This window comes from Polypterus senegalus, chromosome 11 (genome assembly GCF_016835505.1).
Source record: "Polypterus senegalus isolate Bchr_013 chromosome 11, ASM1683550v1, whole genome shotgun sequence".
Taxonomy (NCBI): domain Eukaryota; kingdom Metazoa; phylum Chordata; class Cladistia; order Polypteriformes; family Polypteridae; genus Polypterus; species Polypterus senegalus.
Window position 1 is genome coordinate 49,243,878 of NC_053164.1, and position 72,089 is coordinate 49,315,966.

A 72,089-nucleotide genomic window follows, 5' to 3' on the forward strand; every position below is an offset into this window, starting at 1 on the left:
GGGATGCAGTTGGCGGCTCTCCTCTGCTCAGCTTCAAGTGCTGCTATGTCTTTCTTGTACTGTGGTGACCAGAACTGCCTACAATACTCCAGATGCGGTCTTACTAGTATATTTTATGCTTTCAGCATAACGTCCCTTGATTTATAGTCAACAGTTTTCATGATATAACATTTTATTTGCCTTTTGAATTGCTTCTGCACACTTCTTAGACAATGAAATAGTTGTATCAACATAAACCCCTCATTCCTTTTCAAATGTTAATTCCTGTTGGACAGTGTCTCCCTCTTAGCCCACTTTACTGTATTTAACTTATGAATACCAACTTTTCAAAACATTAATTTTGAACCAAATACTCAGGCCTTCTTAGCCATAAATTAAACTATTGGAAGAGGCAGTGCCTTCGGCTACAAGGCCTCTAAACTCTGCAGTGATCTTCCTTCCAATATACAGTAACAGATGGCCCATCATTCTCAGCATTTATATAAATAATTAGACTTTCCATATTAGTAAAACATATTTTTGCTATTGAGGCCATTGTATGTTAGTGATTCTGGTGATTACTGAGCCTTTCCACTTCTTTTTGTTGATGTCTTGAGGAGGCTCTTGGGCTTAAACAGATGGATTCTGAGTAGATTGGAGTTTAGATTTTTTTCTTTTCAGCTGCCAGCTGATTTTTAGCAAAACTTACTGTATCTAAACCTTTTTACTTAATTAAGTTTTAAATGAAATAAGCTCATAGACTGTAAAAAACTATGGTGACATAAATATATTTATAAATTCATATGTTGGAATAGTATATTGAATATTCTATCAGTGATATAAGCTATTCACCTGTGCAAAACAGACTGTACAAGAGAGCTTCATGAGGACCTGTATTTGTTTCTACTCCTTTTCGGTGTTGATGAAAATAAAAAATGACAGGTGGGCAGTGAGTGAAATTCACATACTCCAGCAGCAGCATACTGATAGAAACAATAAAAACAATATTAATTAAAGGGTGATAAAAATGCAGTGCAAGTTAAAAAAAATGCAAGGTGGAGAGTGCGAGACAGGTATAACAGATAATAACTTTATAATGTTAACGTTTACCCCCTGGGTGGAATTGAAAAGTCGCATAGTGTGGAGGAGGAACGATCTCCTCAGTCTGTCAGTGGAGCAGGACAATGACAGCAGACTGTCGCTGAAGCTACTCCTCTGCCTGGAGATGACACTGTTCAGTGGATGCAGTGGATTCTCCATGATTGACAGGAGTCTGCTCAGTTCCCATCACTCCGCCACAGATGTCAAAATGTCCAGCTCCGTGCCTACAATAGAGCCTGACTTCCTCACCAGTTTGTCCAGGCATGAGGTGTCCCTCTTCTTTACCACCACCACATAGAAAAAGGCACTCACCACAACCATCTGATAGAACATCTGCAGCATCTTATTGCAGATGTTGAAGGACGCCAGCCTTCTAAGGAAGTATAGTCAGCTTGCACAAAGTATCAGTATTGGCAGTCCAGTCCAATTTATCATCCAGCTGCACTCCCAGGTATTTATAGGTCTGTACCCTCTGCACACAGTCACCTCTGATGATCATGGCGTCCAGGAGGGTCCTGGGCCTCCTAAAATCCACCACCAGCTCCTTAATGTAAGAACCAAGCCTCATCTGCAGCTGGTTTATGGTTTCAGCCTCATTTACTTCTTTTTGGGTTCATTTTCTATTTATCTAAAATGTAAATACGTACAAATGTGTATCATGTGTTTATTAGTATATGATTGTTTAAACATTTTTGAAAATGTCAGTCTAATCACACTTTTTGGAGAACAACACTTTAACGTTTACTGTCCAGGGATCTCATTAATAAAATGTTGCATGACTTTCAGCACAAAAAAAAAAAAGTCATCCCTAGCATACACACATTCCCGTGCAATTTATCCTTTATAAATTACAATTATCTTGTGAATTTGCATTCGTGAGCATGCCTCAAACCCCATCCAGTTCCACCCTGAAACAACCATATATGGACAATTCTAAACAACCTCATACACATGCAATAACGAGCCTGCAGACCCTTATTGGCTGGTAGAGCAGCCTCCTCCATGACACATCCAGTACTGCAAGATAGACATTCTTGTCTCTAAATTAGAGGCATGCAAAAGAACCTTTACTTGGTGGCCTAGGCACGAGTGTCAGAATCAAGTGCAAATATGTTAAATGGCAACATGTGAATGCTGCTGTAAATGACATGAGCTCCATCCACACCATGCCTGAAATAAAACAAAAAAGCAACCAAAAATACAAGCCATTTTATGTGACATTATGTCGGGGCAGTTCTGAAAATCGTCAGTCTTATCTTGGTATCACAGGTCACTTATATGTTAACAAAATATGACTACCTACAGTTAACAAAAGGAGTTTCACTCTCACTAGGTGCCCTTATTGAAATATAAGAGCATTAGAGTGAAGCTTAGCTGAGGTATTCTAGACGAGTTCCCCGAAAAGTGACAACAGATAGTATAAACTGACAAAAAAAGTTATTCAGTGCAAATACACAGCACAGTTTTTTAAAAGGGAACTAAAACACAGTCTGAACATCATATTTATCACATTTGAGCTTTTAATACAGTATGTTAGTCGCATTAATGCTCAGCTTGGTAATATGAATTATTACACATTGCCTGATTTCCCTATTTGATCAAGGGTTTTGTCATTTTTAAGTTTATTTAAAATGCTGTATACCCATGAGTCAGAGTTGTCCTAAATATATGCACGTTCCCTAATCAAGTTTTCTTTTATGAATCCCAATATTTATTTATAGTATAACAACACAACTAAGTACAGGATCTAGTGGTAAAAACAGGATAGCTAATGCCGATTCCACACATACTGTCTTCCATTTCTTTTGAAGTAAGGGTCTTGTAATAAAGCGAGGAAGAAATTAAATAATTTTTCCTGCTTTTCATATTTCTAGGAGATTAGGTTAAAAATGAATATTAAAAAGTTTGCACTTCATATAGAGTAATAATAAGAAAGATTGTACATTCAACTTTCATAGAGTGGAGTGGTGGTATACAGTTTTTTAAAAGGGGCACATGAGGAATCCATGGAAAACCCTATATTGAGGTACTGGAATGTCTGAAAGTCCAGAAGAAGAATAGCAGAGTTTATCCTGACCTTACAAAAATGGACCAACACTTTCTCCTTGCATAGAGAGATATCTGAGGGGTCATAGGTGTTTGCTAATCATGTGAATGTAGGTTTCATAGACTTGGAAGCTTATGAACTTGTACACCATAGTATCTTGTGAGTGTATGCAGTCATATAATCTCTGTATTTGCAGAGCAAGAGTTATGTCTTGTTTACAAGAGGAGCAATTGCTCCAAGTGGAGAAGTTCATGGGCTTTGGGTCTTCCTCACAAATGAGGTGATAATGAGAATGACAAAAACTGTGTAGTAGCAGTGGTTTTGTGACATTGTACCAGACCTGGGTGATCCGTTCGCAAGCTTTCATTTTACCTTTATAGCCATGCTCACGTATGGATGTGCATTCTGGAAAATAATTGAGAGAATGAGGTTCAAAGTATAAGTGGCTGAAATCAGGTTTCTGCTAGACTTACTTTCTGTTCAAGTGATAAGCTCCTCACTCAATGAGAGAATTTCAGAGTATGCCAGCTGCCTTTCCACACAGAGAAGGGCAAGCTGAGGTGGATTGGATATGTAGACAGGATCTCCCCTGATTGCATCTCATAGGAGGTCTATAAGTCACAATCCACTGGAAGACTACTGGGGACAGGAGGAGGGATTGTATTTGTTAACAGTATAGGAATTCCCAGGAGGAGCTGAACAAGAACATAAGACATTTGACAAACGAGAGGAGACCATTCAGTCAATCAGGCTCATTTGTTTAGCTAATAGCTAAGCTGTCCTAAGATCTCATCCAGATGCTTCGTAAAGGTTATCAAGATTTCTGCTTCAAATACATGTCTCAGTAGTTTGTTCCAGATTCCAACAACTCTTTGAGTAAAGAAGTGCTTCTTGAATTCAGTTTTAAATGTGTTTTAATTTCCACCGATATCCTTGATCATGTGACTCACCCTTAAGATGAAAGAGTTCAGCTGGACCTACATTATTGATATCTTTAAATATTTTGAAGACTGGAATTAGGTCCCCATGCAGTCTCCTCTGCTTGAGACTAAACAGATTTAATTCTCTGAGTCTCTTAGAATAGGACATGTTCTTAAGTCCTGGGATGTACTCGGATGTTCTCCTATACAGATCTTCAAATGCTGCTTTGTCTTTCTTGTTACATGCTGATGGGGTGATAGGATCTATAACATCCTTAGTTTACCTTCAACCAAGGTGGTGCAGAGGACATTATCTTCTGAAGTTTCAGCCAGGCATACGTTGGCAAACTCTGAAATGGGTCAAAGCTAAACTTGACCTACTTTCCCAAGAAAGTCAGTAAAAGAGGACTTTAAAATTTTTCTAACTATATATGATTTTAAAATCTGCTTTCTTTTTCAAACATGTTCAGCACTTCACATAGGAAGTGTAATTTTTCATTTAGGTTTAGAAAGCAAAACTTTAAAAAATAAAGCACGGAATAATGGAATTGCAAGACTGCCACCTTGTGGTCAAATAAAGAAAAACATGGTGAACAATATTGCTAAAAATGTCATTCTAACGGTAGATTTCATGTATCGTCTTTATTTATTTATTTATTTATGAGTTTATTTATTTTCGTGTATTAATACTACAGTATTTCAGCTAAAAGCACGTTTTTCTTTTCAAAAGCAGCTATTAGTAGTCAAAAAACTGAGTGGTCCGTTAAGTGTACTATTTTGTAAACGACTTTTTAATTTCAAAGACTCACTGTGGCTTTGTCAATATGAATACTTTATAACAGACAGCGACTCTCCACAACTCGCTTCGTCACTTGAACACAAACAAGAGCCCTGACCTCTTCAATGCACCTTTCCAGTACGCCAGCGATGCCCATTGCACGTTATTTCGCTTCAGCATTGTTGGAATTGATCCATTCACACAGCAGACGGGGGTCTACGTTCTTATTACTTCGTGCTTATTATTGCTGATCTCAGTCAACCGTATCGCAGGATCAGCTATCTGACAAATGGAAAGCGCTAGATTTACAACAATTGAAAGTGTGCACAAGTGTCACATCTGGGCACACGTAGCATGTACGCTGTTGCGCAGACCACGGCTACGTTGGAGCTTTCCTTTCATTTTGTCATATCCGCGTCTGCCTTTTTGATGTTATATTGCTTTTGCGGGGTTTCTGGCGTTCAAAAAGCACATGCCGTCACCTTTGAATTGCATTCACCGGCTCCTTGCGAAAGTGTATTGGGTTAGAAAATGGATATAAACAAGGTTATGCTTAAATATGCAGATTTGCCACAACCAACATGGCGAGTCATAAAGCCCACCCGTCAGACGTAGTGACGTCATTCGTAGACTGGCGGGAGATTCGGCGTATAATGTGAGCTGGGTAAACATGGCAAAATGAAATGAACCCGAAGATGAGTTAAGCCCTAAGAATTTATATCTGAAAATAATAATGGTGCTGTTAAGATTACGTTTTAATGTATAAAGTTGCTTTATGGGTGTCAGTTAACAGAAAGTTTAATTCGGTGATGTTTAGTTAGAACCAAAGCATTAAGATCAAACTCGAGTTTTTTTTTTATCCGAATATTTTTGCCAGTGACGATGGCCGATACAATGGCTGGATTTAGCGACAGCGAAGATGAGAGTCAGGAGTTGATGACTCCGGCGCAGCTCATAGGCAAACTCGAGGAGGTGAGGCCGTCGCAATATTTTTATCGCATGCTTTATTGTTTAAACCCCAAAACTAAGCTTTTTAATCGTGCACTGAATTATTCAGTGTTTACAGTGATACAGTACTGATGCCCGTCACATTGTATTTCCTAATTCAATTTTGCGTTTCGGTGGCAATATTAGATTGTGCGTGACTAACTGAAAGTAGAAAGCTGATTTGATTTATATATATTTCTGTTGGGATTCTAGGGCTTTAGGGTTGAAAATTGTAACACAGAAGAGGGGGTTTTATACAGAGTGTGAAGTGAGCAGCATTGTCAAGTTAATTATTGAGTGGTTCCATATACTTGTTTACCTGACATTTTGTCCAAAAGCACTTGGCACATTACAAATACAAAGTGCATCTGTTTCAACACGTCTTTTAGAGGATGCAGTTAGAAAAGCGGCAAGTTCAGTGATTTCTCTTAGAGGCTGGCTTTAAAACTGTTTAATTTAGTTAGTATCTCAGAAGAACGGGTGCTTTTTTTACCATGACCCATTTGTTTTTATAATTTTAATATGAACGGTATTACTAAGAGCTAAATTAATATTCAGTGTCTTTCATGTAGCACTACTTGTTGGAGGATATCATGAAACATTTAGCTTTACAGTAAGCATCTCTTTAAAGCTTTGGACTTCAGATTCAGAAGTTGTGGGTTGGAATCCCATATAAGCAAGTCACTTCACCTGCTTGTGCCATTATGGAAGAGGGAGAAATGTAACGAAGTGTGTCTCCCAAATTTTGTCAGCCGATTTGGATAAAGGCATCAGTCTACTAATAATAATTAATAATTAAACTTATTTAATTATTGATTGAAAGTGATTACACTTTCAGTGCCGAAGTATGTTGAATTAAGAGTGCCCTGTTTGTTATTTTCATTCTTTTAATTGTGTTGTTAAAGGCCGGCACTATCAGCGTGTTTTTTAATGTATTGTATTTATAACCTGCAAATTACAACAGAAGATAATCACAAACTAACTGAATAATCCTAACAGTTGACAGACACATCACACAGTAATTTATCAAGTTTCTTTCATTTGGATTTATTTTGAATGCAGCTCATATGCTTAACCTGCATGTTGAGGTGGTTTCATGAAAAGCAATAACTACAAGTATCATGCACTCTAGAAAAGTGAAAATGTTGCATCAGATGTTTATTAGTCTGACTTTACCCTGCCATCCTTACTGAAGAAATGTATACCTGTATTTATTTTTCTATACAACTTCATCCTTCAATAAAGATTAACTTTCTTAACTCTTGGTACGAATGAAGATTAACTGAATCTCATTACACATCCCATTTTAGTTCATCCTTGCCATGTGATTTTTTTTTTTCAATACATTTAATCCTAATCTCATATTTAAATGAACTGTGAATGAGGAGTTCAAGTTTATGCAAATAATCATTTTTTTTATTTTCTGTTTTGTATTTAATAGTTGGTGGTCAATTATTGAAAAACTTATTTTCCTTTCTTATTATGTGTGTTTCAAATCAGGCATGGCTGAATGAAAAGTTTGCTCCAGAGCTACTTGAGAACAAATCTGAAATTGTGGAGTGTGTTATGGAGCAGCTGAATCATATGGTATATGTATTATCTTTTAATATCTAAAACAGAATTATATCCTAATATCACTTTGTCTTTAATTAAGAACTACATTAAAGTAAAATAATACATTATACTGATCATGATGCTTTCATGTTACGGTAATGAAAAGTAAGCTCTCCAGGGTACTCTGTGGCAAAAGAACAATAAGTACATGTCCCTGATTTACAAATTGTCAATGCTGTATCCCAAATTGCCTTTTTTATAGATGTCATTACAAAAATAAATTTAAGTTCATAGTGTTTAAAAAAAAAAAGAAAAACAATCTTTACATGAATTTATCCTAAAGCCTTGGAAATTTTCATGGTAAATTATCATTGGGGAATTCATCCCTCACAGGTGGTTTGTAACTAACTGTTTCTGTAAGTATGAGTATTTCCACATTGTGTGTGTGTGTGTATATGTATTTATTTAATGTAGAGTTCTTGCCACAAAGCTCAGTACAGTAACAAACAGGTCAAGATATGTTAAAGTTTAATGGAAATTGTCTCCTGGAATTGACCGAGCATCATTGAAAACAAGACCCCCTTACTGTCTGATATTTCAGCTAGCACTGACTGAGTGAGTTGTAAAATGCTGATGTGTGGTCGGTCCTGGTTCCTTGTATATTCAATTAGCTTCCAATACTGATTCATATATGCCTTTATTTATAGGTTTATCTGCATCATAATTGTCAAATAAGCTATTTCTTGCCATTTTATTGGATGTCTTATATAGTCTCATTTTGTGTTGAAATTAGTGAATGGCTGCATCATCATGTGTCTGCAACATCCATCCATCCATCCATTATCCAAACCGCTATATCCTAACTACAGGGTCACGGGGGTCTGGTGGAGGCAGTCCCAGCCCAACACAGGGCACAAGAGAGGAAACAAACCCCGGGCAGGGCTCCAGCCCACACACACACATACACACCCCCACCAAACACACACTTGGGACACTTTAGGATTGCCAGTGCACCTAACCTGCATGCCTTTGGACTGTGGGAGGAAACTGGAGCACCTGGACGAAATCCACGCGGACACAGGGAGAACATGCAAACTCCATGCAGAGAGGACCCGGGAAGCAAACCCAGGTCTTCTTTCTGTGAGGCAGCAGCGCTACCACTGCGACACCATGCCGCCCATGCGTCTGCAACAGGGAAAAAAAATGTTAAACATTATTTCCATACTGAAAATGAAAGAAGGTAGAAGGCACAGCATTTTAGCCATATAGCCTTTATCAGGTGTTCTACTGAAAAGGAAAGAGCAGCAGGTAGCATAAATAAGAAGGGAAGGAGGGGACAAAGCCAGGGCAGAGAAAAGGAGAAAAGGTGAAAGTAGGTGAGAAAAACTGCTAGTAGAGAAAATGAAGGGAGAGATTAAAAAATAGTTGGTCACCCTGGAGAAATATGTGATCTCAGGCTGAGGGTACATCCACACTGCTGCATTTTCGTTTAGAAACAGACGTTTTCACTACAGTATTACAATAAATCCTGTGGCAAGCAGTGTAACCATCCCTTCAAGGATCTTAGATCACTTCCTCTGCCTGTTTCCATTGATGCATACACGCCCAGTGTAGGTGAACTGTATGTTATATGCATTCTTGGAGATACTCTGGAGAGCGAAGACTAGTGGGATGTGAGTTTCATTATTGGGGTTAACCTTTTTAATTTCTGTTGAACCTTCTATGAATAGTATATTACCCTGAAATTGGTGTTTTTATTTTGTATAAAATGTAAAAATAAGTTATACTAAATGTCTCCTGAACAACATATAAATGTACTCATTTTATTTAAAAGTCATGATCACCCACATTTCATTCACCAAATTACACACTCCAGAATTATATCTAAATGCAGAGATAGTTAATTTTTGCAAGTTTGCCAATAAATATAGAAAAACAAAATTTTTTCTGGCCTTTCCTTTGTAGGTAGTACAGAAAGAACAAATTCATTTTAATGTGGTAATTTAAGAAGCAATATGGATAGCTTGGCTATCACTGTTATCTGCTTACCCTAGTTCTGGAAAAGTGAAAGTGTGCTGTTGACAGATTTATTGTTTATTACACAGAACAGTAGCAGAAATTCCTTAAGCTACATCTAAGATGATGATGTTTTCATATACTGTAGACATTGTTAAAAACAGATTAACATATACAAAATAAAATTATTGTTGCTGTTATGAAGAAAAGTAGCATTTTATTGTTAGAGGCTGTTTTCTTCATTTACTTCAGGAGGAGAACCTTCAGCGATCAAAAAAAGGAGATCTCAGAGCTACGATCCACCGAATGGAGACTGAAAGAATCCGTTATGTGCTGAGCAGCTACTTGCGTTGTAGACTTCAGAAGGTAAAGGGCAGGGCACTGGAACTGTGGTTTTTTTTTGTTTTTTTTTTTTTTTTTTTGGGTGTTATCAATCCTGACAACATTGCAGTTCAGCAACATGCATTTCTTCTATAAAAGTAATGTTTGTGCTTTGTTTCCTTTACATAATGAGGGAAGCACTCAAAGTGAAATTTCAGAAGAAAACAAAAGGCTTCACTGCCCCCACAAATGCAGGCTGTTTTTGTCTCTTTGGTTCATGAAATTACACAATATATTATGTGATATTACATTCAGCCACTCCTATACCACTATATTCTATCAGTTTTCAAGATGATCCTGGCAGCACTGGACGCAAGGCTGGAAACAACCCTGGACAGGACACTAGTCCACTGGAGGGGCCAACTCGTACTCCATCCACGCTTACGTAGCAGTCAATTTGGGATTGCTATATAAACTAATTCACATTTTTAGGGGTGTGGAAAGAAACCAGAGTAAAAAGCATATATACAGGAAGAATATGTAAAGTCCACACAAGCAACAACTGGCCTAGGTGTAGGTGGATCTTGCAAGGTAGCAGTACTAAACTCCTCCACCTGGGTATAACAGAGCTTTGAAATTTTTGGGTATTATGGGTAGAAGTAATGTTTTCAAAGTGTGATATCTGTCTTAAGTTTGCCTAGCTAATTCTGTGATACTTGTGATCCTTTTAGAATATTTAATTGCTGAGTTGATCTTGATACCTATGTACAAATTATTACAAATATATTTTCATATATATGCTTTTTTTATATTTACATTCAGTGTACAGGATTAAGAAAATTGCATGGTATACTGAGAATTCCTTAATTTATTAATTTAGGGTAAAAATACATTTTAGAAGCTTTTTAATCTAACATGAGTGATTATCCATCTCAATGAATCATGGAATGGAATCAAAAGAATCATTTGCACAGATGAAAGTTGGGGTAGACCATGCCTGCATTATACTTGCCTTTCATTCAAGGGTTCTTAAACATGGCTGTGAGGCCTCTTTTGACTGCTGTTTTTTTTCTTGGTACAAGTTTCATAGTTTGTGGAGAAGGACTATGTTTAATAACCCTTGTTCTAATCTGAAAAGTGAGATGTTTCCACTTATTCTCACTATATGTAGCACAAATGTAGGGAAGTATGTAATATAAAAAAATAACATAAAATGAAAAAAAATCTATTAAGTTTCATGTGTATAGTTGCAGGCCATTAGAGCAGGGAAGAGAATCTCAAGTTGCTTGAACCTTCAAATTAATTTTCCTCTAAGATGTGCCTTGTAGATATTGTCTTTTAATTTTAAACTTATTAATTACCTCTGTCTGTATTATTTTTGGTTAGGGTGGTGACAATCATAAATAACATTTAAACCAAATTACATTTCTGGTTATCTTATTGGTGTGTTTTTATTGACAAATTTTATGGTTGGAGCTCTTTTGTTTATTAAAGCATGTGAAACTCATGTGATGGAGTTTGAATCTCAACAGTCCAGGTCATGATTAAAGATGGAGAAAAAAAATCAATTACAGTACGGTAGCATATAATTAATACAATGAGGACAAAGTTGGGTTTTTTTGTTACATTTATCCTGTGTTTGTGCACATCAGAGAATCATAGAGGAAAAGTCATCTTGTGCATATTTTTGGCTTTTGTTTAATAAGATGAATTTTTTATGTATTCCTACAGATTATCCATCTTATATAGGAAAAGAGAAAGTAAAATAAGAAGTAAATAACCGTGGCTTAAATCTCTCAGTTGATGTGATTATAGTGTTCTCAAGATTTGCTTGCACTTTGTCATACTTAAATTATTACAAAGCATAATTTATGACTTGCAATTTTTGTTTTTCTTCAATATATTATACTTGCAATTCAAGCATATACCTCAGTGACAGTTATTTAATATAGAATATGTTAACCTCCGGTAACTTTTTTTCTTTGTTGTTAATTTCTTTGTATGAAATGTATATAATTTCCAGAGGTTAATGGATTTTGTTTGATTATTGTGAAATATTAAATACAGATTTCCCAAGCAAAGATGGGCAACCTGGCTAGTAAATATTAATTTATTGGCTTTTTTAGATAGAGAAATATTTCCCTCACGTACTGGAGAAGGAAAAGTCTCGTGCTGAAGGAGAACCATCATACTTGTCACCTGAAGAGTATGCCTTTGCAAAAGAGTAAGCATGTAACTTGATGGATGATAATTTATTTACTAGTATAGAACTTTTTTTTATATATATATATATATAATCCAAAGGTACACTAAAAATAAAAAGCAGTTTAATTGGAAAAAATCTGTAGTTTTCAACATTTTATAAAAGATTATTTTTAAACAATTAGGTAGTAAAAAGTTCAAAATGAAAGTCAAAAATGGATAAATGTCTACATTTATCTTTCAGAAAAAGAGCAAACATTTTCGTCTCTAACTCCCAAAACCACCTTATATATTTTAGCTGTACACCTCATTCATCAGTTGGTAGCCTGTGGGGCACCCCCAAGTCATCCTTCTGTAACACATTTTGTTCAGTTATTTTAAAATTAAGCAGAATGTGTTAATATCTGGTATCTCTAAAATCAGCTATGTGCAGAGAGTTTGAAAGAGACAGGTGCTCTGTTTAGTTCATACTGAAATGAAATAAATCACTCCATGTTTGCCGTTTTGGTTATAGGGCTGACATTTCAGCATGGGATTACCTCTGTTTAAAAATTTTGCAGGGTTTAACTTGGTAAAGTTAAAAATTATCCTGCTTCTTCAAGGCAAAAGTTCCTGTTATGATTTCCACATTTGTCCCATTATGGAATTGTTTCAAAAATAAAAATGCATCATTCATTTTTGTTTTGACAGCACAGTCATGTGACCATTAGCTGTGAGTTATAATTTTAACTTGTGTCATGCATTTGAATGAGTTACAAATGATAACAAAACTATTTGTTTTTAATTATACAGACATCCAGTTCATTTTTTGGACTATATGAATTTCAGTTAGGCAGCACTGTGGCACAGTAGGTAGTGCTGCTGCCTCGCAGTTAGGAGACCTGGGTTTGCTTCCCGGGTCCTCCTTGTGGAGTTTGCATGTTCTCCCCGTGTCTGCATGGGTTTCCTCTGGGTACTCCAGTTTCCTACCAAAGTCCAAAGACATGCAGGTTAGTTGCATTGGCGATTCTAAATTGTCCCTAGTGGGTGGGTGTGTGTGTACATCCTGCAGCAGGCTGGCACCCTGCCTGGGGTTTCTTTCCTGCCTTGTGCCCTGTGTCGGCTGAGTTTGGCTCCAGCAGACCCCCGTGACCCTGTAGTTAGGATATAGCAGGTTGAATAATGGATGGATGAATTTCAGTTATGCTTGTGCCTTTGGGCAAACTTTACACACATTTTTTGTTCATTACATATTTGTGGATTTTTTTTCATCAACTGTATATACTGTTCCTGAATTATGTTGTACTGTAAGTGCTTACACACATGGACTCTGCTTTAGCCCGAGTACCTGAAGAATTCTGAGAATTATTATAAATCTCTTTGTTGAAGAAATGTAGCAATTATTAATTTTTGTCTGCATTGTTGTAGTCTAAATGTTGGTTAAATATTTATTTCTATTCTGCTGTTTCTAGAACAATACTGTTATTATATTCAATTTTCCTAAAGCCAGATTAGTTTTGACAGATCTTACTTATTTTGTACCACCTTTAACAGCATTCCAGTCATAGCATCCAGTACAGTGATTTACTGAAAATTGCTTTTTGCTTTGAATTATGGTTAAAGATGTGTTGGATTTTTTATTTGATAACTGTCTATTGTTTGTTACAGTTTTTCCTTTGTCACAATTCTGTTTTATCATACTGTTCATGAAAAAATAAAGGAGCAAAAACATAGCTGTAATAAAGGAATGGAGGCTTTTCATTCATCCTTAGAATACAGTGGACATTAGGATAGTCTGAAAAAGTGTAGACAGATTTTGATTTTGGTTATGTGAATGGGTTAAACTATACTAAACTAATTATACTCTAGCATGGAATCAATTGTTACTGTCTTTTCAAACAGTCTTTGGAATTTGAGAGTAAAAATCACTCATTTTGTTTTTATGTAAGCCTGCTTTATTTGGACATTCATTTTTTGTAATGACAATTACATAATAGGGTATCTGAATTATAGGACTCCTGATAGATTAGTGGTCCAGTTGAAGCGTAATTTGATATAAAATTGTATTATTGTGTTGCTTATTTTTATGCTGAATTGTTCTGCAAGATAAGCGCTGTAATTTATTCTTGTAAGAATAATGAAAAGAGAAAGAAACAGTGAGTTGGAGCTGTTTAAACACAGATTCAGTAACAAGATCCAAATTGTCTATTTATGCCATAGTCTCAACAAATCTCTTAGATTTGTGGTGTTGCAGTCCAAATAATGCCCAGGTATGACTGTTTAAGAAAGCAATCAATTCCTTGGTTGGAAAGTTTTACTGTTTGATGTTGTCAGCAAATAGAATTAATTAGAAGGGAGTCAAAAACAGAAAAGTTCTGGAGCTAAGCAAAGGAAATAGCAAAAACAAATGTTAATTTACTCTGCTTAAGTCTAAGACAAATCACAAAAATAACACTAAGTCATTGTGGAGTGTCATGTTTTTACTGGTTCACCCTTTTATGCATTCATAAATATAAATCAAATCAAACTTACGGTTATTAGTTTGTTTGCAGTAATAAGTCTTGTTTTCTTTTTCAAAATGAAATAAAGTCTCTAACATTTTTTAATTTATAAAATTTAAATAGTTCTTTTTATTGTTTGTCGCAGGTACTATGCAAATACAGAGACTTTCTTGAAAAATGTTGCATTAAAAAACATGCCCGCAAACCTCCAAACAGTAGATCTGGGAAAATCTGGTAAGTATACAAACGTGTGTGTGTGTGTATATATATATATATATATATATATATGTATATATATATATATATATATTGCTCACATTTTATGTCTTTGGAAAAGATTCATAAGTACAAACCGGATTCCAAAAAAGTTGGGACACTATACAAATCGTGAATAAAAACTGAATGCAATGATGTGGAGGTGCCAACTTCTAATATTTTATTCAGAATAGAACATAAATCACGGAACAAAAGTTTAAACTGAGAAAATGTATCATTTTAAGGGAAAAATATGTTGATTCAGAATTTCATGGTGTCAACAAATCCCAAAAAGTTGGGACAAGGCCATTTTCACCACTGTGTGGCATCTCCCCTTCTTCTTACAACACTCAACAGACGTCTGGGGACCGAGGAGACCAGTTTCTCAAGTTTAGAAATAGGAATGCTCTCCCATTCTTGTCTAATACAGGCCTCTAACTGTTCAATCGTCTTGGGCCTTCTTTGTCGCACCTTCCTCTTTATGATGCGCCAAATGTTCTCTATAGGTGAAAGATCTGGACTGCAGACTGGCCATTTCAGTACCCGGATCCTTCTCCTCGCAGCCATGATGTTGTGATTGATGCAGAATGTGGTCTGGCATTATCTTGTTGAAAAATGCAGGGTCTTCCCTGAAAGAGATGACGCCTGGATGGGAGCATATGTTGTTCTAGAACCTGAATATATTTTTCTGCATTGATGGTGCCTTTCCAGACATGCAAGCTGCCCATGCCACACACACTCATGCAACCCCATACCATCAGAGATGCAGGCTTCTGAACTGAGCATTGATAACAACTTGGGTTGTCCTTGTCCTCTTTGGTCCGGATGACATGGCGTCCCAGATTTCCAAAAAGAACTTTGAATTGTGACTCGTCTGACCACAGAACAGTCTTCCATTTTGCCACACTCCATTTTAAATGATCCCTGGCCCAGTGACAACACCTGAGCTTGTGGATCTTGCTTAGAAATGGCTTCTTCTTTGCACTGTAGAGTTTCAGCTGGCAACGGCGGATGGCACAGTGGATTGTGTTCACTGACAATGGTTTCTGGAAGTATTCCTGAGCCCATTCTGTGATTTCCTTTACAGTAGCATTCCTGTTTGTGGTGCAGTGTCGTTTAAGGGCCCGGAGATCACGGGCATCCAGTATGGTTTTACGGCCTTGACCCTTATGCACAGAGATTGTTCCAGATTCTCTGAATCTTCGGATGATGTTATGCACAGTTGATGATGATAGATGCAAAGTCTTTGCAATTTTTCGCTGGGTAACACCTTTCTGATATTGCTCCACTATCTTTCTGCGCAACATTGTGGGAATTGGTGATCCTCTACCCATCTTGGCTTCTGAGAGACACTGCCACTCTGAGAAGCTCTTTTATACCCAATCATGTTGCCAATTGACCTAATTAGTGTTTATTGGTCTTCCAGCTCTTCGTTATGCTCAAATTTACTTTTCTGAGCATCTTATTGCTACTTGTCCCAACGTTTTTGGGATTTGTTGACACCGTGAAATTTTGAATCAACATATTTTTCCTTTAAAATGATACATTTACTCGGATTAAACGTTTGATCTGTCATCTACGTTCTATTACAAATATAATATTGACATTTGCCATCTCCACATCATTGCATTCAGTTTTTATTCACAATTTGTTTAGTGTCCCAACTTTTTTGGAATCCGGTTTGTAGAAGGCCACCACTTTTGATTGAATTCCTGGGAAATATTCACAGCTAAATAAACTAACTATTAAGTCTAATTGAAAGGAATAATACCTATTTAAAGTACACAGAAAAAACAGTGTAACTTTATTTAATGAAACTTTGAGACCTGTTTATTTTTACAACATCAGAGTCTATAAACAATTTAGAGTAAGTAAAATGTAAGTAAAACTACATTTTCCACATCAGTAGATGAAAAAATACATTTATTAGTAATAATAACACAATCTCAAGTCAGCTTTTACTGTTTAAGAAACTGTATTAATTGTGTACTAACTAAAATGATTGAACTCTGCAACAGCTTTCAGGTAAGCTTCATATGTACTTCAGCAGTGAGGGAAAATGTTGGATAGTCTGCTATCACTTGTGTAGCTTTTGACAATTTTGGAATCTGCCTGTATTTTGTAAAGGTTATAGTTCTTTAGATGAGGTGGTCGTAGTGCTGGGTGGTATGACCAAAATCATGGTATTCACGGTATTTTTCAAAATTATACTGGTTTCACGGTATTCACTGGTATTTTTTTCCCCATGCATGAGTGGATGTTAACCACATTTTCCACTGCAGTTATTGTAGTAGACTGGCTAAGAATAACCTATTCCACTGTCATGAGAATTGTACGTTGTACAAAAATAATTTTAATGTGCACACAAGTATTAATACAGGTTTGCATGGCCCCATAAGGTGATTGGTTTCAAGGGGGTGGCACTAATGAAGAGAAGGAATCACATTGCATGACAGTTGCAGTCAAAATATAGAACCTTTTTATTGAACAAATTTTGCAAACAACTTAAACTAAAATTTTGACAACATATTTTCAACCATCCAAAGAGACATTTAGACTTAGTAAAATATCCAGAGGTGCTTGTCAAAAGTTGTATTGCACTGAACATGTCTTAGAAAAGGAATAAATAGTAAATATTTTTTGTAAACCAACTACACTTTCTGTTAATGTTAACGGTCTCTGTCCACTGACACCTTAAAGTGACTTTTTAAACAACTTTCTCATCATTAAACTGCATAATATTTAAGCTAACAATAAAATAAATAATAGTGCTACTTCAAGACTTCAAGCCCAGGGGCATTACACAGTATTCACCAAATAAAATAAAACAACTGCAACTTGGTGATGACATCTTTACCAACTGAACCATCATTAAGGCAAATTGCATTAATATGGACCTTGCTTCAAGCTAAGCTATATACATAAATAATAAAACTGCAACTTGCATTTATAATGCTATTTATGGTATAGCCCTATGGAATCGTATTAGGGCCACGGTGAAGAAAAAAAAAATACGGACACAGGAAGGAAAAAAAAAACTATTCCACTTTAATCTCGACATTTCCACTTTATTGTCATAGTTTATTTTATAATTAAAGTAGAATGTTGTTAATTAAACTTCGTCCTAAAATCAATGTTTTATTTACTAGATTTTCTCAAACCCTGTCATAAATTAATGTAGCACATTAAATTCTTTTTGTTGTGTTCCCTGACCCAGTTGTTAATCGCTACGCGCTTCTTAAACTGACTTCCTCTACACTAAGAGGAGGCACAGGCAGCAATCACCACACATAATACATTAACTTCATGATATTCCTGCTCTCTGATAATTTAGAATGTTAAGATATATACTTGATGTCATTTTCAGGAATAAATGCATTAAGGCAAGTATTAAACATTAATGGTGGTGTGACGGTAGTGCTGCTCCCTCGCAGTAAGGGGTCCCCAGGTGTACGTTAAGTGTAGAGATCTTTATGGCAGGTGTGACGATGCTCCAAAAAGCTGGATGTATGAATGGGTATCACACAGGTTTAACTTAAATATTGTGTAAATGTTGGGTTCGTGATCTGTTGGTCAGAGACACAAACACAGAATTCAATGGATGTTCTTCTGAGAGGGCTTTTTTTATTACATGTGTGCTGTCTGTCTGATGTACCAAACCCCCAGTTCCTATCCTTCCTTTTTTTTTTTCTCTACATAACCAATCACCACATGATAAATGTCATTATGAAATTAAAACTAGTTATAAACTTAGACCACGGAGTGTTCAGAACTTAAAAAAAAAATCTTTGTTATACATGTTTAATTATTCCATCCATTCAGTGTTGCACTCATCCCAGCAAGCATTGTGTGCGAGGCAGGAGCAAATCCTGAACGCCAGCACATCGCAGGGTGAGTACAAGCAACACATACAATAGCAGGGTCAATATAGCATAACAAAACCCCACAACCTACATGACTTTGAAAGGAAACTGAAACATGCTGAGTAAACCCACCAGAAAAACATGCAAATTCAAAGCATGGAACACCCGAGACCCCCTTGCTGCGAGGCAGCAAACAAGTGAGATTAGGCCTGCTGTATAAAATCTTGGATGAATTACTGTGTAGTTTCATTTTAGGGATAGATGGTTTGTAGAGCTGTTAACGTAAATTTCATTATAAGTAGAAATGTGTTTATTTTTATTTTTCCTATGGCAGAGCCCTTAATGCCTGTAACACAAGCATAATGTCTTTTGTAGTATTAACAGTTACTGCTTTGGTAATTTGTTTACTTGTGCTATTGAGAGCTTTTCTCATATTGCTTACATGAAATTAAGGTGATTTTCTTATTATTTGTGTTGCAATACCAGTGAGTCAAGCTATGCAAGTGCTTGTGTCTGATTAGTATCTTTTGTAACCTTGAAATACTGCACATGAACAGAATCGTGCATTTTATTGCTTTTACATTTTTTTTCCTGTTCCTTTTTTTATGTGCAATTGTTATTCTTTATTAACCTATTGATCTAAGTGATTGATAGACATTCCCTCTTCATAAACACGATATATATAAGAACTGTAGCTAACGTTTCTGAGTAATTAGATTGCAGAGTAAAAGATCAAACTGCAGCCTTTTTAAGTGTGCAGTCGAAAATACTCGCCTGACAATCATAATATACATAACGTAATATGCATCCCTTAACTCATCTGTGGCTTACATATAAAAAAAATGCACCTTTATATTGCTTATTAATTTTAAAAGGGAATAAGACCTATTTTTAAAAAAACTGCAGTGAAAAAATACAAAGAATTCAACCGTTTAAATATTATTAGTAGAAAATTTAATTTAGTTTCAGTCAGAAGGCATATTTCACAGAAGAATGGTGCAGTTCAATCCTGTGTATCTAGCTGTTTAGCTGCAAGAACAGGCTGAAGGAAAAAAAAAACTGGAAAACTGTAAACTGGCAAGAGCATGAAACATTACAAAGTAGTAGGCGTCAGCAGAATTCATATTATAGTGATCCCTCGCTATATCACACTTCGACTTTCGCGGCTTCACTATCGCGATTTTTTTTTTCTCATACACGCTTACGTCACTACACATGCGCTTTCTGAGAACTTTTATCTAAGCCCTACGAATGCTCCTAAACGTGCTGCTTTTTCTAAGCCTTCCGACAATAAAACTAAACGCCGGAGGAAGATGCTTACTATCCAGGAGAAGGTGAAACTCTTGGATATGATTAACGATGGCAATACCCTACAAAAGCCTCCTCACGCATATGATCAAGATGTTCTTCAGCTGTGCACCCAGACACCCACTGCCTACTCCTAGTACTTCTTCACTGAAGACAACAACGCACCTGCTGAAGATACTGCACCACCTCTGAAGACTCTCCTACTGAGGTCGTGCCTTCATAGGTTAGTGGTTGTGTGCAATTAAATGTACAGTACAATAATCTACTATATAAAAGCATTCGGAAATTTTCCTTCCGTCCCGTGAGTGCAAAGCGTAGCGGTATTCCGCTTATTACAGACTTACTTTTTGCGGCTTGAGGTAAGAAGTGACGCGATGTGAGCAGAGTTCTGGTGCTCTCATCGTTCCCTTGCTTTTGTGCGCAATGCGCTGGAAAAATAGACAAAATTATGTCTCTGGAAATAATTCATGTTGATGGAGTACAAATGCCTCACCGCGTAGTAAATATCAGGGGAGATGGTGCTTCATTTTCATCTATGGCTTATTTAGTGCATGAAACTCCGTCTTTAGCGGTACAGATCCGGGCTGACATTGTACGACTTTGGACAGGCACTTGAGGGGATAAAAAAAAAACTTAGGTTTTCGGGAGATGTTATGAATGGGCACTTTGATGTTCTCATTCCCTACACTTACATGCCTGATGTACACATGGAGCACACAAAAATTGAGGATAAAAGTCGGTCGCCTTAAAAGGCGAGTGCACCTAGTAATATGATATTTGTAACGTCTAATATGTCTTATTTTCTCTTATTTTGTCTAATATATTGGGTAATACGAGTGTAATGGTGACTAAAGGGTGTTATTTCATGTCTAGAGGGCTCTAATAATGTTAAAAAACGTATTTAGAAGGTTGTAAACAGGTTTTCTATACTCTAACTGCAAAAATATTCGATTTATAAATAAAGAATCCTACTTCGCGAAAATTAATTTATCACGGTAGAGTCTGGAACGGATTAACCGTGATAAACGAGGGTTCACTGTACAGGCATACAACCCTTATGAATTAGCTAAACAGAAAAGTTTCATGTGAATGTTGTGGGGTACAGCCCGGACACAGACAGGCAGACATGTTCTTTCTCCACACACGCTTATTTTACAGTCTGTTTACAGTGCACAAACCCAGTGCCTCAGCACCAATCACCCCTTCAAGTCCTGGCCACACAACAATGCCTTGCTCAGTCTTCAGACCGCCTCTCCTCCGAGCTCCGTCCACTTCCACCCGACTCTTGCTGTCGACTGGAGGGAGGCGGCCCCTTTTATGCACGCCCGGATAGACTCCAGTTGCTTCCTGAGGAGCCTCCGCCGACACACCCCCGTGTGGTGGAAGCACCAGCTGTGTAGCCGGAAGTCCTCCAGGTGTTCCTGCTCCTCTTCAACCAAACACCCCCCCCAAGCACTCACTGGTGTGGCGGAAGTGCTGAGGTCCAGGGCTCCCAAAGCATTGGGGCGCCCACTGGCGGTGACCACAGGCCCCTACATGGTTGGGCTTCCAAGTCCTCTACACGTGGCCCCCAACACAACCAGGGCGGTCGCCCCCTTGTGGTCTGGAGGAGGCACAAGCCCTCCTCCGGTCCTCCTGGGCATCCCGGTTGGGCTCCACCCCCAGCCGCAGGCCACAATGTAAAATAATGTACTGGAGAGAGTTTGTGCTGCAGCTTGTTGTCTTTTCTTGTGCAAGTTAGCAAAAAAAGAAAAAAACACTCATGTAAATATACTATGCATACATTGACTACTGACATTGTGTAAATTATATGTATTTTTTTTTTCAATAGCAAAGATAATGTTATAATGCCTGGTAACCTCCTTTTTGTTTGTCATCAGTTCCATTTCCAACTACATTGGAACAGTTTTGTGATGTTGCATATTATTTTACACTGCTTTTGTTACACCCTTCAGACTGTTTTATTTAGGACAACTTTCTTGGTTTTTGTTTAAATTACTAATTCATGTTCATCTTGACAATATATTCATTACTGTGTTTTGCCAATGCTATGAATAGCTATCCACTCTTAAAACACCAAATGAGTTAATCCTTGATACAGCTCTTTTCTTTATTTCCTCTTAGTTCCTAAACCCAATTTAGATTCATTTGTATTTCTGCGGGTGAAAGAGAGGCAAGAAAATATCCTAGTAGAACCAGAGACAGATGATCAAAGGTAAGATAATAACATTTAACTAATCAATTGTTTGCATGGCTGTTTTTTCTTAATTTAAACATGCATTGTTACTCTAGGGAATAACCAGAAATTTGTTTATGGTCTTATTTCTACTTCAGCAAACTAGAACAGCTTTCTGTTTTGTTCCTAAATTCTATTACTGTTTTTGGGACTTGCTGCTACTACCTTCATATTAATTTCAGTATTTCATTAGTAATGTATAACTGCTGAATAAAATTTTACATCTTATCAAAATACTAAGGTTAATAAGTCTGTTCTGCAATCGCAGCCATAAGAATTGAATTAGGTGTCAGTCAACTTGGAAGCTACCTGCTTCATTCTGATTAGTAAATACCTCACTAGTAGCTAAAAATAGCCCAGCACAAGGTCAGGAACATAGTAAGTTGTATATTGTTACAGTATATGTGGTGATTTCTGTTTCATTAACCATGTTTTTTATCTGCAGCTGACCAATATTAGTACAATTTTGAACAGAAGGTCATCCACATGTTTCATTGTATTTTAGAAAAGAGTGATTTTAGTGAGATTTAGGGAATTGCAGTCTTTCTGAGGTGACAATTGTCAAGTAGGCAGTGATTTTTAAGAATTAATGACTGCCAGTGTTTTGGTGAGTAAATTTATTTGGATAACCAAATATATTGCTAGGTATTAATCCCAAATGAAAAAGAAAATGCTCTATCAAAACAAGATAGTCAACTACAGTTTTTTTTTTTTTCTTTTTCCTTTTTAATGTTTGCTGCCATAAGGGCACATAATTTAAAATTGTTTGGCTAAATTTTCTTGTCAACATATGTGCTGTATTGTTTTACTTTCATAGGGAATATGCTGTTGATTTTGAGGAGGGATCACAGCACCTAATACGATACCGTACAGTTGCTCCCTTGGTAGCGAGTGGTGCTGTTCAGCTCATTTGAGAAATCCAGTACAGCTGGTAAGCATCTAAATCCAATGAACTCATTATCTTTGTATCTGTGGTGTATAACAAGAATACCAGATAAATGCATAAAAACACTGGTGAGTCTAAATTGGCTGAATATTGTTGAGTGTGGTTGTGTATATACAGTATGTGTGCCTTGCAATAGACTGATATCCTATACAAGGTTGGTTCCTGCTTGAAACTGATCAATTGGATTCAGGGAATTAATTGATGGAGTTGCACCCAATGCAGGACATATGGGGATGGCGTGGCTTGTAAGTTACTGTACTTTTTAAAACTTATGGCCTGCCTTAAGCTTGCATTAAAATCAATCAAAATGTTCTTATATTAATATTAGTCATGTACATGAGGGAAATGTATCTTGTTTTCCCTTTTACACTTCTAGATACAGCCTTGTGCATACCAATCTTCTAACAAAAATATTAAAATACTTTTTTTATGGATAATGGTAAATATAAGAAGATTAAGAAGAATTATGATGTAGATGTGTGCCATCTGTAGAATAGTAGAAGTTTAGAATGTTGAGTAATAGTTGCCTCATGTAAATACTGTAAAGGGTTTTTCATTTTACATGTTGTAATATACTGAAATATGTTTTCATCTGGGGAAGAATATGCTTGGTGATTTGACACAGAACTTGACACCCTAGACTTGTTTATTTGTGGAGAATCCTGATGTGAAATCAGTAGACCGCTTTGCAATGATCTGTTCTAGTGGTAGAGTGGATGGGTAACTGTCTGCTCTGAATGACTTAGGGCAAAAAACAACAAATGTATTTGCTTTCTTGAAAGAAAGAGATATGATGTGGAGTAATCAGTGATAAAATTAAGTTTTGCAATTCAGACATGAACATTGTTTTGACGAATGTGCTTATTTACAGCAAGTTGTTAACTTTAATATATGTAAGGATTGCTATGGAGACCATGTCCAGGCAGCGAGTGCATGCTCAGAACTAAGGCTGATCTCTCCTATCAGTATGTTCCTTATATGGGGACACTTAACACCACATCTGATGCAAGTTAAATAACTGAGCCAAAGCAAAATTGGGACATTTGTGTTTTCAGAAAAAGGTTCATTTAGGTTTGCCACCTAGCTTAGTTGATCCAGCTAGCACACTGACATACACCCAAATTTTATTTATTTATTTATTTTATTACTTGTCTAAAGAGATCATATAATTTATGATAATACCAGTAAAATTTAAATTATGAGTAATGTTATCTATCTATCTATCTATCTATCTATCAGTACAGTAGAGAGCAAATGTACAAAATTTAAACACATGTATCCTCCAAGTTTGCTTCAAGATTTCACATGTATGAAGGATTCCCTTTAATATCCTCTTTTGAGTTCCACAGCATCTTCTTTGCTGTTATGAGAATCAATGTGCATTTTCTACTGAGTACAGCGTCATTTTCAGAATGTATAAAATATACATGAGGTAAACAAAAGACTTTCTCATTGACTTCAGAAAGAATAGTCTGATGCAAACATTACATTGGTCTTCAATTAGGAGCAGATGTTTTGCAAATTTAAATTCTTTAGAATTCTATTGGATAGCACTCTGTGTCCTGGAGCACATTTTGATAAAACATCATTAGACTGCTATAGCCACATGCTTTGAACATTTAGTATTGTACTTTTGATTATCTTGTGATGTTTGTAGCATTACATATTTTGTGAGGAGGTACAAGATTCAGACTCAAAATAAACAGAAGTGAAAGCATCACTGTGATCGAATAATAGGGATGCTCCAATTAGGTTTTGATAAGGGCGATACTGATCTCCGATTGTCATGTTAATTGATTTGCTTATTCCAACTCTGATACTGTTTTTTTCCCCTCCCTCCATTTTCCTTCTCGTAAGCTCCTGCTTAACCAGATACATAGAAGCATTATTCCTATATTAAAGTGTATTTTTAGAATGAAACTTTAGATCACATGTGTTAACTGTTCATTTTTTATTAACAAAATCAAATTCTGTAGGATTATTGTTCAGTGACCATAAAATTCTAAAATAAATAAAATTTCTTTAAAATACTTTTGTACCTATTTTATTGAAGTATATATCTATAATACATATGGCATAAAAGAAAATGCTTCCCATAATTACAAGTTCCTATATTGTTTAATATTTTTCTGTAATGTACCTATCTGAAAAAAGGCTTAATTAAAAAAAAAAGTTTTCACCAATTCTCTTAGCCATATATATACTGTATATTAACAAATTAACACTGCTTAAATGTAAATATATATGCACTTATAGGTTTTAATCATTTTAAATCATTAATTAAACTACAGAATTTAGTTGTTAAAATATACATTTACTATATATTATACAGTTTTTTTTTTCCCTTCAGTGTATCAGGTAGACTTTTGTAGTTCTTGTGGTGTACATATAAAATATGGATTACCTTTTTAAATATGTAGTACCTTTTTTCTTACCAAAACTTGTGCTGTATTATTATGCTGTATTATACTTATGCAGCAACAAATAATAAACACAGTACAGATCTTTAAAATAAAAATGCCTAATGTTTACTAATCAGCAATTTCAAATTTGTCTTGATCTTTTTGCTTTCCCATTAAAAGAATAAGCTTCTGCATTTTAAATAAGATTGCTGTCCAAACTCAAACAGTTTCCATTTTAATTTAAAAGGCTAAATAAAGGTCTGAATTCCTTAAAGTAGTCTTTCTTGCCGTCTATTTACATAGGACTACTTCTCCAATTACTTATTTTCTGTTTATTACTCCACTTTCTTTAACATAAAGCATAATCTACCAATCGCCTCTCTTCACTCAGAAAACAAGTCTCCATTCCTTGCTGTTTTTTTACACTGCAGGAAGTTTGCTGCAAAAGAAAAAAGGATGCATTTTGGTTCAACTACCATATTACCTCGCCTAAAGATGCACTACAACCAAATTACTGTAAAGCTTAGAAAAGCAGGGGCTGAAAATATCAGTTTTGGAGACTGGCTCTATTACCGATCACTAATAGAGTCTTTTATTTAGTGAAAATCAACCAATCAATCAAAGCATCCCCATCAAATAGCTTGAACTCCATTTCAGCTTTTCGACTTTCTTTAATTTTCTTAGAATTTTTTTAAATACATACAAAATATAAAACCAGCATGTCATTTATGTGTATCTTGTACTGATTTGGCATGGCCTATGCTGTTTAATGAGGCTGGTAAGACCAGAGCAAATTTCCGCTTGTGAGGCGTAAAGGGGTAGTCGGCCAATTGATTGCTATACTCATACTAGCCCCATCCTCGCAGAACCTTATTAAGTGTCATAACTAGTTATAGTATTTCCAAGTCATCTGTAATATTAGGAAAATTTTATGTAGTTTAGCTGTGTATAGCACATTACTTCTAATCAGTCCATGCAGCCTATTTGAAAACAAAAGTAGTACAGAATAAACATATGAGAAATGTTTTGCTTTTTCAGTGTAGGTGTATGGGGTGTATTTATTTATTTGTTTATTTTTTCTTTTGGCTTTTCTGTTGTATTTTTAGGTTATTTATATTACTACTCACGGTACATGTCGAATAGAATAGAAAATATTACCTTAGTGTTTTATTGTATAGTAGATGTTAACAAATGGTTGGTGAAGACTTTTTTTTAATTTTATGAATAAATAGTATATATTTTTTTTTCCTTAGATTAATTGTTCCCACATTATGAAAATTATCCAAAACATTTTAAATGTTCTTTTTAAAATTGTAGCAAAACAGGTAATTTTTATCTTTATGTCCGTGCCATAGACATCATTTGCTTTGGCAGTCTCGCAGTATGTTTACAGCTTAGCTGATTGCATAACTTCAGCATCTTTTAAAATGTTTGAGTCTGTGTCCTTGAATTAATCGGTCTTGCTGCTTACTTTTCTGAGCAATTAAGTAAACCTTTAAGCATTTCTACTGCCCATTCTTTAGGTAGACAAGTTACATTGTTTCTAGAATAAGCACATTTACTTCAAGTTTAATCAAGTTAATTAAAAACATTTTTGGTAAGTCTATTACTAAACCACTTTTTTAATTGCTCATTTGAGTTAACCTAAAATTTTCTACTTCTGTAGTAGTCCTATGTTAATTCAGTCTAAAAGAATTCACTGTTTTTTTTTTTATTAATTTCTGCTGGTAATCTTGATGTCCAACCTCTATTTCTGCTGACTGATCCCTGTCTAAAGTAAAATACAATAAATTTATTTTTGTATAGCCCAAAATCACACAAGAAGTGCCGCAATGGGCTTTAACAGGCCCTGCCTCTTGACAGCTCCTCAGCCTTGACTCTCTAAGAAGACAAGAAAAAACTCCCATAAAAACCCTTGTAGGGAAATAATGGAAGAAACCTTGGGAAAGGCAGTTCAAAGAGAGACCCCTTTCAAGGTAGGTTGGGCGCTCAGTGAGTGTCAAAAAGAAGGGGGTCAGTACAATACACAGACCAGAACAAATCCTCAATACAGTATAAAAATAAAAATTTTAGAAGTACGGAGCAGAATTTGACAGTAGATAATATCACATAATATGGTTTGGATTTGTTTAGAGTCCTGGAGACCTCATCCATCAAGCTGCCTCCCCCATTTGGCCATTCCACAGCTGAAATAGCGATGGGTCAGCCAATCCGATGAAAGGACCCCTCTTTCCCACGATTCCTGTGATCCTCCATCAAAGATGACTTTACCTTAGGCAGGCAAAACAACTTGGCAGGTGGGCCGTGGCACCAGGTGCCACATTTGAGTACGGAGATAGGTGAGGGTTAGTATCCAATTATAACTATTATGTTACTTATGTTTTAGTGCTAATGACAGACAACAGAGGTGCAGTCTGTACAGTTAATCAGTAGCTCTAGCCAGGATATGCTAAATTGAAGTAGTGAGTCTTCAGCCGGGATTTAAAAGCTGAGACCAAAGGGGCATCTCTTATAGTAGCAGGCAGACCATTCCACAGTTTAGGGGTCCTGTAATTAAAAGCTCAACCTCCCACTATTTTATTAATCCTTGGAATCATAAGCAGACTGGCATCTTGAGATCTTAATGTGCGCTCTGGTTTGTATGTCATGATAATTTCAGACAAGTAAGCTGAACCTTGGCCATTTAATGCTTTATATGTTAAAAGGAGGATTTTGAAATCTGCCCTAAACTTAACCGGGAGCCAGTGTAAGGATTTAAGAACTGGAGTTATGTGTTCGTGTTTTCTTGTTCTTGTAATACTTCTTGCAGCATTTTGTAATAATTGGAGGCTGTATAAAGAACAATTTGAATATCCAGTGAACACCGCAGTACAGTAGTCAATCCTACTAGAAATAAATGCATGAATTAATTTTTCAGAATCCTGTTTATTTAGAAAGCACCTTAATTTCCCAACATTTTTAAGATGGAAGAAAAATGATTTGGACAACTTTGTAATATGCGCTTTAAATGACATGCTAGAGTCAAAGATCACTCCTATCAGTAAAATTAATGGTATTCCAGCTGAGTTAAATGATGACAGAATATTGTTGTGATCAGCGTCATTCCCTCCAACTATTAACATCTCTTTTATCAGTGTTTAAAGACAAGTAGTTCTCCTCCATCCACTCCTGTAATTCACTAACAGAACTAAAGACAATATTGGAGAAACTTCATTTGATCTAAATGAAAGGTATAACTGGGTGTCATCTGCATACGAGTGAAAATTAACATTATGTTTCCTAATGATAGATCCCAGTGGAAGGATGTAAATTGAAAATAGTAAAGGTCCCAGTACTGAGCCCTGCGGGACACCATATCTCACTTCTGTGTATAATGATGGAGTACTGTCAGCACATTTCTGTACATATTGGAATTAATTTGATAAGTAAGAACTAAACAAAGTCCGCACAGTGCCTGTAAGCCCAACATCATTTTCAAGCCTGTGTAGTAAAATGTAATGGTCAATAGTGTCAAATGCTGCACTTGCGTTAGTGCCGTTTCTGTACTATGATCAGTGCGGAAACCGGTACTTCTCTACTACACAGATTCACCACTGCAGGAGCAGCCACAAGTCAGAATCGAATGTAAATTTTAATATGCCTTTGGATAGAAATTAAATTCTTATGACTGAAGACAGAGAGAGAGAATTAAATTTAGTAAAAATCTTTTATTCATACACACCAGACAAAGGTTAAATGACAGAGAAGCACAGTTCTAGGACACCGCCCTTCATCTGCCCCAAGAGGTCAGTGTTCCAGATTTTTTATAGGGTTTTTGTCTTATGACTTTAGTTACACAAGTATTTCAAAATATTAGCCTGAATCAGCATTACCAAACCCTAAAGGTGGAGTACATCTGTTAGTTCCTTAGTTTTGGGGCTCGATGAGTCCACACCTGTGACCTTCCATGTAGACGCCCAGAAACAAGAAGTAGCACTTGTCACGTACACTATAAGCATGCAGGGTCTGCATGACTCCTGCCACATACACCATAGAACATGCTTTCTGTTACCTACACCATGGGCAAGCAGGGTCTGCATGGCCCTTGTCACGTACACCAGATTGACCAAACTGTCTTGTATTTTTCCACACTTTTCCTTGAATGAGTGCCAAGCTACAGTATAGTCTGTAACATAAAGGTTTTCTGAGTATCTTGCTGAATTTTGCTCACTTTAACCAACTATGCAGAGAAGATTTAGCTTTATTCCGTTTTGACAAAGTGCATTTTTTATCTTAGTTTTCTCCTTGTCTTTAATGTGTTAATTAATTTGATTTACTTTCCCCTTAAGTAGAATTTAATGCATTTTAAAAATCCTCACAACGTTATAGAGTCAAGCTAGTTGCTTAAGAAGATTCATTTGCCTGTTGACAGAATATTTATATTTATTGCTTAACTGAATTAAAAAATGTTATTCAATATAATAAATAAGTAAATATATAGAATAGTAAATGAGTATAATCAGTAAATGATATCAGTATAAGTAGTATACAATATATACTAGCAGTATAATAAGAGTAATTAATGACTCAATGCTTATAATAGTTAATGGTGATTATATACTTACTGAATGTTTGAATATTACATGTTATTTTATGTTTTGTCATGTTTACGTCACTTTTGCATTACTTCACAGATATATGCAGTAGAAGATGCCTGGACCAACTTTTATATTTCAACTGCATAGCTGGCAATGTGTGTCACTAATGCGAAAATAGAAGATTTGAAGATGAATTAGTCCTCACCTTGTTCTAAATTAACCTGACATACACACTTAAGGAGAAGGTAATGGCATAGTGTGCTACTGATCCATAATTTTAAAGACCCCAGCACTTATTTAAGCCTTTGGAGCTTAGTCTTTATGATTTGAGGTTTTTGATGCACGTCAAAAGCTCTGATTCTATAATTAGTAATGGACTCCTTAAGCAGGTTTATGTATCACATGATTAAATTAGATTCATTGAGGGAATGAAAAGCTGGCTGAGTCTGTTGTGAAAAACAAGTCTGTTTCATATACCTGCTTGCTTAGTTTTGGTATTGTACCAGTACTACTTGTAAATACTGTATAGCTTGAATTATTACTACTTTTTGTGTGTCTTTCATTTCTGTATAAGCACATAACGTTTCTTTAAAAATGGGAAAAAAACTTGTGTTATACAGAATATATTAAATAAGTCTGAAATAATTCCCAAACATCTTATGAATGGTCTTTTAATTTCTTTCACAAGTGCTCTTGCCTTTTATTTTTTGTTAAGCTGTGTAGATGATATATTTTTTAAAGTCTGATTTGCTTGTGCAAAGGGATTGTTCTTTTAATGTACTATAGTTAATTATTTACCTACACACTGTATATTCTTGCATGATTATTGGAGGATGGTAAGTGTCATTCATAACTTGTCTGCCTGAGCAGTCCCACGCTAGAGAAAGACATCCAGTAGTGTGTGATTGAAGTTTAATAATTAATGGAAACAGAGTTTCATGTTATTAATAATAATTTCCCTTTCTAAGTAATTCATGTATTGGCTTCTCAGATTAAAATAATTTGACATTCACAGCAAATTGAATAATTCAGTCTGCCCATTGCTTCTAACAGGCTTATTAAAAGACAAAGGAAGCATAAAATATTACAATTTTGAATACACCCTTATTTACCTATCATAACAAAATTGTACTTTTTGTGTTGATGATAAAAAGAAACACTGAGAACCAGAAAAATGCAAAGTTCTGCTGCAGCCTAGCAGGACAGAGAAGCAAATGTGTTTTAAATAATATTTTGGAGTTTTTAGGAAAATTAAATTTGCAATTCTGGCTTTACTTTTTTACACCCCTACATAGAAAATATTTTTGTTTATAAAGCAATTAATGAATTTAACTAAAACCTTTTAGTTTTTGGAAGCTGTCATTGTGTGATCCATTTAACATCTGATGATTACAAATTATTAGTAATTACTCAAATAAAGGGTTTAATGTATACATACATTTCTTTTCTTTATACATTGAATGGATTTATTAACTTTGTCAGCCAAGACAGTGACTTAACTTTACCAACCTTGATAAACAAACCAATGCAACAGTTATAAACAGTTTAATTTCATTTCAAACTCCGCTTAATACTTTACTTTAAAACAATGTAAAGGTAAACTCGTATACTGTACAGTGCTGTACTGCTATGTCTCCCACAGTGGTAGAATGTAAAATACTGATGTTACCATTATATGTACTGTAATTCATGTAAGAGCGTTTTCATTGCCATAAGCCTTAGAAGATGCAGTGCGTTTCACTGGTATCTTGGGGCTTTATGAAGAACAAAACTGAGAATACGAGAACACTCAGCTGGAGATATGTCACAGAGCAGCAGTCAGTCAGCAGCAAGAAGAAATGAATAATGCTGTAGTGGTCCATGCCGCTAAGATTCACACCATCGAGATGACTGCGATTTATTTATTTTTATGGTGGAGATTCCAGGGACGCACCCAGCCTTGGCCTGAGCCACATGCACTCACTAACAGAGATAAAAACAAAGCAAACTGGTAATCGAACAGCAAATAAAGAATGTAATGAAAACAAATGAAATAAATGAAAACGGCGATACCACCCCTGTTCCCCTTACAGCGATTATACATTAAATACAACAAAGCAGAAACAAAACACACACAGTAAAGTCCATAAAAAACGGCAACGGATGAAATGTAATGATGAAAATAGATAGTTCAGAGATCTGCACGTTGAATGGGAATGTAAAGATAGTCCTACTGTTAGTTCCTGAAATGATGTGGATGGGTTGAGGAGCACTCCTTTCTTCGCAGGATGGCCATGAATCCACTTACAGTCGTCATGTACACAGGCAGACAATCCAGACCCCAAACACGAAACAATCCAGGACAAAACTAATAAGTGCAGGTAACCCAACAGAAGACAGACAGACAGGAACTTGAAACAAATTACAAAAACTTTTTTTTGGGTCACCGGCCCCCTTTTTGAAAGCCGCGCTGACATCCTATGACCCCAACAGCCCCTGCACCCTCAGCAGAATGAGTTGCAGTTTCAAATTCTATTGGCAATTTTCACCATCCCAAGGGGTGTTTTTCCAGGTTTGCTTCCTGTTCTCCCTACAGTACAGTATTGCCACTAAAAAAGCCATAAAAAATGGCAGAGGATATTTGCAGTTTCTGCTAACAATTATTAGTTAGGTTCTAAGGAGAAATCTATGAACGACTGAGGCCGCAAACTCTGAACTGCAGCTTCACAGGGGGTCAACTGTAATGTCTTTTTTTTTTTTTTTGCTGAAATAAGGATTAACTTATAAACATGAAGGGCAATTACTCTTGGGAGAAGTAATCACCATGTGAAACCTCACATATTTTTACTGGTATACAGACCAATACTGAGAGAGACCTGTAATATAAAACACAAAGCGGTGCCGGTAAAAGGTATATAGGTGCCAGTAAAATCCCTCAGGACAAAGCTTCCCTTGAAATGAAAGCAAGTGAAAAAAGATGACGTATCTTTACAGCTTTGTACTTTTGGTTTAGGGGCTAACACTACTATAACCTTGTAGGTAGGATAAAATACTGAACAACTCTGGGAGAAGAAACGTGCCAAGAGACTTGTGAACTAGAACAATTTACTCATTTAACCAGCTAATGGTCCTGGAATTCCGTTATAGCCAAGAATGAATGCCTAATTTAAGATATACGATCATGAAAGAGTGTTTGGGTTCTTCAGTGAAAAATGGTATATTGCTTGCCTGGACAACAAAGCAAGAGAGTAAGGGAGTTTTATGAAATCATTTGCATTGAATTATGAACCTGATGTGGAAGTTTGCATTTGTGGTTAATGAACTTTAATTTCATATAAGAAAATGGCCTAATCTAAAATCAGTTTCAATAGTTCTGAAAGATAATTAATATTTTTGTGAAACTGTATCTAGTTGCACCAAATCCCTTGTCTTTTATTTGTGGCCATTAAAAAGTGAAAGTGACCTGTTTTTGCTTTATTAGTGACACCACATGACATCCGTACGGGTATCAATCTTAATAATGATCAAGGTCCTCTTTTATGTCATCCATGCAACAATATAAGAAAAACAAAAACACCTCACAATCTGTGGCTTTGGCTCATTTACTTCAGCAAAATAGCTGCTGCTCTGAAATTTTTATTTACATTAGGCTTATTAGTTTGACAAGTTAATCATTTGAGCACAATCTGCCAATTAAGTCTGCCCATTTGCACTTGACTAATAAATTTTTTTTTTATTAGATGTTTTTGTGGAATACATAATGAACGAAGTAGATTTTTTTTGTGTTATTGGTAGAAAGAAGCCAATTGTTTCTAGTAGCTGATGGGCAAATATTGAAAATAGTGTAATTTTGCATATTTTTTTTACTGTATCATATATATCTCAAATATAAAGCAGAGTCTATGTATGTATGTATGTATGTATGTATGTATGTATGTATGTATGTATGTATGTATGTATGTATGTTTGTTTGTTTGTCCGCCATACAAATCAACACCGGGCCTCCGATCGCCACCAAACTGGGCATGGGGCTTCTTTGTGACCAGGAGGAGGTCATGGGGTATGTTTGGTTCGGAAAAATGTTAATGGTGAGCTGCAGGGCACCTTTTCACGGACACAACGTCCGGCACACGTCCCCATACTTAAGATGGCCCCACGTGGCAACAGAACTTCATCGCGGCGCCATCTAGCGGCAGCTTTGGTCTCTGTGCGTGGCTCTTTACCCGTGTTTCTTTAAATTGCCAAGAGATGGCGGAAGTGCCCAAGTATAAGAAGGCCAACTGCTTTAATCTGGTGAAGGGGAACTGCCGTATCGATGTAAAACGTGAACGACCCAGTGCACGTGACTGCAGACACACCCGCGCTTCCGCAGGTCACACTCCCACACGCACTAATAGTGCTGTACTTCATTCACCAACATCTGTTGTATGGCAGCACATTTGAACAGAGACTCCTCTTAAAAAGACCATCCTTCCCCCACCATTTTCCACACACGTAACAGCGGTTGTATGTCGCTTCTCTCTGTGGTTACCATCGCCAGTGTCTGTTAGATAGCAGCACGTTTCAACACAGACACTCCTTACTGTGTAATAACACTCGCCTTTGTGTCAAGGCTCTCTATCCAGATATTATTGAAGCAACTATCATGACACGTTGTGTAAGACGTAAAGATGTTTTCATACCAAGAATACTGCTGATTCCGAATGATTTACCCTTTGATTTCAAACTGCTCCAATTTCCTGTTCGTTTGGCTTTTGCTATGTCAATTAATAAAGCTCAAGGGCAATTACTACAAATTGCAGGCATCAATTTCGAAAATCCATGCTTTTCACACGGACAACTCTCTACGTATCATGTTCTAGAATGGGCAATCCTCAGAATTGTTCATTTTCTCACCACAAGGGAAAACAAAAAATATAGTGTATCCAAAGGCTCTGGAATGAGCACTTCTATTACCTATTACAATAAAATGTGAATCAGAAAACTGTTTGTTCTATTTCTATATTCTGTTTCTTTCATTCACCGGTTATAGATTCCCGGGCAACGCCGGGTACTCCTGCTAGTAGTTTATATTCTAGAATAAAACAATTTTATTCTATTGCACTGTAAAAGTAAATATTATAGTACTTTATTTGTAAGGTAATTTTGAAATACTGACAATGCAGCTTTGTGTTGTGCTGATTTTATTAATTGTTACACTAAACAAAGCAGTCTTGAAAGCAGTTTAGTTTTATATTATTTTAATATAAAAATATGTTGAATGCCAGTGTTTTATTTTAGTTTAGTGGGCTATTGCCGGATAAGCTGGCCTTGCACAAAATTGGATTTTCCAAATGTGAGAACAGTCATACTTGAGTGCAGGTCTGTGGCTTCAGCACATTTTGCCCATTTTTGTCCTAAGCTGCAATATAAAAACTCCATAGAGTTTATTAAAGAAGCTTAGTAAAAATGCACGCCTGCTGCTACTGGTTACTATTGATCTATGTAGCACATGTCAGGATAAATGGAGGCTTCGAAGCTTGTTGCGCACACTTTTGAGGGATAAGGACCCGACTCTCATCAGTCATTGACTAATGGCCCATTGCTCTATACAATGTTTTACTTTTTTTTTTTCCATTTGCCCTCCTGTGACTGCCAGTCAAGTTGTTTGACAGCCCCCAAGACTAAGTCTGTGACTCGCCTCCATAAAATCAGACAGGTTTGATTTTTGTCTCCAAGTCTTATGGGTGGGCTCATGCATTGTAAAAGCTGAAGATGAATGAACACACCTGGCAGGACAATACATACACTTTTGCTGCAAAGACAGAATACAAAAAGGTGTTTTGGACCAATCAAATACAAGAGAGGCTTATCTGTGTAATGTCTTGCATTTGTCATATCACAACAGAATTTAAAAAGGAAAATGAAAGGGCTAAGATTTTAGCTGAACTGGTCATGCCTGAGAAGCCTTCATACAAACATTGGTGCTGTAAGGGAGCTTATTCATTTGGCTGTCAGAATGCGGCAAGCTCATGATACTTTGGAAATGTGAAACTATTCTGAAAAGTCAGCTCATGTAATTTGTTATCCTCAAGGCGATGACATTCAGCAACCACAGTAATTAAGTCTGACATACCTCTGACTAAAAAATTGTGTTATATGCTGTTGGCTTAATAACAGGAGACCATTCAGTCCATCAAGCTTGGTTGGTTAGCTAATGTCCCAATATCTCTTCCAGATACTTTTTAAAAGTTGTCAGGGTTTCCACTTCAACTCCATGACTCAGTAGTTTGTTCCAAATTCCGCTGACACTTTTTATGAAGAAATGCTTTCTGGTTTCAGCCTTCAATCTACCTTCCTCTTAATTTGCACAGAGGTCCTTTAATATTTTGTTCACTATTTAATCAGAAGTATTCTGCTTGGACAGCTTGATACCTCTGAGAATCTTGAAGACCTGCATGAGGCCCCTGCACTGCCTTCAGGAGACTAAAGGAGTTCATCTGTACGGAATAGTTCTAAGTACTGTGATGCACAGCCTCAAGTGTTTTTGCACAGAGTACTCCTGATGTGGTCTCACTAACACATTTTAGAGATTCTGAGAATGATGTCAGTTTTTACAATTTAACCCTAGTATTTTATTTGCTTATATTGATTGCTTCTGCACAATATCTAGACTATGAAAATGTTGCATCAAAGTACTTTAAACCCCTAAATCCTTTTCAAATCATTAGAGTATTGGAACAATCAAGTTGAAGAGGCCCTTCAACACAAAAATGCTTGCTAGTCCTCTCCATCCAATACTTCCAAAAAAAACATTGAGTTTTGAAAGTCCCTAGAGTCCTATTGTCTACAACAATACTTGGTAACTTATTCCAATGTCTGTGGTTCTTTGTGTAAATGTTTGTGCGAAATTTACCCTTAAGTTTCCAACTGTGTCTTCGTGTTCTTGATAAACTCATTTTCAAATAAGAATGTTGATCCATGTCACCATGTCACCTCTTAATCTTCTTTTGCTACAGGGGTTGAATTATGAGGAATCAGCCTCATCGTTCTTCTCTGGACCTTTTCTAGTACCGCTATGTCCTTTATGTAGCCTGGAGAACAAAACTGCACACAGTACTCAAGATGAGGCCTCACCAGTGCATTTTAAAGCTTGAGCAGAACCTCCTTGAACTTGTACTCTACAAATCATGCTATATACACTCCCATTCTGTTAGCCTTCACATGTTGCTTCTTGTATTTATAATTAATGTCTTTTTTGATCTATGTAGTGATTTGCAGTGTTCTACATTAAACTGCATTTCCAAATGTTTGCCCTGTTATAAAGTTTGTCCAGGGGCCTCATGTATAAACAGTGCGTACGCACAGAAATGTTGCATAAGAACTTTTCTACGTTCAAATCACGATGTATAAAACCTACACTTGGTGTAAAGCCACGCACTTTTCCACAGTACCTCATACCTTGTCGTACGCAAGTTCTCCGCTCGGTTTTACAGACTGGCGGCACCCAGCATCAAAGCAATGCTACTGTTCCTGTGTGGTTACTCTTTATTTTCCTGACGCAGCTTTATAAATACAGTACACTGAAACTAACCGCATATCTTTTATTAGTGTAATGCATCTGATTGCAATTAACTTGTAACAATATAATGGTCCAGGGAATAGCCATAGTATTCCAAATACCATAACTGCTTTAGCGTTGTTACTCTCACTGCACCTTCTTCTTTCAGCTGCTCCCGTTAGGAGTTGCCACAGCGGATCATCTTTTTCCATATTACTCTCACTGCAGCACTCAGAATATTTATATCACTGTATCTGAGTGTGAATCACAGCAGCAGCTGATCGGAAAGAGAATTATCGGTATACAGCATCAGGAACACGCTACCTCAGCCACAGCAAAACGTTTTAAAGTCTTTCCTGTACGGACCTCGCAGTTCAGAAACAGTTTCATCCCAAGAACTATAAACGCACTCAAATCATTGCTCCTTGTAGAACTGTTTGTACTTATAAGTACAATCACCTCACTGTAAACTTGCACTACAGTTATAATATTACATAACCTGAGCCACTTTATAAAGCGCGTATTTACATATGATGACAATATCATTTTTAAGATTAAATGGAGCAAAATATGTTTATTATCTTATACAGGTAAAACTTTAACTTCATTTAAATAATCTATATTCTTCACTGGGACTGGCGTGAAGGATAGAATAATTAAACATGTACTACAAAGATAGCTCAATGTTCCTTAAACTTGTTAAAGAATCAGCGCTCTAAGTTTACAGAATGCTTAACATCTATTACAGAGCTAATTGTGTGGCAATCGGTTACTTGGAGAAAGAAAAGCAAGAACTGCATGGGCGGCCACACCGATATATATTGAATATAAAACAGAAAGAGAAAATAACGACACAGCTAAAAGCTCAGCGGCAAATTTCAACAAAAGTTAAATGCTTGTGCCAGGAGCACGAGGCGGCTATGCAGTGTCCGCAACGGACGTGGCCATCTGCCGTGCATAAGCTACCTCACTGACATTGGCGGGTGAAGGAGCCACCGATTCTTTTTCTGCCCAGGGCCACCACAAGCCTAGAGCCGCCCTGAGTACTGCTGCAATAAATAATTTCATCGATGGTCGTGCACAATCGCTGCGCTGTAAAACCCATGTTTAATAACGTGCTTTAACTCTTATCATCATGAAAATGATATCACGTATATATCTCAGTATTTTAGTTATTCAGAGAGCTGTAATATCACGAATGTAATGGATTCTGTGTACGGTCGGAGGAAGAGAGCCTGTTTAAGAAGCAAGTAGTGATTCACACACACAGAGCACATAGAAGATCAAATATAAAACAAAGCATTTAACGTGCTACTTTAATTACGATATGATTTGAGAAACTGGTTAATTAAATGATTTTAAGATGACGTTTATGATATTCTACTTTAATGACAAAATAAACTACATGATTAAAGTGGAAATTTCGAGATTGAAGTTGACATTTCGTGCTTTTTTTCCCCACTGTGTGCCTTTTTTTTCTCTGTACCCTAAAAAGCTTTCATATGACACTCAGATGGTAGGCTACGACTCGCCTTTTCACGGCGACTGATATCTGAGCTTTCAAGTTTCTCCAACACGCTATGGCACTCGATCAACTTCCTTTTGTTGATTATACCATGGTTTAATTAAACAAATAGTATATTTTTCCTTTGCTTCCACTTGGTATTCGCTGAAATTGTTATATTTTTCCCCGTGCTTTTCCCATTGTCTTTTCACAGAAGGCTGAGCTTAAGGGCGATTTATATTGATTTGCATATTCAAAGAGGCGTAATTCTGGGAGTAGTTGGGGCGTTACATAAAGCGCGTGCACGAGCGTTAGTTTTCACGCTAATCGGGATTTATGTAACAGAAGAACCTGGAAGTTGGAGTACGCACAGATTCCTGCATCTGGATTTTTCTGTGCGTAAGCACATTTCGGCTTTTGTGCTTACGCCATGTTAGAGTGTGAGTTCTACGCACGGCGTTATACATGAGGCCCCAGGTCCTTATAAATTATTTGCTGCCTCCTAAGTACCTGCAATTCCACCAATTTTAGAAACATCTGTGAACATCACAAGTTTATATATTATACCTGAATCTGTGTAACTAATGTAAACTACAAAAAGTAAGGCTTCTTGGACAGACCCCTCCAATATTAATGCCTCACCTGGATTATTCACCTCTTATGTGTACCCTTTGTCCCTTAGTGATCAACTCATTTAAATTATAAAGAAAAAAACTAAAGAGGATCCTCAAGTTGAAAGTCTGCTAGATGGCCATCTCTGATACTTCAAGGAGAACTTGTATACGTGAACATAAGTTTAACTTTCAACAGTATTATTACTTGTTTTGTATAGTTTGAGGTTTCCATTTGAATGTAATGCTTCTCTTTTCATTATCCAATTTCTAATTTAGCTTGAGTGCAGAGGGGTGTAATGTTCAGGTTTCCTGCAGCTAACATAATATCCTTGAACCCAGAACACTGCTAGTAATAGACCGAGATGGACTACAGCAAATGAAAATACAGAGCAACAATATTGGTGCAAATGTGCAAAGTTCTTGATGTGCAAAAAATTCAGTACAGCTTCAATAAATAAATATCCATGATAAAATTACAGTACAGTCTAATTACACTAAAACCTTAATTATCCATCACCACATGTCATGCTGCATTTTGATATCATAGTGTCAATTACATACCTTCAGCTTTAATAGTGTTTCGTAACTTTTTTTTTGTTATAATTAAACTACAATACATTGTTATGGCCGATTAAACATAAGTGTGTGGTGTTGGAATTGTCACAAAAAATTGAAATTATTAAACGTTTACGAAACAACAAAAGTGCGTCAAGTATTGCGTCTTATTACAGAGTAGGAAGAACAACTGTGGCAATATAAAGTGTGTCGAAAATGGAAACCACCGATGAAAATATTCTTGTGCATTGGTAATTTTCTTTTTAAATTCTGTAATATTATGTTTTGTTAATATATTGTGACATGCAGGCAGCTTGTGATGCACTGTGAGGGAGCAGAAAGGGTGGAATGAATGCTGTAAATGATGGGACTGGGTGAAGAGCTTCTGTTCTGTAAGGGGCACACATGCCTCTTGGGAGATGAGTGACAGGAGTAGTTAGGAGAAAAAGGAATATGCGGAAGAAGAAAGTTTTAGTATGGTGTCAGGAGACAATAAGTAGAAGTATTTACGGTATAGAAAAAGACAGAATATGAGTCGTAGGAGATGATTATTGGTAGAGAAAGTTTTATTTTATTGTTTTGGAGATGTGCTCTGTAACCCAGATAATGGAGTATAAGACAGGGCACCGTTTGTTATGGAGAGAAGACTCAGAGTAAAACGTAAAAAAATCCAGTACCTCTGAGTTGCATTTGCTTATTACGCTGTTCATTACAATATCCTGTAATTATTATGTAATTAATTAAATTTGTTAATACTATATTTTGTTAATATAGTTTTTTTGTAAATAAATATTTACTAAACATATCTACTATATATCATTTTTAAAGTAGCTGTTCTGTTATCCGTTTTTACTCTTATCCATCACGGCCTCGGTCCCGACCAATGACGGATGATCGAGGTTTTACTGTAGTAAATTAAAATCCTGTTAAAACGCAAGTCAAGATCTATCTATTAAAACCATCATGAGCTTCAGTACATCCATCTTAAACAATGTCTGCTCAGCTCACCTTCAACAGTCTGCTCAGCAAGGTGAGATGTCCTCTGGCAAGTGCAGTCAGCCATTTTCTGACTCATGTCTCCGCTGCCATCCATAGGGACCCCATGAGCCCTACTTCTTTATCCCTCAGCTGCCCCCCGTCATCTAAGATCTCCTGCAGCAGAGTGTCCAGGAAACAAGAGCGACCCTACCCTGGGAGCGCCAGTGTTCTAGATAGGGTGTCGTCTCCGACTGCTTGCTTCCTGGCTGTGCCACGATCCTGAAACTTCATTTCCTTTCTATCCTCCAGGCTGCTTCCTTTTGTCTGTTCCTTTCTCCCATCTCTATCTGACTCTGACTCCTTTATACCTTAGTGGGTGTAGGTGCTTTATTTACGATCCCCAGAGTCGTAATGTGGAACAGGCTGAATTCACCATGCATGTGTGATCAGCCAATTTCCTCATCAACATCTTGGAGCCTTTCTGCTACACTACTGTGTGCACTTCTGCCCCTTGTACCTGAGCACACTGTTTTTTAACTAAAGACCTCTAATATGCATCACCACAAGGGTACAAGGCATGGACTTAATCTAGTGTGGATGCCAGTCCGCTGCACATTTAAGGAGTAGATGGAACGAATCCACTGGCACATCCCAATCTGCTTGAAGTATTTAAACTATCCTGCCCGTAGAAGAGTTGTATCATACTACAATTTGGGAGAGTACTCAGGCCTAGAGACTACAAGTGACCAGCAATTCAGTGCTAATAATGAAAGAAAATGAACTGTTGTTTAGAATAATGAGACGGCATCCGTTTTGCAAGAGCAGCAGCTGACAAAATGCCATGCAGATGACAAATCAACAGGTACAAACGAGTGCAGTTGACTGAGCATCTTGGAAATAAATGAGAATACGTGCAGATAAATGGAGAAGTGCAAAATTCCAAAAAGCTGAATCATTGAAACCACAATGTAAACAGATGTGCCCTCATTAACTGTAAATGGCAGGATGAAAAATGTCAAGTCAAGTTCACTTGAAGCAGTTCAATAATGAAACAGGATGTGGTGATGACACCTCAAAACAAAAGCTGCTAAGGCTCATTTTATTGAAACTGTCTTCAAATGAACTGGCAAAGCCTGCCAATCTAAACGTCCAGCTCTACAGAAGAAAATGACGTTTAGCAAAAAAAGAGAGCTGTGATCATACATTGGGGTGTCCTGTGGAGGGGAGCAGTTTAGTTCAATGAAGCTCTCTTCGGAGGACTGCGTTTTTAGAGCCTGAAACAGTAAATACACAAAGTGAGAGACATCTCACTATGTATCGTCAAGTGTTGTGACCGGTACGTGCCAGTGGTGGGAAGAGGAAAACAAAACATCTGGCATGTGAAATTGTGGGGCTGATGTGTGACGTGGTGAAGCCAGCCCCGAGATTACACATCAGTGTCATAAATTCCCCCATAAATTATGAAAGGGTATCCCATACTAGAAAGTGTCTTGTGGCTGAAGTGTTCTGCAAAGGAGAATGTAGAAGTCATGACTGTAGTAGTTATGATGATAACCTAGATCTTTACAGATTTTGTTTATTCCATTTGAGGCATGGAGCCTCTAGCTGACAAGATAGCACTCCATAGTCACAGGGAAGATGGTGTCTATCTCAGCAGCAAAGCAAGAAGAAACCCACACTTGAGCACCACTGACACAAACCCCGATAAAAGACCAGGATGAGAAATTTCCCTGCTCAGGATTTCACACTGTGCTGTGTGTAGAAGTGCTTTTGTTACAGAGGCCGATTGGGCTTCTAAAATTGAGGATGCCACTTACATAGAAGCAGGCTTTCTCCCTTAGCCTTGCTACACTTGCCCCACCAATTTTAGGGGAAGAAAGTTCAAACTCCATAGAGTCCACGGCTGGGTATGAGATTTGAACCCAGGAGGTGGGAGCTCAAACTGGTGCAACACCTTCCCATCTGAGATATGAAACAATAAGCAGAATAACTGAAAACCTAGCAATATCTACATATATACTTAAGCACACATAGGATATAGCGGGTTGGATAATGGATGGATGGATGAATGGATCTGTTTAAATAAACAGAATAAACTAATAGAACAGAATTTGTATTGACTATTTATAAGGGTAAAGGTTAGGAAACATTAATTAGTAAATTTCTATTTATTTGTGCAAATCCAAGAGAGACATGCCGCGGACCGAGGGGAGAGGGGCAGGGCCCTCCTCACTCACTTGCCAGCCTCGGGGTGTATCTTAACTCCACTTACAACTACTTAACGGATTTAGATCAGGTTTTTTCTGAAATTTGCTTGAAGATTCCTGTTGATTTTGCGACTTCTCTCATCAGGCTAAGAATCATAGTCCATTTGCAGGAGCGATATATTCACGCTAATCCAAGACAGAGGCTGTGGGCCAAGGGGAGAGGGAAGCATGAAGTCAGGAGTGGGGAGTCGGTCTGCGATACCTGATTGTTTATTGATTATTAAAGTTTGTCCTGTTTCACTACTAAGCGGGGGACAACTATTTATTTATATAGCACCTTACCATCTTAAAAGTGTCTGTGTGTCTGTCAGCATTTCCACCTGGATGCTGTATCTCTGCAAGCCAACCGATGGCACATCACAAACATTAGGACTGCTTTTGCAAATCCTGCCCTAAATAGTATGTACTGTAACAGAGACATAGCAACCCGACAGAGACTGTACAATGCAAACATTAACACTGAGGTCTACGTGGATTACTCAGATTTGAACACATCGTAGATGGGTGGCACAGTGAGCCATACATAAAACTATAGTTCCAAATGCTCAAATGCCCAGCATTCCCAAACCACCAGATAGAGGAGCAGCTTTTACCCCAAAGCAATCGGCCAATTAAATGCACAGTAATCACTGCCCCTTCCTATAACAGAGACCACCACTGATTGAACTGAACTTCTGCATCAACCACATACAGTAACACACTTATACACGACCCTTGTGGAGCTCATGACCATTACATCGACTGTAATCTTCACTGTGACTTCATTTACTTGTGAATTCATTTATTATTTATCTATTTATACTTACCTCTACATGTTTACCTTCATTTTTACTCTGCGTATATTTGGAATTGGTAATAGTAACTGCGCTTCTGATATTTTAATGTTTATTATCTCCTCTTATATAGTTTTATCTAAGACTTGCTCCAAACGATATTTAATTGTACTGTACAGTGACAACAAAAGTATCTTGTTCTTGCTCTTGCTTTCTTAAGATTGAAATGGTAAATAAATATAGTGGTAATAACACTACCGTAAAGTCATGTTTAAAAACAAAATAAAATCAATTGTTATATAAAGTGAAATCATCATCATAAAGACTTCACATCCTAAAAATAAGTTGTGAAATATAAACGTCCAAGGGTAGCATGGCAAGGTACAAGCCATCTTGCCCTACAAATTACATTCATTTTCATTCTTCCAAAATGCAGCTGGGTGATTCTGAAGGTATCAGAGTAGCGCTCCTGGGACAAAAGGAACATGCATGTGTCTCGTGGCATTCCACAGCTGGAACCTCACATCGAGTATCATCAAATGCCATGGTGGCTGTAGGGTCACCGTTTGTAAGCCTACCTTCACCAAAGGGATTACTTTTGGCTTTGTATTCAATTCCATTTATTTTATAAAGACATATAGGCTTGGAGAAATTGGACAAGTTCATGTAGATTACATTATTTATATAAAATAAAAACTAGATTAGGCACACAGTACAACAATCAGAGAAAGAAGATGTGAAAGCCAAGTGGCCTGCTGAGGCCAAAATCATTTGTGATCCATGGATAGGTTTACTTTAGAGTGGCTGAGATGAAGAAGAAGCACCCTAGAGTCTACATGTCAAAGTCCACGCCTAAGTGCCAAAGACACGCTGTGGGAAGACCTAAGGCAAGTAGCCATAAAATGTCAGCAAACAGAAGCGGTGCAGAAGCCTTTTTAAGGCAAACTAGGGTGACGTCTTAGATGCAGTAAATGATGTATCAAATTTTGGTTGTCATACAGATTCCTTAAAACTATTATGACGATTTGGATGACGTCCTGAAAATCCTAAAGAAGATCAGATGCGCTGCAAAGTGCTGGCTTATATGTACAGTGGAACCTCAGTTCACGACTGTAATTCGTTCCAAAACTCAGGTCATAACCCGATTTGGTCGTGACCCAAAGTAATTTCCCCCATAGGATTGTATGTAAACACAATTAATCCATTCCAGACTGTACCAACTGAATGTAAATATATTTTTTTTAAAGATTTTTAAGCACAAATATAATTAATAATACCATAGAATGCACAGCGTAATAGTAAACTAAATGTAAAAACATTGAATAACACTGAGAAAACCTTGAACAACAGAGAAAACTAACATAAGAGTTTGCGCTATAGCCTTATGAACCGATTGCTGTAAACACTTTTTTTTAATGAGTTTTAATCACAGGGAAAAAACTTAACATTTGAAAAATCCATAATTTAATAAACCACCAAAAAAACTAACATTGCAATGAATCACGCTACAAACCGCTCGCTAAAAACACTTTTTTTAATGAGTTTTAAGCACAGGGAAAAAAATGAACATTTGAAAAATCCGTAATTTAATAAACCACCAAGAAAAGTAACATTGCAACAATGTTACTCTCCATGCCTTACCACACTATGAATGCCACTTCTCTTGTGAAACTTTTCAGACCATCCTCTACTGGCTTTAAATTCCTCACTTTCGCCACTCGTAGAAGGATCATTTTTCAGCAAATCGCCATGAATCTTCCTGGCTTTCTCGCATAACATCGCCTTGCTTACGCTGTCTCCTGCAAGTTGCTTCTCATTCAGCCACACTAGCAACAGTTTTTCCACCTCTTTCAGCACTTGAGGTCTCTGCCTGGTTAACACTGTAACTCCTTTTGCAACATGAGATGCTTTAATGGCCTCTTTCTGCCCTAGAATAGTCGAAATCGTAGATTTTGACTTCTTGTACTCGGCGGCAAGATCAGTAACACGAACGCCACGCTCATATTTTTCAATAATTTCTTTCTTTACTTCGATTTCAATTTTCTTGAAACCTTTCTTCTCACAACTCTTCACTTGCTTAGAAGCCATGGTTAACTGCAAAAGCACATGAAATACTGTAGAGCACAAAGAGTTCACAGCGAAAGTACGCACATCTGACTGAGAACAATGCACAGGGAGTGGCTGAACATGTGCTTAAATACAGTAATTGGCGAGTACGAACCGGAAGAGAAACGAAATAGAGCACAAAGAGTTCACAGCGAAAGCACACACACACATGCAAGCACACAAGTCTGACCGAGAACAATGCAACAGGTGTAGAAATCATCTGCTCTCACAAATCGAAAGAGAAACAGGCTTGTTCGTATACCGAGTGTGTGGTCGTGAACAGATGCAAAAGTTTGGTGAACTCTTTGGTCATAACCCGATTTGTACGTGTACCTAGACATTCGTGAACCGAGGTTCCACTGTACTTGTACTAAAGGTGGTGTGGCCATCTGCTGAATCAAAGAGTGGAGAGTAGAGTGCTGCAATGGTTAGTATGGCTGGCTCACATTTGCAAGGCCTTGGATTTTGATTGTGTGTGTGCGATTTGGTTGTTCTGCTTACTCCATGATGGATTTGTTATCACCAACATTGCATGGTCGGTTAATCAGCATTTCAGAGGTGTCCCAGTGTGAGTTTAGTGTGCTTTTCTGTGGACAGTCACACAGTTGGTTTCTCCCTGGCACACAATACTGCCTGGTTGGGCTATAACCCCATGACATTCAGATTGGTTGCAGACTGCTACATTGAACTAAACTGCTCCCGACTTTAGGGCACCCCAATGTTGGACCACAAATCTCTTTGTGCTGACAGATTAAATAATGGATGGAAGGACATTGCTCACGCAGTGCCTCCGGGAAGTTTTCTGACCCCCTCACTTTTTACACATTTTGCTTGGTTTCATCAGACCCCAGAATCTTGCTTCTCATAATCTGTGAGTCCTTTAGGTGCCTTTATGTAAACTCCAAGCGGTCTTTCCTATGTCATCTTGACACTCTGCCATAATGCTGAGATTGGTTGTCCTTCTGGGAGTTTCTCTCATCTCCACACAGGTCCTCTGGAGCTCAGCTGGATTGAGCTTTAGATTCCATCCCATTGCTTAACTTGGCCAGGCAGTTGTTCCAAAAATTCTTTCATTTGAGAATTATGGAGCCCTCTGTGCTCCTGGGAATTTTCAGTGCTGTAGAAATGTTTTTTTTTTTGCCTTGACACAATCCCGTCTCTAAGTTCTGAAGGCAGCTCCTTTGATATCATGGCCTGGTTTATGCTCTGATACATGTTGTGAGACCTTCTAGAGACCGGTGTGCACCTTTCCTCATCATGCCCAATCAAGTAAATTAAACACAAGTGGACTCCAAACATTTCAATGATGATCAATAGAATGGGATGCCCCCCAAGACAAAGTGTCACAGCAAAGGGTCTAAATGCTTGGGTCAATATGATGTGTCGCTTTTTTGATTTAAATAAAATCCAGTTTTTGCTTTGTCATTCTGGAGTACTGAGTCTTTTTAATGAGGGAAAAATTACTTTAGATAATCACATAGCTGCAACACAACAAAATTTGAAAAAGTAAAGGTGTCCGAATGCTTTTTAAGGCATTCTAGGGTGACTTCTTAGATGCAGTAAATGATGCATCAAATTCTGGTTGTCACACAACTTCCTTTCCTTACAACTATGATTAGAATTTATTTGAAGTCCTGATCAAAGTGAAAAGTATATAATCCCCAAACCAAGCAGTGGTACAGTAGTTAGTGCTGTTGTCACTCAAATTTAGGGATTCAAATCCTCACCATGTTCAAGCATCACAGGCAGAAACCGGACATGGAAAGGCCGACAGTCCAGCACACACCTACACTCACTTGGGGCCAATTTAAAGTCAACAAGTAACCTAACATGTGAAGATGTGGGAATAAGAAAACCCACAACAACAGCACAGGGAGAACGTGCAAACTCCCCACTGCCAGCAGCCAGGAATGGGATACAAATCTGTGAAGCAACAACAATACCCACACTGTGCCACCATGCCTCTCACATGTTAACATTCTTTTTAAAAATCCGATAACATAAAATGTTGCAGATTTGTAATTTTAATGATGGTAGTCAGTGCACACTTTTGGAAGTCTGAGCCTCTGAAATACATCTGGGAATAAAACATTTTAAATGAACAAATGCAGTTGTAGTGGAAGTAATTCCAACTGAAGTCTTAACATTTTGACCCTATAAGTATTGGAGCTAATGGAGGATGAGGGCTGATTAGTCGCATTTGCCAATCAAAAACAGGTCAACATGTCCTCAAGAGAAAAAAAATAGCAGGCAACTGAAAATGCTTGTATTTGGACCCCGGCTAAATGCACATGTGTACAGATATGCAACCACACAGAAGAAATGGCAGGGAGAGGAGACAGAGACATCAGAAACACTGTATAAGGAAAGAGGTTAAAGGCCACCTGCTGTTACCTGATAGGCAGGCTTATACCCTTTAGAGAATGCAACATTGTGAGAAGCAGAGGGATTTTTTAATTCACATTTCTCCATTACTGAAAAGGCAGTCTGAGATCAAAGACTTCCCTTAGGCTGGCAGTGTGGACGAGTGATTAAAGCACTGGACTGGAAACCACAAAGCACCACTGCAGCAGATAGATAGATAGATAGATAGATAGATACCTTATTGAGTCCATGGTTGATTAATTTTAAGTTTTTTGCAATATCTACTATAATACTTTTCAGAGCATTAATAGACCTGTAATTCTAGTAAATAATATACCCGGTGCACCGAATTATTATCATACATGCCTTCATCTGAATTAAATGAAGATTAAAGGCAATTCATTCATCAGAGTTTCTGACATCTTACTGACCTTCAGACTAAGTTCCAGTCTGCATTAGAGATACACTATAAGCTTCTTGGCTTTCCCACATAAGCACACACTCTTTTAAACTGTCTGTCTGCTTTTAATGTTCAGCTATCTGAGCTGCACAGTTTCATTACTAGGGTAGGATAAAATATATTTGAGATTTGTGTCATTCAGGGCCATTTACAGGATGGATTGTCACCAGCAGTGCTGAATGCAATGCACAATGCAGAATGCAGACTGCCCACAGTATAATACATCAACTCAGAGAACACAAAGAAAATATAAACAGCAGCTCTGACAGATGTAAGTATTACCTTTCAAGTACACTAAACAAATCTTTAAACTTCAAAACAATCCTAGTTTATAAAACTTATTAAAGAAGTGTGAAAGTGTGAAAGGGACTATATGATAGATAGATAGTGTAGTAAGCGGCCCAGACACAGACAGGCAGACATCGTTATAATCACCACCACACGTTTATTTACAAATACTAATATTTATACCATGCACACAACCCCCAAAACTCCCCCAAAGTCCAGGCCTCACAATCCCTCTCCTTCTCTGGTCCACCTCCACTCCTCTCCTCCACGACTTCGTCTCTCGTCCTCCCGACTCCAGCCACTGAACGGAGGGAGGCAGCCCCTTTTATAATCACCCGGATGTGCTCCAGGTGCCTCCTGATAATCTTCCGCCGGCACTCCCCAGTGTGGCGTAAGTACCGGTTGTGCACCCGAATTCATTCCTAGTGTCCCTGGTCATCTTCCCCCCAGCACTTCTGGGTGTGGCGGAAGTGCTGAGGACCAGGACTTTCCAGGCATCGAGGCGCCCCCCTGGCAGTGACCATGGGCCCCTATAGGGTTGAGCTTCCAAGCTCAGTTCTCGTGGTCCCCAATCCCTTCTCCGGTCCTTCCAGGCATCCCGACTGGGTTCCACACCCAGCTGCTTGCTACGATAGATAGATAGATAGATAGATAGATAGATAGATAGATAGATACCAAGCTAATGCTGCTACACAAATCAGTTCATCTTTGATCAACACACTGGACCTCCAATGTTGGTAGTACTCTGGAATTCCATTCAAACCCCCACAATACCCACCAAACCCCCAACATTCAATAGCACTTGTGTCTAATAAGTGTGACCTGGCCACCTTCTCACACTGAGTCTGAACCTTGTCATTTGATGGTGTTTGATTTGCCTGGAGTCACTGATGGAATCCATAAGACTGCAAGTTTACTTGATGTTGCTTCCTTCCTGTGCTAATATGATGTGATTTCCTGTCAAGTTCCCAGTGATTACGCAAAGCATATTTGTGATGGAGTGTAACATTAAAGGTGTGAATACCACAATCTTTGTTGATCAGTTTTCTTATGCACTCAATAAATTTCTTCACAATCATGTCTGAAAAGGTTGACCCCATTAATTCCAACTGTATTCATTCTTTTCTAAATTTAGCCCACTCTGGACCCTCCATCTAGTTAGCTCAATCTTTAATTAAATGTAGATTGTACATTCAAAAATGAATCTCAGCCAAAAGCCCCAAACAAGTTTGAAAGAGGGAGATAAAGCAGAGCCATTTTAATATATGGCAAAGAACGAGATCAAAGATAAGGCTAATACAACAACTTACTGGAAAAGCCCCTAGAGGACTTTGATAAAGGGGACATCTGTCAGGCTGACAAGAATGGCTGTTCTGAGAGTATAACAGGAAGAGCAAGCATACAGACAGAGTATCAGAGATGCCATAAAATCAGGATTTATGTCGCAGTGTATGAGTAGAGGCAGCTAATTAAGAGACTGCCGTTATGCCAAGTATCATGAGGCACTTATTTAAGGTCTCAACATGGGTGGGCTCAGTGCTCAGATTGTTATTTCCCTCTGTTTAATAACATATATTTCTCAGGCCCACATAATCCAACTCAGGTCCATGGGGTCCGGACCTTTTCCCAGCAGCACTGAGTGCAAGGCAGGAACTAACCCAGGAAGGAGAGACTGGACATTTAGCATCCGCTCTTGCACACTCTCACGCTTTAGAGTTGCACAGCAGGCTAACCTGTATGCCTTTAGGATGTGGAAGTAACCTGAAGTATCTGGAGAAATAACAGAATAAGCAAACTCAACATAAATACTAACTGGGTCCCTCATGACACAGGATCAGTTGTGGATGCTCTAATGAAGATTATATGCTGTTCCACTGGGCTGTGTGAGTAACTTGGTTAAAGAAGGACGGTATCAAGAATAAAATGATAATGGAAAAGAGATGGCAACAGGTGGCTGTGAAGATGGCCTCAGACATGTATGAACAGCTGAAGCACCATATGTGCAAGTTGTGAACTTTCAGTCTTGATTTGAATATTGAGGCTGTTGGGACATTTCTCACCCTGGAGACCAATCATCTCAGGTAGCTAATGGATCTCCTCCGACAGTAATTTATTTAATCCTTGGAAGGGCGAGAAAGGGAGTATCTTGTAATCTCAGTGCATGAACTAAAGAACAGTCCTGTAATGAAATGGACACCATATGCATTTCAGAAAAGAACAACAAGTATACGGTCACACTTCTTAGTTCTGGTCAAGGTTCTTGAAGTAGAGATATTCTAGGCACTGAGGCCAGCTGCTTCCAACAAAGTTTCATCCCATTTTTGCTTGCTTCTTCACTCTACTGCCAAGAGGCTCATCTTGCTGTCCACTGCATTACTATTCTCATGAAAAGACCATGAATTACACACATAGTCCAAGTGAACTGTTAAAACAGTAGACTATCATGCATTGGCCTTTACAAGCTGCTATGCATATGCACCACAAAGCCTGTAGTAATCCATCTGAAAGTCCACTGCATCACATATTCATTCACGTTATCTTTTTCTTCTTTTCAGACTGTATTCAGTTTTATAGTAAAACAGTATTGATTAGAAAATTGATGATAAACTATAATAATAACGTAACTCACACACTTCATGCATTTAGATGTTTGTTTTTTTACTATAATTTGCTTAATTTTGCGACTTCTCTCATTGTGCTATGTATCATAGTTCGCTTGTGTTACTGATTTATGTGCACAAATCCGAGAGACTCAGTGGGCTGAGGGGAGGGGATCGGTGCCCTCCTCACTCACGCGCCAGCCTCGGGGCATACCTTACATCCGCTTAGCTAGTGAACAAGAGAACTAGGAAGTTAATACACACAAATTGTTGGCACCCATGATAAACAAGCACACACAAAATGCTAAGAATATTACATCACCAAATCACATTAAATAAGTAAAAATGAATAAAGTCAGTTAAACAGATGTCAATCATGAAAATGCTTCTAATTCTTTTAGATGCAAAAATCTTGTTATTGCTAGTCAATTCATCGCAAATCAATTTATTTGTGTCTAGCCCTCAAATCTTCACCCGTTTGCCAAGGCCTCCTTTGGTCTCATGAGTGTCTTAAATTTGATTGATTGGTGTGTTTTTCTTTTCATCACTACACTGACATAGTGGATATCTATGCGGCCTTGTAGAACCTAGTCTTGTAGAGCCAGACATGATTCTCGAAAAAAAATACATGTCTGGGGGCATTTCTAGGGAACAATGGAAAAATCCGCTGCTTAAAAGGCTCAGCCCACCGGTTTTGTTATCATAAACCCACCCCCAATTTCCTCCAATCCATGCACTTTAAATGTTCTGGGTTGATGTATCCCTTTTCTACTTCTATATATGACAAATACATAAAGTAACTAGAAAGACTGGGATAGTAGAAGCTGATCAAAAGATGCTGAGAGGAACAGAAATTAAAGGAACACTTTTTAATCAGAGTATAGCATCAAGTCAATGAGACTTCTGGGCTATTAATCTGGTCAGTTAAGTAGCAGAGGGGGTTGTTAATCAGTTTCAGATGCTTCAGTGTTAAAGAAGTTAACAACAGGTGCCCTGGAGGGGCAACAATGAGACAACCCCCAAAACAGGAATGGTTTAACAGGTGGACGCCTGTTTTTGCTTCTTCATATTTTCGGACTGTTTTTTCACTAGTTTTGTATTGGGTTACGGTCAGTGTCACTACTGGTACCATGAGCTGATACCTGGACCCTACTGAGGTAGCACTGGTAGTCCAACTTCTCTAAGATGGCACATCAATACATGTCATTACCAGAAGGTTTGCTGTGCCTCCCAGCACAGTCTGAGGGGCATGGAGGAGATTCCAGGAGACAGGCAGTTACCCTAGGAGAGCTGGGCAGGGCCATAGAAGGTCCTTAACCCATCAGCAAGACCGGTATCTGCTCCTTTGGGCAAGAAGAAACAGGATGAGCACTGCCAGAGCCCTACAAAATTACCTCCAACAGGCCACTGGTATGAATGTCTCTGACAAAACAATCAGAAACAGACTTCATGAGGGTGGCCTGAGGGCCCAACATCCTCTAATGGGCCCTATGCTCACTGCCCAGAACAGTGGAGCTCGATTGGCATTTGCCATAGAATACCAGAATTGGCAGGTCCATCACTGGTGCCCTGTACATTTCACAGGTGAGAACAGATTTACCTTGAGCACATGTGACAGACGTGACAGGATTTGGAAAAGCTGTGGAGAATGTTATGCTGCCTGTAACATCATTCAGCATGACTGGTTTGGTGGTGGGTCAGTGATTGTCTGTGAGGCATATCCATGGAGGAACGCACAGACCTCTACAGGCTAGACAACGGCACCTTGACTGCCATTAGTTATTGGGATGAAATCCTTGGACCCTTTGTCAGACCCTATGCTGGTGCAGTGAGTCCTGAGTTCCTCCTGGTGCACGACAATGCCCGGCCTCATGTGGCGAGAGTATGGAGGCAGTCTCTGGAGGATGAAGGAATTGATACCATTGACCAACCCACACGCTCGCCTGACCTAAATCCAATAGAACACCTCTGGTACTTTATGTTTCGGTCCATCCGATACCACCTGGTTGCACCTTAGACTGTCCAGGAGCTCAGATAGATAGATAGATAGATAGATAGATAGATAGATAGATAGATAGATAGATAGATAGATAGATAGATAGATAGATAGATAGATAGATAGATAGATAGATAGATAGATAGATAGATAGATAGATAGATAGATAGATAGATAGATAGATAGATAGATAGATAGATAGATAGATAGATAGATAGATAGATAGATAGATAGATACTTTAGTAATCCCAAGGGGAAATTCACATACTCCAGCAGCAGCATACTGATAAAAAGCAATATTAAATTAAAGAGTGATAAAAATGCAGACAAAGGGTAAAACAGATAATAACTTTGTATAATGTTAATGATGCCCTGGTCCAGATCTGGAAGGAGATCCCCAAGGACACCATCCATCATCTTATTAGGAGCATGGCCTGACATTGTCAGGCATGCATACAAGCACTTGGGGGCCACACAAACTACTATCTATCTATCGATTTTGTGCAACAATTTTATGTAATGTTTTTATGTAACATTTTTGTCATGCTTTAAATCGGGTTTATTCTCAAACCTACTTATATACAGTATGTTTGGTATCATTCTTTTTATAATTTATCAAACTTTAATGTGATATTAGATTTTTAGATTCTTATTCCGTTTTTGAATTATAAACTAAAAAATATCAAGAACTCACGTCCCATGAAACGAGACTTGCTGCCAAAAGATTTAACCATGCCCAGAGGCAGAAATAAAACACAAAGAGTAGGACAGCTGCTGTACAGGCTTTTAAATGTTTGAAGCTCCAAGATGCAAGATGCAGATCACGCGGCACAGCAGTAGCAGCAAGCCAGCAGCTGACCGAGCAAAGAGGAGGTAAAAAAAACTGCATTTGTTTCACATTGTATCATTGTTTAAGAGGGGGGAGGAGCAATCGTGTCTCATTGGGGTTTGTTCAGCCCCTCTCTTTACAAAGCGAGTGGCAGATAAGCGAAGTGGCTGGCACATAGTGCAGGCAGGGGGGGTTGGCGAACAAAGCAAGCAGGGTGTAACCCCCTAGTATATATATATATATATATATATATATATATATATATATCTATACTAATAAAAGGCAAAGCCCTCACTCTCTCACTCACTCACTCACTGACTCATCACTAATTCTCCAACTTCCCGTGTGGGTGGAAGGCTGAAATTTGGCAGGTTCATTCCTTACAGCTTCCTTACAAAAGTTGGGCAGGTTTTATATCGAAATTCTACACGTAATGGTCATAACTGGAAGCAGTTTTTCTCCATTTACTGTAATGGAGATGAGCTTCAATGCCATGGGGGCGGAGTTTCGTGTGACATCATCACGCCTCCCACGTAATCACGCAGTACATAGAAAACCAGGAAGACCTCAAAAAAGCGCTGAAGAAAACATGCATTATATAATTGAGAAGGCAGCTAAACAATAAGAAGCGAAGCGAGTGACATATACAACCATATTCATGAGTTCTGCTACTTGAAACAAAGCACGATGTAAACCTACACTTTAAATTAAGTTCATAGACAGGCTGCGCTGGCGCTTGTAATTTAGTGCCTGCCCATATAAGGCCGTCCGTCAGCGCAATCCAATAGCAAACTGCCACGGTAAATATTCACGGGTGAAGGACTGTGCTTATGGAGAGGAAGATGAGATGGTCAGGGTGGTGTTTGACACAAACTCAGCTAAACTGCGAGAGAAAGTTTTAAGTGCCAGGACTAAGGTAACATTAAATACAGCCATGGACATAGCACGAGATGGCACCAGCACAGCTGGGAACCTTCGATGCATGTACACCGAGTGGCTCACGTGAACTGACGCAGTGCACAGAAAAAAGCAACAGTTCCAAAGAGCTGAACAAAACCAATTACACAATTGAAAAGGCAGCAAAAATATGAAGCGTCTGATACATACAAGCATATTCATAAATCCAACTACTGCGGAAACAAAGCACACGTTGGAAAAAGTCAATGTCCCGCTAAAGGAAGACAGTGTAAAAAACCCGTGCATGCAGTGTGTCAGGTCTCCGATAAAGATGAAGACGAGCTGTTTATTGATGCAGTAAGAAACGAATCGATGAATGAAACCTGTCATCTTTACAACGATTGACAAACACGGAATGTAACTTGAACACAACACATCCTACAAATACGAACCTGATTGAAAGAAATAATGATAATCAAATCCTTGATGACAGCAACACTCAGTAACACTCACAAAACAAATACTGTATATTGACAGTCATGTTACGCTATTTTTAAAATGTTCCCTTTTCTTTTCTAGCTTTTTAACACACTACTTCTCTATGATACGCGGGTATATATATATGTATATATATATATCCCGATCTACATACTCAATAATGGATACTTTATTCGCCATCAATGATTGTTTTGGTAAAGCCATACTCAGTGTATTCATTAGATGAACGGTAAAAAAGTAAGAGCGAGGGAGGATGACTTATTGAGGCATGCAGGCTGTAGTGCGCGTCAACTCTATCTGAATTGCGCGATCACATTTGAAAAAATATATCTTTTCAAGTTCTATTTAGTCCATATGTGTCAAACTCAAGGGCCGGGCCACATCCGCCCGCGTAATTATATCCGCCCGAGATCATTTTATATACTGTATTATTGTTATTAATGGCCCGGTATATGAAGCGCTGGTAACACAATAAACTACAGATCCCATAATGCAGCGCTTCAGCTGCTTTGCCAACACTTACCGCGTTAATCAAGTCTAGCTTATGATGCTGCAAGTTATTGCGAAGCTAGCTCACACGATGCTGAAGAGAAAAGTTGATTCTGAAAATAGAGCCTTTAAAACCGATGGGAGGCTGAGTATATGTTTACTGAACCCGTGTGTCTCATTTGTGGAGCTAATGTGGCTGTAATTACAGAATTTAATCTAAGACGGCACTATGAGACAAAACATCAGGGTAACCTGAATGCAATGCAGAAGAATTAAATAAGAATCTGACACTTCAGCGGACGTTTTTACCCGTGCACAATCACAAAGTGATTTCAAGTGAAGCTGCTTTTATGGGAGACACAAATGCACCAGTGCAATTTGCCCCACTTTCCCTGTTGCCAAGTAATGTTAAACCAAGTCGTCACTACGGTGTTCCCAAATTCGCACTTTGCTGATAAACTGAGCGCACTGAGTTTGCACGGCGCTTTGGTGACTTTGAAGAACAAAAAAAGTCCGTCTACATGCGGCTCGAACCTTGTGCATGTTTGGTAGCACATATCTGTGTGAGAAGCTCTTCTCAGTGATAAAGACTAACAAAACAGCACACAGGAGTCGCCTCACTGATGAGCACCTGCAATCCATCCTGAGAATCTCCACAACACAGAACCTCACACCAAACAGAAACGAACTTGTGGCCAAAAAAAGATGCCAGGCGTCCAGCTCTAAAATGACATATGAGCAAAGACAACTGAATGATTTGATTTGTTATTGCTGAAAGGAACACATTTTATTTATATTTCTAGGTTTTGTTATGCAGCATGTTCATATTTGAATTTGTATAATTTTGACAGGATATATTTTTATGGAGAGCAAAATCTTTTGGGATATTTAAAATCTAAGTTTATTTTTTATATAAAATTACATAAGAGTAAAGAAATTTGAATGTTTGTTCTTTTAACGTTTACTTTATTTCTAACTTGTATAATTTAGACAGGATATATTTTTATGGAGAGCAAAATATTATAAGTTGTTTAAGGTTTGAGTTGATTTATTCACGAATAATATTCCTGTCTGTTTTTACCATTCCTACCAAAGATATTTCTGTCGACTAAATAAAAATTCCTTCTATTTAAAATTTAAATAGAACTTGAACAAATACGATAGTTCATAATATCCACGCAGACTTGCACGTAAGAGCGGGAGTTATCCGTTTTAACAAGCAGCGTATTGCACTGATACGAAATAGCTGTGTGTGTATATATGTAGATATGTATGTATATGTATATATGTTTATATATGTGTGTGTGTATGTATGTATATATATATATATGTATTTGTGTGTATATATGTGTGTGTATGTATATATATATATGTATTTGTGTGTATATATGTGTGTGTATGTATATATATATATGTATGTGTGTGTGTGTAAATATATATATATATATATATATATATATGACAGCAACACTCATCACTCACAACAGTGACAAAACAATTATATTGACAATCATGTTACATTATTTTCAAAATGTTTCCTTTTCTTTTCATTGCTTCTTTAACACACTACTTCTCTGCTGCTGCGTGGTATTTTGCTAGTATATATATATATATATATATATATATATATATATATATATATATATATATATATATATATATATATATATATATATATATATATATATATATATATATATATACACTAATAAAAGGCAAAGCCCTCACTCACTCACTCACTCACTCACTGACTCATCACTAATTCTCCAACTTTCCGTGTAGAAGGCTGAAATTTGGCAGGCTCATTCCTTACAGCCTACTTACAAAAGTTGGGCAGGTTTCATTTCGAAATTCTACTCATAATTGTTATAACTGGAACCTATTTTTTCGTCCATATACTATAATAGACGTCTGTTCGATGACCGTAATTGAGTGCCTGCCCATATAAGGCCGTCCATCAGCGGCAATCCAATAGAAACACTGCTGCTAAATATTCACGGGGGAAGGACTGGGCTTATGCAGACGAAGATGAGATGGTCAGGGTGGTGTTTGGCACAAACTCAGCAAAACTGCGAGAGAAACTTTTAAGTGCCGGGTCTTAGCTAACATTAAAAACTGCCCTGGACATCGCACGAGATGGCACCAGCACAGCTGGGAACCTCCGATGCATGTACACCGAGCGGCTCACGTGAACTGACGCAGTGTACACACAAAATATATATATATAGTAACAAGGCATTATATATGCGCCCGACCCAACCTGACACAGATTGGACACAGAGGCACATGTATAAAATAAACAAAGTTTTATTTTTCTTCAGCTGGAGGGCACTTCTTCCCAGTGTCCCCCAACCACAACACAGTCCCAAGCACAATACAGCAATACCAAAAACAATCTTTTTTCTGCACCACCACTCCTCCCAAGAAACCTTGTCCTCCTCCACCTGACTCTGGTTGCTGAGGGGTGGTCGCTGGCTCCTTTTATTGGGCACCCAGGTGTGGCAAAACCAGTGCCCAGAAGGGTCTAGCAGCTCCTTCTGCAGCACCCCCTGGCGGCGCCTGCAGAACCCAACAGGGCTGCACAACACTCCAACCCCCATGAAGCCCTGCGGGAGACTGAGGCATGGCTGCAACCCAGGGAGGCTGCCATCTAGCGTCCAGGGGGAGATACTGGGTTTCCCATTTGGTTTGTGAGAATGTGTTGCACTTAGCTTTTAGCTTACTTTGAGTTGGGAAGAGACCCACTTTTTGAGGGTGTTTGATTTTCCTACCTGACTGGGATGACTTCTGTTTCTAGTTTGCTTGTTCTTCTCATGTCCTCAAGAATTTCTCCCAAGACTCTAGTCCCATCATGAATCCTTACTTTGCATTTGATTTCAATAAAGGAAAATATTGTAACTAATTGTATAAAGCAAATGGATATTTATGAGAAGTTAAAGGTATACAGACCATTACTTTTATTTGATGTGTTGGCATGTAATGGGAAAAGAGTACAGACTGTGGCAATTTATGTTTGTCTGTCTGCATTGAACAACTCAGCTTCTGATGGACCAATCTGTTAAAATTCAGCACAGTTATTCTTAAAGAGATCGTTCCTCCCCCACACTATGCGACTCTTCAATTCCACCCGGGGGAGTAAATGCGAACATTAATTTTATTTTAATTCTTTTCATTTTTATTACTGTTTAATAATATTGTTTCTTTGTATCAGTATACTGCTGCTGGATTATGCGAATTTCCCCTTGGGATTAATAAAGTATCTATCTATCTATCTATCTATCTATCTATCTATCTATCTATCTATCTATCTATCTATCTATCTATCTATCTATCTATCTAATACAGAGAAATCTTCATTGTGACTTCAACTAGAGATTAGTTTACTGTTTTGACTTTGTCTTCAGAGAGGTTACTTCACCTTGTATTTTTTTATAATTCCTCTTGTACTCTTTCGACAGCCATTCCTGACAGTAAAATAGTTAAACACCTAGAGAGTCACGCATCCTGCCTTGGCTTTTCTGCACAATAAGCAGCTCCTTCAACTGTGTGGTGGCAAGTGCCCAACCACCATATACCCTGCAGGTCACTTGTCCTTCTTCTTGAAATCTTAGCAGGTAAGTTATATGACATTCAAGAGAGTAAAAGTAAAAAAGATCCAAACAACTGAATTTATGTAGAAATCAATAAAAGGGGAAATGATCTTCCTGGCTGTGGCTCGGTGATGTTTTCTATACAGAGTGACTAAGCGTGTGATTCTCTTACACTACAAGCAATGGTATGGCTGAATTATCTAAAGACTCAATATTTCTGTGACACTATAATTTATTTGCAAAGTGCCCTAATGATTAGCTATTCATCTGGGTTGGATGCAGCCAACAACTGTAGTTTGAGATTTCAACCCTCATCTTAAATCTTCATTGGGTACTTATTCAAAAGTGTAATAATAATTAATCATAGACTCACTACAACCAACACGTAACAAAAGAAAATCAACAGATTACATTTTTTTAATCACTTGAGTAGGACTCTACTGTGTATGAAACTTACTTCAGCCACTACAAGCATTTTTGTGCTCCATATCTAACTTAATGATATTTTAAATATTTATAAAAAAACATATTTTTATGTCCACTGCTAATACATGTAATTCCATTCTATTATCACTGTCATTTTTGAATATGACTTATTCTGCCAAATATTTGAATAAAGAAAATTATGATCAGAAACACTTTGATGAAGTCACTAGACAACTTTCAAACCCAGTAAGTCGATGAATGCACATGAATATTACGCCATGAATATTACATATTCAGACTTTTTTATGCAACACGTTTCTGTAATGAACGTGAAGTCATTTGCTGATAGTTTTTAATAAATTCCTAGGTAAGGTAGGTAACTCTGTCAGGGCACAGTCCAATTCCCACCACCACATACCCTCCCTTACTATATGATGTGACCAGTACCACCCTATTGGTATCTTAGTTTCCCAATCCAAAGATGACAGTGGGCCAACCAATTCTGTCTCAACTGTTGTAAGTCACCTTGGATAAAGGCATCAGTCTAATAATAAAAAAAGAATGAGTGGCCAGTCTGCTGTTTAAGCCTGGGCATTTACAATTGACTGTTCAAGTAGCAGAACATGACCTGCCTGTCTAATAAGACAGTTGTTTTACTTTCATTTAATGCCCACAGGATTATGATACACAAAGCTTTTCTCCTATCCAGTAGCTAATCCTGTCTGTATTCTGAAGTCCACAAATCCCATTAGCTTTACCCATCATACATCACATGTTTGCCTCCATGGGCTATTCAACCTGATTATCTGTCACAGATTTGTATGAACAGTGACACTAACTGAAATTTGTACATCTTTAAAATGGGACAGCTGTGTGTTGCAGTATTTAGAGCCACCTTGTCACTGCTCTGGGTGACATGCGTGTAATTTCTACCTTGATTACTGTCTCCGTCTGAGGTTTGTTTCCTTCTTCCTGCTTCTAAAAAACATGCAGGTTTGGGTATTAGGTGTGAATATTTTCTTGTAGCGGCTGCTTTTCAGTATATAACTCTGCATAGAGAGCCAGAATCAGAAATTATTATTTTTTTCATTTGGAAACAATTATGTATTTATCCATCTATGTTCCTGGGGTGTAATTATGTTTTCATTTTATAATAATATATGTACATCACTGTGAGATGTGCCAATAACCGGTGAGTGGCATTAGCTGAAAAGGACTTATACGTTCTCACATCGATTAATCAATCCATCCATCCATCTATCTGTTTACTTCTTGTGACTAATCCAATTTAGGTCTAATGTCAGCAGCACTTGGGTACAAGGCAGAAGCCAGCCTTGGAGGGCAGATCATACTGTAGGATTAGCTCTGAACCCAGTAGGACCTTTTCATTAACTTTTGGAACTCATCAATGATGTAGGTAGAAAATGATAATATGATAAAATATGATAAGATTTTAAAGTAACTATATTTAGAAAGGTTGGCCATGATCAGCTTCTTCTGATTGCTTTCATCATACAGTTATTCCAAAACTTTAGTCATGAAGCTGAACTGCCTGCACTGATGATGCCACACACTCATATAGGGTGGTCCAGATCTAATTATGCATTTTTCATTACACTATAACTTATTAAGTTTATTACATAGAAAATCACCCGAAAAATCCATCGACCATCGAGAATTGTGCGAACTGACATCCAGACGATCAAGTCATCCAGACGATCTGGATCTGCATAATTAGATCTGGGCCACCCTGTATTTCTGCTTCTCTTTTTTACAGTAATTCAATAGATAGATAGATAGATAGATAGATAGATAGATACAGTAGATAGATAGTGTGGTCACCAGGGGGCGCTGCAGCTCCCCAATCTCGTGACACAAAGGTCAGACACAAGTTCTCCAAGGAACATTTTTATTGTGTGAAACTCTTTTACGATGAAGCGTTTCCCACACCACAATACTTCAGCTCCCAGCAACACTGTCGACTCTCCACCACTTCTCCAGCAAGCTTTATTCTCCTCCTCCTGACTCTGGCAGGTAGCTCCTTTTATATAAAGCCTGGGAATACTTCCGGTGTCCTGTTATCATGGTCTGGGAGTACTTCTAGGGAGATGCAGAAACCCTACAAAGTGTCAAACCCCACATCAATCCCTTCAGTACCCCTGGTGGAACCTAACAAGGCAGGTCCAACGAACTACACTTCCCAACCTGCCCTATGGGCATCTACAAAGGGACTGCCAACTGCCATCCATCATGCTTGGAGAGACAATGCCCCAGGAAAATTGTCTTCCCTTGTCTTTCCATGACATCTGGGTTGAGTAAAGATACCACTCCAGCAGGGATGCCTGTCTCTGTGTGGCGTCCCCCATAATAGATAGATTGATAGATAGATAGATAGATAGATAGATAGATAGATAGATAGATAGATAGATAGATAGATAGATAGATATCATTACTAATTGATTTGAAGTTTTTTGCAATATCTACTATAATACTATTTGAGAGCATTACTAGACCTGTAGTTTTTGTAATATAAAAAATATATACCAAGTGCACAAACTTATTATCATACAGGCCTCCATGATTAAAGGCAATTAATTCATCAGAGTTTCTGACATCGGACTGACCTTCAGACTAAGTTCCAGTCTGCCTTAGAGACACACTATAAGCTTCTTGGCTTTCCCACATCAGCACACACTCTTTTAAACTGTCTGTCTGCTTTTAATGTCTAGCTATCCAAGATGCACAGTTTGATTACTAAGGTAGGAAAAAATATCTTTGAGATTTTCTGTAATTGAAAAAACTTTGCTTTTTAATCATTCAGTCAATCAAAGTTTGTGTCATTCAGGGCCATTTACAGGATGGATTGTCACCAGCAGTGCTAACACGATTACAATGCAGAATGCAGACTGCACACAGTATAATACATCAACTAAGAGAACACAAAGAAAATAAAAACAGCAGCTCTGACAGATGTCAGAATTACCTTTCAAGTACACCCAACAAATCTTTAAACTTCAAAACAATCCTAGTTTATAAAAGTTGTAAAATAAGTGTGCATGGTAGTATGAAAGGATAAAGTAAGAAAATAAGACAAAATTATTTGTTGTGACTGAAGGCTAGCTGACCTAAGTAGTCCAGTGACCAGGGTGGTGGTGACAGTAGAGTCTCAGTGAACAGCAAGAACCACTAGAAGTCAGTCAGATATGAAGGGACAGAGAAAACAGGCAGGCCTTAGGTCGAGAGATGAAGCCACATGAAATGACCTAGAATGAGACTTCCCAAGAATCTGTGCCAACAGATTAAATGTTTGTTTGCTAAGAGTTGAGTAACATGGTTTTAAAACAGTAATAGGGCCAGCATCAGAAGATCTTAACTGTTTTACATTTGTTTATGGGGTATGCAGTACAGACATGTATTATGGAGTGTTGGGGCAGGTGAAGTTAATACTAAAAGCCTCATGAGCTCCAAATCCAAGCAGCCCTGATTTTAACTGGGCCCAGAAAAAAGAGGAGGAGGTTTAGACAGTAAAATGACATTTGTACTTTGGAATTGTCAATGTAATATTTCAATTTAGGTGCTAAGTTACTGTATGTGTTCACTATCTTCCCCTTTGTGAACAATTGTAACAACAGATCAATAGCACAAAATTGAAGTGGAAATCCAAAAGGTGATTGATTGGCCTGAGCTTAACTTCAAATTTTGACATTCTCCAGTACTGTTCATCTATCCATCCTCAAAGCTGTTTAATCCATTTCTCTCTGAGCGCAGTTTCAACTGTGGGGCAGAAAGTGCACGTTGTACCTGGGCACCAGTCGATTTCAGGACAGGTTGAACGGTTTAGGTTGCAGCTTACAGTTTGTTGTTGACCACCTTAGTGACTGGGGCTCTGCTTTATGTGCTATTCCAGGTATTAAAGGAGGAAAATGTGATTTATTGGACATTCAGCCCAAGTCACCATTAGTTTTCAGGAGAGAACAACCTCAAACTTACTGACATAAATGCAATAAACATGGTTGCAATGTATCCATAGTCCTAGCACCCTACCATCTGGCTAGCCCAGCACCCTTAGAGGACACTATATATTCAGTTCTTCATCCAGTTCAAGATTTTGGGGGACTAGAGCCTATTGGTCATGAATCCCGATCCAGTTTCTGACCACAGGGAGATGCTCCCTATTAAATGGTGCTTATCACTTATCATGGCTTTTTAAGTTGCTTGGACTTTTTCTACAGTTGCGACACTGCCCATGTTGCCAAGTTTGTTTAATAATAACCCTATGCAAATTTAACCAGATAAAGTTCATTGATCTCTAATCTTTGGGAGAAGGTTGCAATTGAAGAGTGTGTTTGGCAACAGAAGTTCAACTCCAAATATGGAATTTAGTTTGGGAATTGATATTCTCATTCCAAGTTCTTAAAATAGGTGATCCTGCATAATTGAGGACTTTGGATGCTACAAACAGAGGAAGTGGTGCACTAAATTCTACTTTCCAGTTCTTTTGATGGCTTTTTTGGGATCATAGTAAGCCTCCCAATGACCTAAAGCCTTTTAGCAGTGAAAGCCACAGCCTTCACCAAATAAGGCTACCTTTCTGCGGGGCTCTGGAGATTAACCTTCATGGAGGAATCCACAATTAAACCAATTTATCTGCTGCAGGCTAAGGCAACCACTGTTATTCCGGTTGCTCTTTATCTCTTAGCAGATCTTCTTGATGTAAGAACATAACAAGCTAACAATTGGTTATGTTAAAATTTAGAAGCAGCTCCTTTAGTGAACCCGACAGATTCAGAACAAGACAAATACAGCCTGCAAATTTTCCTGAATGGGAAAGCTGGCAGCTTAGGGGGGATGCCGTCAAAGCTGAAAATCACTAAGCATGGGAGAGGAGGAAAGAAATGATTTTCGTTGGATGGAAATTAGGGAATGTAATGCTAAGATGTTGACAACTCTTAACTCTCAATGTGTGGTCCCATTCTAAACTGTTCCATCCTATTAAAGTCATTCATTTTTACAAACACATTAGCAGGCAGCTTGTCTTAGAGCACACAAACCAATACCTACCTGGCTCCAGTTGTTCAGGGTCTCGGAAGCGTTTGATGCCGACCTGAAGATACTTTTGTCATTTATTTGACATTTAGAGGCCAATGTCATCAAGGAACCATTCATCTGCAAGCCAAAGCTAGCGAAAGGCATGTCAGCCTCAAATCTTTGAGAGTCTCTTGTTGTCCTGCAGTTAAAGTGACATACTGCGAGCAATCTTCTTTTTGTGAAATGCTCCATTTCTAGAATACTTTACAATGATCAATTTGTTTAAAGTGTGCCAAAATTACTTTATCTCAGGCTGTGTCTATCAACGCCTGGAAATGAATTAATGTCTCAACTCGAGCTCATTGGATTTTGAAATAAATATAAGTGGATGTGGGAAAGTAACCATGACAAAAAATACAGTGGGATGCAAAAGTTTGGGCATCCTTGTTAATAGTCATTATTTTCCTGTATAAATCGTTGGTTGTTACGATAAAAAATGTTAGTTAAATATATCATATAGGAGACACACACAGTGATATTTGAGAAGTGAAATGAAGTTTATTGGATTTACAGAAAGTGTGCAATTATTGTTCAAACAAAATCAGGCAGGTGCATAAATTTGGGCACCACAAAAAAGAAATGAAATTAATATTTAGTAGATCCGCCTTTTGCAGAAATTACAGCCTCTAAACGGTTCCTGTAGGTTCCAATGAGAGTCTGGATTGTGGTTGAAGGTATTTTGGACCATTCCTCTTTACGAAACATTTCTAGTTCATACAGGTTTGATGGCTTCTGAGCATGGACAGCTCTCTTTAACTCACACCACAGATTTTCAATTATATTCAGGTCTGGGGACTGAGATGGCCATTCCAGAACGTTGTACTTGTTCCTCTGCATGAATGCCTTAGTGGATTTTGAGCAGTGTTTCGGGTCGTTATCTTGTTGAAAGATCCAGCCCGGCAGCTTCAGCTTTGTCACTGATTCCTATACATTGGTCTCCAGAATCTGCTGATACTGAGTGGAATCCATGCGTCCCTCAACTTTGACAAGATTCCCAGTCCCTGCACTGGCCACACAGCCCCACAGCATGATGGAACCACCACCATATTTTACTGTAGGTAGCAGGTGTTTTCTTGGAATGCTGTGTTCTTTTTCCTCCATGCATAACACCCCTTGTTATGCCCAAATAACTCAATTTTAGTTTCATCAGTCCACAGCACCTTATTCCAAAATGAAGCTGGCTTGTCCAAATGTGCTTGAGCAGACCTCAAGTGCCTCTGTTTGTGCTGTGGGCGGAGAAAAGGCTTCCTCTGCATCACTCTCGCATACAGCATCTCCTTGTGTAAAGTGCGCCGAATGGTTGAACGATGCACAGTGACTCCATCTGCTGCAAGATGATGTTGTAGGTCTTTGGTGCTGGCCTGTGGGTTGACTCTGACTGTTCTCACCATTCGTCGCTTCTGTCTATCCAAAATCTTTCTTGGTCTGCCACTTCGAGCCTTAACTTGAACTGAGCCTGTGGTCTTCCATTCCTCAATATGTTCCTAACTGTGTAAACAGACAGCTTAAATCTCTGGGACAGCTTTCTGTATCCTTCCCCTAAACCATGATGGTGAACAATCTTTGTCTTCAGGTCATTTGAGAGTTGTTTTGTGACCCCCATGTTGCTACTCTTCAGAGAAAATTAAAGGAGGAGGGAAACTTACAATTGACCCCCTTAAATACTCTTTCTCATTATAGGATTCACCTGTGTATGTAGGTCAGGGGTCACTGAGCTTACCAAGCCAATTTGAGTTCCAATAATTAGTTCTAAAAGTTTTGGAATCAATAAAATGACAACGGTGCCCAAATGTATGCACCTGCCTGATTTTGTTTGAACAATTATTGCAGTTTCTGTAAATCCAATAAACTTCATTTCACTTCTCAAATATCACTGTGTGTGTCTCCTATATGATATATTTAACTGACATTTTTTATCGTAACAACCAACGATTTATACAGGAAAATAATGACTATTAACAAGGTTGCCGAAACTTTTGCATCCCGCTGTAAATAAATAATTTAAAGATATAGCCTACTCTATGTAGAGCATTGACTATTAGCAAGGCACTCCATTGTTCCCTGTCACCTCCTAACTCAAATCACAGGTTTAAAGGCCTTGGAACGAAAAAAGGGTATTTGGTCTTGCATAATTGTCCCCTCGTTACTGAAAATTTGTGTCATTTAATATTTTCAGTTTAACCAAAATCTAATATTATATAAAAGCCGCAGTTTTTGTAACTTGTTTCATGTATGTATTGAACACAGTTATCCAACAGCAACTGACAATGTGTTAAAAATAATTGCCCTTTAGATAAATCACCCCAGTTTAGTGATGAGGCACATTTTGAATTGTAAAACGTTTTGAAAAAATAACACTAAAAGCTCACTATAAAAAGGCTTTTTGGGGGGTTTTAAAGTTTTTTGGGGTTCATTCATGCTGCCCTGTTTATGCATTGGTCAAATGAATTAAATTTATGCCTGAGGAGTCCGGTGTTTTCTTAAATATGTAACCTGTTGCATATCTTCTACACAAAAAAAACACCCAAAACACATTCACATTACTCTGTTTCCTCCACAGAAAAACACACTACAAGGGAAGCCATTCCCTTCCCCAGTGTTACTTAGCAAACGTTCTTTTCCATTTTTTAATTCCTGCAAAAGCTTTTAAGGGTTTGCACTCTCCAAGTGTTGTTAAATTTTCAACTTTCTTTTCTATTTCTAGTACATTATTAGGGTGGTGATCACCAAGATTGTCACCATAACTGGCAAAGTGGGTATTATACTACTGGAACATATATATGTTCTGCCAGCAAACTAGCAGATATACCTTTTTGAGCTAAACCTGGAGATGTATGTGAAAAAGCAGAAAAAAGGGTGAAAATTGAAATGAAACCAAAGCCCAATACAAGAGCCCATAATCATGGGTGAGAGAACAAAACTGAAAGTACACGCGAGAACAGATAACAATCATAAAGTTTGAGTTCTTTAGAGTGTTGATATCTACAGATTGGATAAGGATTTCAACTCATAGCCATCGTTTTATCCCATTGCGCTGATTACGCATGGGTCACCAACTCAGAGGCCACACCCTTTAACAATGCTGGAAATGGACCTAACAACTGAATAAAATAATGGTGGAATTTGAGGAGTCAATATCATACAAAATCGTGACAGTATAACAACCATACAAAATGTCTACTGCATACGACAAGAAACGAGTCAGGTGATTTTTTTTTAATTTTTCACAAGAGATCTTTATTTAAATACTAAATGACAGGATGACACATGTGGAAGTACAGCATGCAAACACTTCCAGATGAGAACCAATCCACGTTTCCTCCTGTGTCAATAGCAGAAATTTCACTAGAGGCAAAATGCTATTTGTTTCACAAATGTTCACTGCAGAATCAATTACATGCAAATCATTTTGCTTATAACTACCCCAAATAAATGGATACTTTGAGTCGGTTGTTTGAACATTACCATGTTTTAATTACAGCCAGGGCACCATCAGTATAAAGCTCGGCTAATTTGACGTTTACCATCAAAGTCAAGTTGCCAGCACAAACATACAATGGCACAATTAAACAATTACTAATGTTTTCTAAGGACACCACCAAACCACACTGAGAGCCTTAAACTCCAAATTGTAAAATCTTAGGAAAATTAGGACTCTTTTCATGAGTGGCTGACCTGCCAAAATTACTAAAACATCACAGCATTAAATCATCCAGGATGTCACAAATGAAATGCATGCTTCTCTTGCTTTAGCAAAGATTAGTATTCATGAGTCCATAATCAAAACAATCCTTCATTACAAAGTAGTAAAGTGGAAAGCATTCCTAACCACAAAGAACGTAAATGATCTTCTCTTTTTTGCCAGAAAGTACCTGGCAGAATGTGTGCTTGAGAGAATGTTGTATGGAGAGATGAGACAAAAGTGAAGTTATATTGACACCACAGCTCCCATCTTGTCTGGAGTAAAGCGTACATAGTAAGAACATCAAATCAACAGTCAAATGCGGTACTGGTACCATGGTGGTGGTGGGGATGATTTGTTATTGTTGAAGGAACTGTGAATTATTCTCTGTATAAGAAAATGTCTAATCGTCCATGATCTGAGGCCATGCAGTAACACAATGATCCAAAAACAAAAGTATGTCCAAATCAAAATGATTGAAAATCGACACAATTAAAGATTGTGCATGGCCTAATGAGTCCAAACCGAAACCCAATAGAGACTCTCTGACATGACCTGAACTGAGTAGTTTGTGCTCAAAAAATAAAAAATGAATTAAAATTGTCATGCAAGGTAGAATGGGCTGCAATGTCTCAAAAGTGAAGTGAAAGGCTGATATAGAATTACAGGAAGTGTTGGTTTCCAGTGGTTCAACCAGTTATTAGGTTTAAAGGGATGATTACTTTTTTTCACAGTATCAGTTGGTGTTCAATAACTCTGTTAATTTCATTGTATAATTAAGTTAAAAAATGTATTTTTGACATTCAGGTGTTGTTTATCTATTTGATTTAGTTAAGGACTTGAAAACATTCAACACAAGAATTTGCAGTGATACAGAAAATTGGGAAGGAGGCAAATGCTTTTTCATTTCACGTCAGCCGAGCTGTTTTGTTGTCCTTTATGACCCTTCTTCAATCAATCAGTCAATCAATCCTTGTTCAATAAGGTATCTTTCAATAAATGTGCTGCCACTGGTATCTGGGAGATTTTTGGTTCAAGTCCCATTACTGCCAGAGGGGATCCTACTCTGCTGGATCCTTGAACAAGGCCGTTAACCAGAAAATTGCTCCAGGGATACGGTACAATGGCTGACCCTGTGACTTGTCCTACAAATGTCATGCAAAAAGACAATTAATTAATATAGCATATCAGATCAAATAAAAAAAAAATCAGAAACTGCTTTACCAGGTCATTTTAAGTAGCCCTACATTTTTTGTGTTTTTTGCAGTTCCTCTTTTCTCATTTGGCATTAGCATGTCCCATCGCTACACACAACGCCCACAACTTTTATTGCATGAACATGATTTATTTTTCCATCTTTAGCACAGGCATAAAGCAGATCAGCCAGACTACTGTCATGTGTGAACACATGGGGCCACAGAATGCTTCAACAGACACGTCTTCTTCCTGTTTATCCCCAGTCATCTATATTCCAAAGCTCTTCTCCATTCTTCCAACTTATGGTTGAGGCACATAAGTTGAAAAAAAAGAATACTTGTAGGAGTACTGACAAGAAATCTGTTTTTAGAATACTGACTTCCTGTTCTTGATGCTTACTATCTGTCATTAACCAGAAAAAGGCAGTGTGATAGAGAGGGTGGAAGTGACCTCATCTTCAGGGGCGTTCTTGTCCACTTTAAGGATGGAAATGGAAAAAAAGATCAATAACCAAGCAACACCTTCTCCCATCCTCCATGCACCCGTGAAATTAGTTTCCGTAAGAGAGTCACCAGGCTGTAGCATGTGACAGCATATTGGCATCTTCTCTTACAGCTGCATAATATCACACTGCAGAATCTCAGAACCCTGTGGACTCCAAAATGAACAGATTATATATATATATATATATATATATATATATATATATATATATATATATATATATATATATATATATATATCCATTATATCAGGTTATGAAGTTATCTGAGCTCCATGCTGTTAGCCCACCCCCAAACAGCACTAATGATAACTGTCCAAACTTTCAGAGATTTTGACCTGCTTTGCTTGTTATGGTATTATTTTGTAAAGTGCAATGTTGCTTGACTGCAGTGATATAAAGGAGTCTAAACATTGCTTATTCTTTTGTTTCACATTTATACTGTTTAAAGTTAACTTGACACCTGCCTTATTTTCTTAAGATAGTAACGATAACTTCGATTTGGGATGTCTTGCTTCTTGAACAGTTCATGCTGTTTATAGGAGAAGAGAAGCAACATTGCAGATGAAATGAAGCAGGCAGCCTGGCAAGATCTCCATTCACCTTTCCTCTGCTCAGGACTCTTGTGCAACTAAGTGGCCAGTTTACAGCAAATCAGTCCACTGACCTGAACAAATGTTAACCTAAATGCAAATATTGTCTAGAGGGAAGTGTAGCCCAAAATAGCATCCTTGTTTAATAAAAAGAATTTGCTGAATCTGTTTGAAATGATTTTGTTTCCAGAAATGAGTTTTTTTTTTCTTCCTCTTCCATAATTACCAAATAACCATTTACAATATCCTTGAGGCTTTAAAGGCACAGCTAGTAAAACATGTGCATCATCTTGGTCCAATAT

General features: G+C 37.8%; 1 protein-coding gene across 1 annotated transcript; it reads left to right on the forward strand.

Moving 5' to 3' along the window:
* Positions 1-5,431: 5,431 nt before the first annotated feature.
* On the forward strand, positions 5,432-30,618 carry gins4 (GINS complex subunit 4 (Sld5 homolog)). Its single transcript, XM_039768569.1, has 8 exons — positions 5,432-5,797; positions 7,313-7,399; positions 9,635-9,748; positions 11,830-11,927; positions 14,531-14,619; positions 21,936-22,026; positions 22,865-22,978; positions 30,069-30,618. Exons 1-7 carry the CDS (start codon positions 5,708-5,710, stop codon positions 22,959-22,961), a joined length of 666 nt encoding a protein of 221 aa, XP_039624503.1. The 5' UTR covers positions 5,432-5,707; the 3' UTR covers positions 22,962-22,978; positions 30,069-30,618.
* Positions 30,619-72,089: the final 41,471 nt, after the last annotated feature.

What these genes read in the sequence shown, in the direction of transcription:
- gins4 (XM_039768569.1), top strand. Translation starts at nt 5,708, where the DNA reads ATGGCCGATACAATGGCTGGATTTAGCGACAGCGAAGATGAGAGTCAG. An exon ending in TCATAGGCAAACTCGAGGAG is followed by an intron (nt 5,798 to 7,312) that starts GTGAGGCCGTCG and finishes GTTTCAAATCAG; the next exon opens with GCATGGCTGAATGAAAAGTT. An exon ending in TGCGTTGTAGACTTCAGAAG is followed by an intron (nt 9,749 to 11,829) that starts GTAAAGGGCAGG and finishes TGGCTTTTTTAG; the next exon opens with ATAGAGAAATATTTCCCTCA.